Source organism: Macaca mulatta, chromosome 11, assembly GCF_049350105.2.
Source record: "Macaca mulatta isolate MMU2019108-1 chromosome 11, T2T-MMU8v2.0, whole genome shotgun sequence".
Lineage (NCBI taxonomy): Eukaryota > Metazoa > Chordata > Mammalia > Primates > Cercopithecidae > Macaca > Macaca mulatta.
The window spans coordinates 105,723,087-105,795,175 of NC_133416.1; the positions used below are offsets into that span (position 1 = coordinate 105,723,087).

The 72,089-nt window shown below is 43.8% G+C and overlaps 1 long non-coding RNA gene and 1 pseudogene across 1 annotated transcript; both read right to left on the bottom strand.

Annotated features, from left to right (window-relative positions):
* Window positions 1-11,814: 11,814 nt before the first annotated feature.
* Window positions 11,815-34,762, bottom strand: LOC693271 (uncharacterized). Its single transcript, XR_003720769.2, has 3 exons — window positions 34,615-34,762; window positions 14,351-14,487; window positions 11,815-11,912 (listed from the first exon to the last, which is right to left on the bottom strand). It is a non-coding gene; the product is annotated as an uncharacterized LOC693271 (long non-coding RNA).
* LOC114669777 (sodium/hydrogen exchanger 7 pseudogene) lies at window positions 24,921-27,383 on the bottom strand (annotated as a pseudogene).
* Window positions 34,763-72,089: the final 37,327 nt, after the last annotated feature.

Genomic DNA, 72,089 nt, shown 5'->3' on the forward strand with positions numbered 1-72,089 from the left:
TGAGCCATCACACTCAGCCCTTACAAGTTGCTTAATAACATTTTCTTTTCTCTATCTTACTTTATTTTAAGAATTCAGTATGTAATATAGATATATCACACAAAATATGTGTGAATCAACTGTTTATGTCATCAGTAAGGCTTCTGGTAAACAGTGGGCTATTCGTAGTTAAGTTTTGGAGAAGGCAAAAGTAATTTAAAAATTTTCAACTCTCCAGGGTCAGCAACCCTAACTCCCACATTGTTCAAGGGTCAGCTGTAGACAGACCAACATCTACATCTATGTATACGAACTGGAGCTAGTTCAGGGTACAATGGCCCAAACTAGTTTGAAGCTATTTTAGGGCAAAGTCCATAGTTTTAAGCAGAAAGACTTAAACCCATGACATATGGGGAACAGCTGATGGAATTAAAGATGCCCATTGTAAAAAAGAAAGGATTTGGTGGCAGGACTGCAGGGTGGGGTTCCAGTGGTAGTAGAAATATAATGGTCTTCATATATTTGAAAGCTATCATATAGAAGGGAAATTGGCCTTGTTCTAAATGGCAAGTATAAGGTAAAAACCAGAACTAACAGGTGGGAGCTTTAAGAAAGCAAATGTGGACCTTCTAATAGAGGTGGCCCCATTTAGGACAGACCACCACTGGCAGTGTCTTCGTGCAAATAATGAACAGCAGGGATTTTGAGAATCCACAGGATGATTCATGTAGAAGACCTTTAATGTCCTTCCCAATCTTAAAATTAATGATGCAAAGAAAGATTTAGAAAGAAACTATGAAAACATGACAACTAAATGTAATGTGGGACCAAGGGTTGGATTGTGACCACAAAAAGAATGTTCATTAGGAAAATTGAGGAACCTCAACATTTGAATAAGGTCTATAGACCTTATTGGTTAATAATATTGTATTGCCAGGCACAGTGGCTCACGCCTGTAATCCTAGCACTTTGGGAGGCTGAGGAGGGTGGATCACATGAGGTCAGGAGTTCGAGACCAGCCCAGGCCAACACAGTGAAACCCTGTCTCTACTAAGACTACAAAAATTAGCCTGGCATGATGGTGAGAGCATGTAATCCCGGCTAATAGGGAGGCTGAGGCAGGAGAACTGCTTGAACTTGGGAGGCGGAGGTTACAGTGAGCTAAGATCGCGCTACTATACTCCAACCTGGGTAACAGAGCAAGACTCTGTCTCAGAAAAAAAAAATAAAAAATGTATCAATGTCACTTTCCTAGTTTTAATAGTTATAATATGGTTATGTAAGAAGTTAACACTAGGAGTAGCTAAAGGAAGAATATATGGGATTCACTGTACTATTTTTGCAACTTTTCTGTAATTGTAAAATTATTTCAAAATAAGAACTTTTTAAACCCTATCTCTGCTATTCATTAGCATCATTGTATTGTACAAGTTGGTTAACTTCTGTGACATACAATTTCCTTATTTTTGTAGAATAAAGATAAAATTCCTATATTGCAGAATTGGTGAAATTAAATGAAAGAACATTGCAATGCATTTTGTCAGAGTGCCTGCACATAGTAACTGGTCAACAAAGGTTATTATTACCTCAAGAAATTAAATAACAATATCAAAAACTTTAAAACAAGTCTATAATACCAAAGTTCTAGAGAATAGTGTGTTGCCCAGCTATTCCTTGGGACTAGCCTCTCTAGAATGTACCTAAAATTATTGTTCACTTGTTAAGTTTATCAGATGAGCTAAGCTCATTAGTGTACAAACAGAAAACAGTTTCATGTTTCTCTGATAGCCCCTTCAGAATATGATCCATCACAGCATCCTTCCCCACCTCTGGGAAATATCTCAGGCTTCTCTCATAGATTTTGAAATTACTTTCAAAAATGAAAACTCATTAAACATTTCTATTAAAAACTTCAGACCAGGCACCATGGCTCATGTGTGTATTCCCAGGGCTTTGGGAGGCCAAGGTAGGGGGATTGCTTAAGGCCAGGAGTCCAACACCAGCCTGGGCAACATAGCAAGACCCCATCACTACAAAAAATTTAAAATTAGCTAGGTATGGTGGTACATTCTTGTAGTCCTAGCCACTAAGCAGGCAGAGGCAGAAGGATCTCTTGAGCCTAGGAGTTTGAGGTTACAGTGAGCTATGATCAGATCACTGCACTCCAGCCTGGGCAATTGAATGAGACCCTGCCCCTGAAAAAAAATAAAAAGAAAGAAAAAAAAATACTTCAATCGTGTACTCAGTACAGTCTCAGCCTGGTGTGGTGACCTACAGCATGGGAAGGAGGAACTATCTGCTCTTCTTCCATCTCCTTCACATGCCTCCCTCTCACTCTGCTGTGTCTGGGCTCTCCAGGGTCCAGTCAGGGAGCAGGGGGATTAAGGGAAGAAGGGCAAATATATCTTTGTGGCAGATGCTCTTGTAATACAGTATGCCATGGCCTTGGGGTAGGAGGAGCCCACATGCTGGCTCTCTCCAGTGGGAAGAATTTGTGGGACTTTTGAAGGCTCTCTGTGGGGACCACCTGGCTGAAAAACTCCCTTCAAAGCCAGTACACTCTCCCACTTCTCCCAGAAATTTCTTTTTTTTTTTTCTTTTCGAGACAGAGTCTCTTTTTGTTGACCAGGCTGGAGTGCAGTGGTGCATCTCAGCTCACTGCAACCTCCTCCTCCCAGGTTCAAGAGGTTCTCCTGCCTCAGCCTCCCGAGTAGCTGGGATTACAGACATGCACCATCACACCCAGCTAACTTTTGTAGTTTTAGTAGAGATGGGGTTTCGTCATGTTGGCCAGGCTGGTCTCAAACTCCTGACCTCAAGTGATCCACCCATCTTGGCCTCCCAAAGTGCTAGATTACAGGCATGAGTCACCATGCCCTGCCTTCTCCCAGAAGTTTCTTGCAAATTTCTCAGCTCCTGCTCAGAGGTACAGCATGTAACAGCTCATTGCTGGGGTCTCTTCACCCCATAGGCAACACTTCTGATTCAAAGCCAGCTGTTTTCCATTGTAGCTCCTCAGAAACGCATGCCCTCACCATTACAAATTCTGGCAGTGTAAACAGGTTCCACTACAACCTGTTCAGGATTCCCTGAATCCCCCACAAATCCCCCACAAATCCCCAACTCACCAGGCAGGAAGCAAACCCTAGTTTCCATTCATTTATGTCCCTAACTGCCGGAAGACACATACCCACTCCATAATCTCTCCTCCTCCACTCGAATCCCAGGACACCACAGGAGCCCTGAACTCTCTCAAGAGTTTCCCCAGAGGAAGAGAACAGGAAATGCCATGACACTATCCCTATCCCAAAGCCACTTTCTAATCCCCTTCCTCCTTTTCAGCTGGAGGATATGACTGAGGTTGATAATCACCATACTAGTTTTGCTGCCGTTTCATAATTTCTACATGGATATGTCTGTGCTAATATCCTATTCAGAAATCTGGGGATAATTATCACCTTTTGCTTTCAACGTTGGGGATTCAGATAAAATTTCAAGACACCATGAAAAGTCCCATTGGATATTCTGTTACACTTAAAACACACCATGACACTTTCCATATGAGCTCTCAGCCCTCGTCAGGGCTGTCTGCAGATGACACAATGGGAAACAGAGAAGCTGTGACTATTGGCAGAGTACTGCGTCTGAGCTGCTGAGATAAGACTTTTGGAAAGATTCAAACCACAGGCTTTTGCAATAGTTACACAATCACTTCCACCCCACCCTCAAGCTGAATGCCTTCCAGAAAGCTGAACATTCTTTAGGAGGTGATTATATAACTAAAACAGAAAAGGTTGTAACTGATGTGTGGGAATATCATTTAAGGGTTTGAAAATATATCAAATGAGAATGAAACACTTAATTAGGACAGGATAGCTTCTTACAGTTAAAGGTCATGCTGTAGAGAGGGGATTTAAATCATTCTGAATTACCCAAGGACTACCTTATGGAAACTACAGGGAAGCCAGTTTGGGACTCAAAAATATGCATTCATTCATTCACTCATTCATTCACTGAGTTCCTGTGAGGCTTCAGGCTCTGAGCTGGCGTTGATGTTGACGCAATGGTTAAGATTTGTTCCCTGCCCTCAAAAGAACTCAGAGAAAATCTCCATAACAGAATAAGGTGCCACCAGAGAATAAATCATTATTTGAAAAAGATACTTGCACATGCATGTTTATAGCAGCACAATTTACAATTGCAAAATCGTGGAACCACCCCAAATGCCCATCAATCAATGAGTGTATAAAGAAACTGTGGTATATACATATGATGGAATACTATGCAGCCATAAAAAGGAATGAGTTAACAGCATTTGCAGTGACCTGGATGAGACTGGAGACTATTACTCTAAGTAAAGTAACTTGGGAATGGAAAAGCAAGCATCATATGTTCTCACCGATATGTGGGAGCTAAGCTATGAGGACGCAGAGGCATAAGAATGATACAGTGGACTTTGATGACTTGTTGAAAGACTGAGAGAGGGGTGAAGGATAAAAGACTACCACTATGGTGCAGTGTATACTGCTTGGGTGATGGGTGCACCAAAATCACACAAATCACCACTAAAGAACTTACTCATGGCTGGGTGCAGTGGTTCACACCTGTAATCCCAGCACTTTGGGAGGCCAAGGTGGGCAGATCACCTGAGGTCAAGAGTTGGAGACCAGCATGGCCAACATGGTAAAACCCTGTCTCTACTAAAAATACAAAAATTAGCCAGGTGTGGTGGTGGGTGTCTGTAATCCCAGCTACTCAGGAGGCCAAGGCAGGAGAATCACTTGAACCCGGGAGGCAGAGATTGCAGTGAGGTGAGACCGCATCATTACATTCTGTCCTGGGCAATAAGAATGAAATTCCATCTCAAAAAATATTAAAAAAGAGAATTTATTCATGTAAGCAAATACCGCCTGTATTCCAATAAATGGAAAATTTTTGAAAATTAAAAAAGAAAAAGAAAAAAAATTTTTAATCATTAAAAAAAAATTAATTTATATATGTTTTTAAAAAATAAGTACTGAGATCCCCTACGGATATATGCCATATATGTATCCTGGAAGACCAGTGAAGAGGGAGGATTCAAGCCCAAAGAGTGGGAGAAGAGAAGCAGTGAAACAGCTGATCTTTAGGGTGCCTTCTATCCTTGCAAACCTGAGGCTCTGTTTGTGCTCTGGAAGGCTCAGGCATGAGCCATGATGTCCTGCTGGCTATGTGCTGAAAGAGCTGACTTGGTCAGCTGGACATTTGCTACACAGGAGGTTTTTGCAGAGTAGGACTGGCTAGGTCAAAAACAAAAAAATAGCTCTCAACTTCTAGCTCCTCCCACCTGTCTAATCCCAGAGCATCTAGCAAGTGAGACAAGAGGTAGAGAGTGGGGCTGGGCATGATGGCTCATGCCTGTATCCCAGCACTTTAGGAGGCTGAGGCAGGTGGATCACCTGAGGTCAGGAGTTCACAACTAGCCTGGCCAACATCATGAAACCCTGTCTCTACTAAAAATACAAAAAATTAGCCAGGCGTGGTGGCAGGCGCCTGTAATCCCAGCTACTAGGGAGACGACGCAGGAGAATCACTTGAACCCAGGAGGCAGATGTTGCAGTGAGCCAAGATCGCACCATTGCACTCCAGCCTGGGCAATAAGAGCAAAACTCAGTCTCAAAAACAAACAAACAAACAAAGATGGAGAGTGAAAGAAAAAGCAGATCTTACCTACTCCTTTCCTACTTCAAGCCTGTGGGAGAACATGGGAGGAGAGGTTTTTAATTAGAGATATGATTAAAGATTTTATTTTGATTAAATAAAATTAATTTCAGACAGGCAATAGAACCAACAGTGCATAGTCCAACATCAGAGGTATGTTCATTAAAATGCAGAGGACAATCAGTAACAGTATTTCCATGAAGTAGACCTCATGCAGGCAGAGGGAATTCAGGTAGCTGGTGAGGAATAGAAATGCTTAAAAATGGTCTACATGTGCTTGCACTGAAACATATAACAAGGGACAAAGATTTGTGAAATGTGTCCAACAATGCTATATGAGACTTTTCCTGCCTCTACATTGTGAATAAGACAGTAAGATCTGGACACATCAAGAAATCCACCTCCAGCCTACAGCCTATATATAAGAGTGAGGACAACAAAGTTGTCAATCCATGGTATAGAGAAACGTGCTGTTGGCCAGGGGCAGTGGCTCACACCTATAGGCATGATTACAATCCCAGCACTTTGGAAGGCAGGCAGGTGGCTCACCTCAGGTCAAGAGTTTGAAACTAGCCTAGCCAATATGGTGAAACCCCATCTCTACTAAAAATACAAAAATTAGTTGGCGTGGTGGCGCATGACTGTAATCCCAGCTACTCAGGAGGCTGAGGCAGGAGAATCACTTGAACCCAGGAGGCGGAGGTTGCAGTGAGCCGAAGTCGCGCCACTGCACTCCAGCCTGGGCGACAAGAGTGAGACTCCATCTCAAAAAAAAAGAAAAGAAAAAGAAAAACATTCTGTTGCCTTCCCAAACCATGCAGGAGGAGTCACAAGAGAAGCAATGGTAGAGAATGGAAGCAGACAGTCCCTGCCAAAAAAAAGAACACCATCTCACCATCTTCTTACCTGCCTGCTTACTAAAAGGCAGAAGTGGTAGACCCAGCGAGAAAATCTGCGAGTACATTAGTTTTCTATTGCTGCCATTAAAAAAATTGCCACAAATTTAGTGGCTTAAAACAACACAAATGTATCATCTTATAGTCTGTAAAACAGAAATCTAGTAGGAATCTCAGGCTAAAATCAAGGTGTCAGCAAACTGAGCAGACTTCTAGAAGCTCTATGGAATAATCTGTCTCCTGATCAGTTAGGTTGTTGGCAAAATTCACTTACTTGCAGTTGTGGGATTGAGATACACGTTTTCTCTTTTTTTTTTTTTTTTAAGACGGAGTCTCACTCTGTTGCCCAGGCTGGAGTGCAGTGGCGCAATCTTGGCTCATTGCAAACTTCACCTCCCAGGTTCAAGCGATTTTCCTGCCTCAGTCTCCCAAGTAGCTGAGATTACAGGCGCCCGCCACCTCGCCCGGCTAATTTTTGTATTTTTAGTTGAGACAGAGTTTCACCATGTTGGTCAGCTGGTCTCGAACTCCTGACCTCAAGGGATCCACCCGCCTAGGCCTCTCAAAGTGCTGGGATTACAGGCATGAGCCACCATGCCCAGCCGAGACACATGCTTTCTTGTTGGCTGTAGCTGAGGGCCATTATCAGCTCCTGGAGGTTATTCACTGACTTGGCCTGTGGCTGTTTCCTCCATCTTCAAGTCAGCAATGGCAAGCAACATTTTTCTCATGTCATATGTCTCTGCCCTTTTTCTGTAGTCACATCTCTCTCCCTGACTATAGCCACCTAAAAAGGTTCTCCACTTTTAAGGATTCCTGTGGTGAATTAATTAGACTGGGCCCACATGGATAACCCAGGATAATCTCTCCTACTCAAGGTCCATAACCTCAATCACATCTGCAAAGCTCGTTTTGCCAGGTAAGGTAACATATTCACAGGTTCCAGAGATTAGGGTGTGGACATCCGTGAGACACTCTTATTCTGCCTACCACAGAGGACTGACCTGTGTTCCCTGGAGTTTGGGAAGTACAGAGACGGGTGCCTGATTCTCCCCTAGAAAAGTCCAAGCGGGAGAGGCTGGCTGGCGCTGTCTGTAATGAAGAAGAGAGAGCATCACACTTTCAGAGCTTAGTGAGGCAAAATGCAGAGCAGATGCTGCAGAGACTCCACCCAAGAAGGCTGCTGACCAGCGTCCAGCCAGAAAGACGTGACGTGCTGTAAATTGCTGAAGTAGGGACGAGGGCATGTCATAAGAGGGCACCATATCAGGAAATTTTGCACTATCAGAGGTCTCCAATGGAGAGTCTCCAAAGAACCCACAAAAGCCCCTTATTGAAAAATTATCAGTATTTAGATGTTTGCTACACAGGAGGTTTTTGCAGACTAGGACTGGCTAGGTTAAAAAATATACCTATATATAGCTCTCAACTTCTAGCCCTTCCTACCTGGCTAACCCCAGAGCATCTAGCAAGTGAGACAAGAGGTAGAGAGTGGAAGAAAAAGGCAGATCTTACCTCCTCCTTTCCTACTTCAAGCTTCTGGGAGAATAAGGAAGGACAGGCTTTTAATTCGAGATGTGATTAAAGTTTTTATTCAGATCAGTCTGAAATTTATAATAGCTGAAACTATTCTGATCCCTAATGTCCAGAAAAACAAACGGCTCTGCCTGAGACACCATCCAAGATGCTGGAATGAAGTTTATTTGAGGATTTTATTTGAAGGCAATGGTGACAAAGAATACAATGGTTTCCTGCTGGAATAGTACCTGTGATGGTTAATTTTGTTTTTTGTTTGTTTGTTTTTTGAGACGGAGTTTTGCTCTTGTTGCCCAGGCTTGAATGCAATTGCGCAATCTCAGCTCACTGCAACCTCTGCCTCTCAGATTCAAGTGATTCTCCTGCCTCAGCCTCCTGAGTAGCTGGGATTACAGGCATGCACCACCATACCCGGCTAATTTTGTATTTTTAGGAGAAATGGGGTTTTATCATGTTGGCCAGGCTGGTCTCAAACTCCTGACCTCAGGTGTTCCACCCACCTCGTCCTCACAAAGTACTGGGATTACAGGCGTGAGTCACCACACTCAGCCAATGTGATGGTTAATTTTGTGTCAACACGACTGGGCCATGGATTGCCCAGATTAAACATTATTTTTGGTGTGTCTGTGAGAGTGTTTTGAGGTGAAATTAACATTTGAATTAGGCTGGGTGCAGTGGCTCATGCCTATAATCCCAGAACTTTGGGAGGCCGAAGCAGGTGGATCACCTGATGTCAGGAATTTGATATCAGCCTGGCCAACATGGTGAAACCTTGTCTCTACTAAAATTACAAAAATTAGCCTGGTGTGGTGGTGCACACCTGTAATCCCAGCTACTTGGGAGGCTGAGGCAGGAGAATCAATTGAACCCGGGAGGAGGAAGTTGTAGTGAGCAGAGAGAGATTGTGCCACTGCACTCCAGCCTGGGTGACAGAGCAATACTCCATCTCAAAAAAACAAACAAAAAAAATATTTAAATTAGTAGGGTAGTAGGGTAGAAGAGCAGATTGCTTTGGTTGGGCCTCATCCAATCTGTTGAAGACCTTAAGATAGAATAAAAAGTCGAGAAAAAAATAATAATTAGTTCTCTGCCTGTCTTCAAGCTGCAAAGTCAGTCTTCTCCTGCCTTTGGACTTGGACTCAAACTAGAACTTACACTATCAGTGCTCCTGGTACTCAGGTCTTCGCACTTGGACTGGAAATACATTACCATCTCTTCTGGGTCTCCAGCTTGCTGACGGCAGATCCTGGGACTTCTCTGCCTCCATAATCATGTGAGCTAATTCTTTATAGTAAGTCTCTTTATAGAACTCCTTTTGGTCTGTTTCTCTGGAGAATGCAGACTAACACAGCATCCAAGGCCAGTACATTCAATATACTGATCACATTCGCAGTGGCTCATCTAGGACCCTTTAAGAACAAAGATATTCTATTCTCTATGAGCTCTACACTGTGCTTTGTTTTGCTTGATGTCAGACTCAAGCTAAAATTTTACAAGTGAGTTTAGTTCTAATTAGTAAAGAAAGGAGGAAAGCATCCCAGGAGAGAAGCTTAGACATAGAAAGAAGCAAAGGCATAGCAGATAGGAATGAATAAGGCAGTTGCAGGGAAAAGAGAACAGAGCTACTTGATTGACACAAAAGGTGGGTGTCCAGGAAGCAAGAGAAAGAAAGTTACCTAAGTAAGACGAACTCTCTAATGCTAGAAAAAAAAACTCTGGGCTTGTTGCAATGTATAATAGAGAACCATCAAAGTTTCTATAACTTACAGAGTTTCTGTAAGCATTGGCACATATAAGCATTTTGTTTTGTTTAAACAAAAATAAATGATAATATCTAATAGATAACATCTTCTAATAGAAGAGAGGAGTAAGGTTGAGAACACCAGCTAGGAATCTGCTACTGAATTCCTATGCCGACTCTACCTTCTGAACAGAACTTGGGAGCTGCAATCTGACAAGTAGGAATGTACATGAGTCAACATAACAGAATATTTGAATTGAGGACATCCCAGAAAATCTCTAGTTATTGTAAGTACACCAGACATGTGGCAATGAGGTGGAATGATTTCTTAACCCTTCCTTCTCTGTCATAACATGTTGTAAGATGAAATCTCTCCCAATCCTTCTGCAATTGGTCCATTTGGGGACAAGCAGGAAATTACTAAGCAATGGTTGCACCATTGTGAGATTTCATTCTTTCCTGGAGTTGTGTTTTATTTAGACTTCTATTTAAAACTAATTTATTTCAAGCAAAACAAAAACAAAAAATAACATTTTGAACAGGAATAAACTAGTTGGCTTAATTTCCTACAATGCACCAGGCTCCCTACTTCATTCTTACTGCACAGTCGGGTCTCCTGGTACCAGTCACACTGAAGGTATTAGTACCTCCCAGGAAGGGCAGTATAGTTCCTCTGTGGGAAGATATTTCTCTCTTTCACACACACACACACACACACACACACACACTTAACAATACAACTATTGTATGTGGCAATACAATATTTCTCCTAATTTTCTCAAAGAAATATTCCAAGCTCTTGTCTCCCATCAATCCCCAACTCCTCACCTGAGAAAATCTGAAGTGCCCTCGGGGACTTGGGGATACAGGAGAATGACTGAGAGAAAACCCCCACGTGGTTGAAGGCACAGAAAGTGAGCAGCCCATGGGGGCTCCTGTCCCACAGACACCACGTTTCCTCACTCACCAGTCACATCCTGGCTCAGCACATCCTGCATCTAGGGACCCTCCCCTCTCCCCTGGCTCCAACCTTTCCTCACTTTTCACTCAGCTAATTTCACCTCCCAGAAGCTCTTCTTTGCAAGGACCTGCCTATCTGTGTTGCCTCTTCTCCCTTCCCATCCTCTCCCAGCCTCTGGGTGGCCGTCTCATTCCAGAAAATCCTTTTTGCTCAATCATTCTCTTCATGCCTTTTTTTTTTTTTTAGACAGAGTCTCGCTCAGTTGCCCAGGCCAAAGTGCAGTGGTGTGATCTCAGCTCACTGCAACCTCCGCCTCTAAGGTTCAAGCGATTCCCCGCCTCAGCCTCCGGAGTAGCTGGGACTACAAGTATGTGCCACCACACTCAGCTAATTTTTATATTTTTAGTAGACGTGGGGTTTTACCATGTTGGCCAGGCTTGTCTCAAACTCCTGACAGCAAGTGATCTGCCTGCCTTGGCCTCCCAAAGTGCTGGGATTACAGGCGTGAACCACCGTGCCCGGCCCCTCATGCCATTTTTGAACTGAGACCAAACTCACTACCTCCAATTAAAAGACCTTAATCCCGACCAATATGCTCAGCAAACAGTAAATGTGGCCATCTCCCTCCTCATTGTCTAAGTGCTTACTTTTCCTCAAGCATCAACATTCATCTATTTTTACACCCTTTTCTCAGTTTATGTTTCTATTCTTTACATGTATTCCTTTTGTAAAACTATCATTGGAAATGTTTCTAATTATTTCTAATGACAGTAAAACATTTCTGCTATATTATGGGCTTCAGTGGGCTGGTCTAGGAGTCTTAAACACCATTTTATAGCAGTTTCTACAAGAAAATGTATTTCAAATTCAAATAGCTGAGTTGTAAACTTCAAAAACACAAACCTTTTAAAATCAGAGAATGCTGATCAATAAGACATTCTGAGACCGTGAGACTTAAGGTAATTGCCTGTTACAAAATAAACAAGATGCATAATTACCTCTTTTAATGGATCTTCTTCTTTCATTCAACGAAGGCCTCCAACGGGTATCTAAACAGGAGTTGGAGCCAGCTGCTGTCTTTGCCATTGTGAAGAGAAAGCTTTAAAAATACACACAGGGACAAAGAAGAAACAAGACAAGGATGCTAAGGAAAGTGACTGTGCAAAGAATTTCAAATATGGGAAACAATAACTGACAGAACACAATGAACAGTGAAACAATTCTTGAGGATTTCTTTTTAATGGAAAGTTCATTGTTATGCAAATGCACATCCACATGTTATCGTTTTGTTTGTTTGTTTGAGACAGGGTCTCCCTCTGTCACCCAGGCTGGAGTGCAGTGGCGCAGTATCAGCTCATTGCCTCCCAGGCTCAAGCGATCCTTCCACTACAGCCTCCTGAGTAACTGGGACTACAGGCGCCCACCACCACACCCAGCTAATTTTTGTTTTTTGTTTTTTGTTTATTTTAATAGAGACAGGGTTTCGCCATGTTGCCTAAGCTGGTCTCAAACTCCTGAGCTCAAGTGATCCACCCACCTCGGCTTCCCAAAGTGCTGGGATGATAGGCGTGAGCCACCATGCCTGGCAACATTTTATCATCTTTCTTTTTTTTTTTTTTTTGGTAGAAAGAGCCTTACTCTGTCTCCCAGGCTGAAGTGCAGTGGCAGGCTCACTGCAGCCTCTGCCTTCCGGGTTCAAGTGATTCTCCTATCAGCTTCCCTAGTAGCTGGGATTACAGGCGTGCATTACCGTCCCCAACTAATTTTTGTAGTTTTAGTAGAAATGGGGTTTCACCATGTCGGCCAGGCTGGTTTCCAATTTCTGACCTCAAGTGATCTGCCGGCCTCAGCCTCCCAAAGTGCTAGGATTATAGCTGTGAGCCACCACGCCTGGCTTTATCATCTTTTTAAAGACATAGCCACATGAGGCCGGGCGCGGTGGCTCACGCCTGTAATCCCAGCACTTTGGGAGGCTGAGGAGGGTGGATCACGAGGTCAGAAGATCAAGACCATCCTGGCTAACATGGTGAAACCCCATCTCTACTAAAAATACAAAAAATTAGCCGGGCGTGGCAGCGGGCGCCTGTAGTCCCAGCTACTCGGGAGGCTGAGGCAGGAGAATGGCGTGAACCCAGGAGGCGGAGCTTGCAGTGAGCCGAGATCGGGCCACTGCACTCCAGCCTGGGTGACAGAGCCAGACTCCATCTCAAAAAAAAAAAAAAGAAAAAAAATATACAGTCATCCCGCTCTGCTAGCAAACATTAAACTTACTTCCTTTATCTTTCTGTATATTTGCACCCTTGAACTCACTTGTCTTCATCCTCTCCCCTCCTCCCCACTCTCCCTTCCCAGTCTCTGTTATCTGTTTTTCTACTTTCTACCTCCATGTGTTCAAATGTTTTAGCTCCTACATGTAGTGAGAATGTGCAATATTTGTCTTCTTGTGCCTGGCTTATTTCACTTAAGATAAGGTCCTCCATTTCCATCCATGGTGCCTCAAATAATTTAATTATTTCTTTTTTATGGTAGAATAGTATTTCATTTTGTATACATAGTACATTTTTATTTTTATTTTATTTATTTAGAAACAGAGTCTCGCTCCGTCGCCCAAGCTGGAGTGCAGTGGCACGATCTCAGCTCACTGCAACCTCCGCCTCCTGGGCTCAAGTGATTCTCCTGTCTCAGCCTCCTAGTGGCTGGGACTACAGGCACCCGCCACCACACTCAGCTAATTTTTTTCTTTTTAGTAGAGATGGGATTTCACCATGTTGGCCAGGCTGGTCTCCAACTCCTGACCTCAAGTGATGTACCCGCCTCAGCCTCCCAAAGTGCTGGGATTATAGGCATGAGCCACCACACCTGGCCCATACTACATTTTTTAATGTATTCATCTGTAGACAGACACTTAAGTTAATTTCATATCTTTGTTATTGTGAACAGTGCTGCAAATAAAAATGCAAGTACAATTTCATTGGCCGCTAGAGTCATATAGCAAAGTAGGAATGAAGTGAGATCTTTCCATGTGCCATGAAAGAGCAAAGCAGGAAATACTTAGTTTGCACAGAGCTGATAATTCTCACAGAAAATGACATTCATTCCAGTGGAAGACAGCCAAAGCTGACAATGCTAAAGAACTTGACTCTACCCTGGGTCTGAATGAGACCCCCTGAGATTAAGCAGAATGACAAACTGGTAAGAGCTGTAATTTTTTTGCACTTTAATTGATAAAAGAAATTTTAATTCTTGGACTTTGATTTCTTCCTGGGAATTTAGTAATGGGAAAGCTTCAAATGTTTATTGTTTTAAAGTGGGATGATTTTATTTTGCTGATGTTATATTACTTAAGGTGTTTTTATGTCATCATCTGGGCTCTGATATTCTACATCAGCTACCACAGCTAGGCATAAATTGAAATGTAAAACAGCATAGCGATTTACTTTCAGCCAAGAGTGCAGAACAGCCTTGTTGGTAATTTAATTCATGTTCCTTTTCCATCCCATTTCAGATCCTTCCATTAGCAGAAGATAAACCTCCTACCTGTGGTCACAGGAGAACACTCAGAGGAGCCATGGTTATATTAGGAATGTGTTCTTAGGAAGGCAGAAACGGGAACATCTGGAGAAACTGATGGTCTCCTCCACCGAGGGAAGTCGCCACACTGGACATGGAAAACCCTAAGGATGAATAAAGGAACAAAAAGTTGGGGAATAGCAAGGAAAGGCACTACTTACTCCCTTGGGTGAGTTGTACCAAGGTCTAGGCTTGGAGGGATGTTACTGAGAAGCCCAATGGCTGCCATAGGTCCAGGCTATAATCCCTAGTGGGGGTTTATCATTAATAAAGCTAATTTACAATCTCCATCTGCATGGAATAAACACTGCATTTGCTTCTCAAATGATTTGAAAGTTGGAAGTCAGAGAAAAGCTGTAATTTAAACCACAACAGAGACCTTTAGGAAAACTTAAAGCAGGATACTTATTTCAAATATAATCTTAGAAACTCAAACTATAAAACAGATCAAAGTGGAGTTCTTTTAGTGAAAGGGGAGAACCGCGAGTTGTGGAATCCATCCACTCAGCATCCCCCTTGCCTCCTTTGGGGTCTCTTGAGTGCTCCTCTGAGCACAGCTTGAAAATCACTGCCTTAAGGAATCAGAACCACTGGCCACTTTCCATGACAAAGAGGCAGTCAGAAGAGCCTAACTCCTTCATTATCCCAGAAAAAAATACTTCCAACTTCTCCTTTCAGAGCATTACAAGAATGAGGACTCTCCATTTCCTCGCGGTCAATATTGCGCACTCTTTAAGTTCAATATGCAGAAGAATCACCTGGCATTCCTGTTTGCCATATAGATTCCTAGGCCCCACCTGCAGAGGTAATAGTCACTGTTTCTAGGGATGATTTTCTTTTTCTGTTTTTTCTTTTTTTGAGATGGTACCTCCCTCTGTCGCCCAGGCTGGAGGGCAGTGGCGCAATCTTGGCTCACTGAAACCTCCGCCACCTGGGATGAAGTGATTCTCCTGCCTCAGCCTCCCAAGTAGCTGGGGGTTCTGCAGGTTCAGGAGGAACCTGCACTTTCAAAAGCACTCAGGTAAATCTAGGTTTGTCATCCTGAGGACTACACCTTGAGAAATACAAGAGTCAAAAAGAAAACTAATGGAGAATATATTGAAAGTATCCAGTGGGCCTGGATTATGAAGAGACTTGAATGCCAAGCAAAGACATTCAGACTTTATTCCATGAACAGCAGAAAGCTACTGAAGTTATTTGAGCAATAGGGTAGTATCAGCAAAGGTGAACTTCAAGAAAGTCAACCTGGGCCCCGCACGGTGGCTTACGCCTGTAATCCCAGAACTTTGGGAGGCCAAGGAGGGTGGATCACTTGAGGTCAGGAGTTTGACATCATCCTAGCCAACATGGTGAAATCCCTCTCTACTAGAAATTTTAAAATTAGCCTGGTGTGGTGGCGGGCACCTGTAATCCCAGCTACTCGGGAGGCTAAGGCAGGAGAATCACTTGAGCCCGGGAGGTGGAGGTTGCAGGGAGCCGAGATCGCCCCACTGCACTCCAGCCTGGTTGACAGAGGGAGATTCCATCCCCACCTCCACCCCCAAAAAAAAGAAAGAAAAGAAAAAAGAAAGTCAATCTGAAAGTAGGATGTGAAAATAATAGGAGAAGGAAAAATAAGGTAAGAGGCTGTCGTGTGGGTCTGAGAAAGAAATGAGGAGTTTCCAGATTTGGACAGTGAAGGTGAAAATCAAAAGAAGAGAATAGGTTATAGTCTTTCTTCTATGGAACTGTAAGAAATAAATTTCTGTTGTTGAAGCCACCCAACCTATGGTATTTTCTTATAGCAGCCTGAGCTTACTAAGATAGTCTGCAAAGAATCAATATGATTTGGCAGAGGTTGGAACTGAATATTAAGAGGAAAGATAGATTCAAATATGAGGCCAGGGTTTCTTATCCAAACAGAAGGCGAGATGGTTGTTCCTTTAACAGAAATGGGAAGGAAAGAGATTGGACTTTGGGACTGTATTGGGCATGCCAGCCATTGTGCTGCTCAGCCGCTGGCCCTGCTGAAGTAGTAAGGGCAGTTCTCAGGAGCCACATAATCCCTCCAACCACAACTGGTCAAGCAAGTGTGGACCCCTGACCTAAAGGCAACCAACCTATAGATTGACCAGAAACCTCGGCATTTCCCTAGTTCAAAAACATAGCACAGCCAATCAGATTACCTGTCTCAGGAACTTGAGGGGAATAAAAGCAAGGAAATGAAGCTGTCAAGTGTAGATAACCCTGAAAAGATATTGAGAAGGATCATGGGCTGAGTGCAGTGGCTCACGTCTGTATTCCCAGCACTTTGGGAGGCTGAGGTGGGAGGATACTTGAAATCAGGAGTTCAAGACCAGCCTGGTCAACATGGTAAAACCCTGTCTACTACAAAAAAAAAAAAAAAAAAAATTAGCCAGGCGTAGCAGTGCATGACTGTAGTCCCAGCTACTCAGGACTCAGGAGTCTGAGGCAAGAGAATCACTTGAACTTAGGAGGTGGAGGTTGGAGTGAGCCAAGATCCTACCACTGCACTCCAGCCTGGGTGACAGATTGAAACTCCATCTCCAAAAAAAAAAAAAAGGGTCATGAACTTAAGAACCATAAGCATAAGTAAAATGAAGATGCAGAAACTGTGAGAGAAAGGGAAGACCTAAGCTAGCAGCTAAGACATGAGGAAGCAGACGTGCAGAAAGTGAGTCTCACCAACAGCACTAGAGTAGAACTGAGGTCCCATAACTGGGTGTTTTGGGATTCCCTCCTTACCTGGCACATAGTAAGCACTCAAGAAGCAGGTACTTTTAGAATTTAAAATAGAGGCCATTTGAGTCCTGCTCCATTCCCCAGTTCCTGCTCTTCTTAAATGCTTGATGTCCACTTTCACCAGGTTCCCAGGCACATTCATTTCACAACATACCGCCTCATTGCTTGGCAACTTGAATGAAAATTTGGTCATAGTCAAGCAAGTGTGTAAGGCAAGGACATACGGTATGTAGGGAACTTTCAGAAAATCAAGGTATAGAAGAAAAGACTGCTGGAAACAGAACTGGAGCTCAGGAGAGAGTCAAGGCAAAATGTTGATTTGAAGGTCATGTCCACAAAGCATTAAGTAAGGGCCAGATAATGACAAAGCAGATCACATATATCGCAACAAGAAGAAAGACAAGCATAAATCCTGAAGAAACTCTTCATTTAGAGGGTGGGAAGAGAAAGGAGGCAAAAGAGACAGAATCCATCTTTGTGAAGGCCTCAGTCTATTTTTGCACCAGGTTTATCCATGATGATTTGCATTGATTATATGAACAGAGCTGCTTTTATCCTATACGACTCAGTGGTTAATGGGAGACCCGCTTTCCCTGGTTTCATATTTTCACATAAAGGAAGTTGGTTGGGAATTGCTCTCAGAATCAACACCTGTGGGATAATGGAAGGAAGCAGGATTACAGTGTCTTAGTCTGCTCACTCAAGTTGTCATAACAAAGAACCGTAGTGGCTTAAACAGCAAACATTTATTTCTCACAGTTCTAGAGACTAGGAAGTCCATAACCAAGTCAGTTCCTGATGAGGGTCCCCTTCCTGGATTGCAGAGGCCAGCTTCTCACTAGATCCTCACATGGCAGAGAAAGAATATCGCTCTCAGGCCAGGCACGGTGGCTCATGCCTGTGATCCCAATACTTTGGGAGGCCAGAGAGGACAGATCACCTGAGATCAGGAGTTTGAGACCAGCCTGGCCAACACAGTAAAACACTGTCTCTACCTAAAATACAAAAAGAAAACAGGCATGGTGGCGCATGCCTGTAATCCCAGCTACTCAGGAGGCTGAGGTGGGAAAATCACTTGGATCCAGGAGGCAGAGGTTGCAGTGAGCTGAGATGGCACCATTGCACTCCAGCCTGGGCAACAGAGTGAGACTCCATCTCAAAAACAAAAAAAAGAAAGAAAAGAATATTACTCTCTCCTTCTCTTTTTATAAAGACACTATTCCCATCATTAGGGGCCCACCCTCACAACCCCATCTAAACCTAATTACCTCCTCAAAGACCCCCACTTCCCAATACCATCACATTAGGGGTTAGGACTTCCATCAGTGAAATTTGGGAGGACACAATTCAACCCATAGCACAGAGGAAGAGGGGAGGCTGCAATGCAAACACAGCAAAGCTTCACAGGACTGCCAGATTTAGCAAATAAATATACAGGATGCTCACTTAAATCTGTAAGGTGGGGCAAAGTAGTTCATGCCTATAATCCCAGCACTTTGGGAGGCGGAGGTGAGCAGATAACTTGAGCCCAGGAGTTTGAGACCAGCCTGGGCAACATGATAAAACTCCATCTCTACAAAAAATTAGCCACGCATGGTGGCGTGCACCTGTTGTCCCAGCTTCACAGGAGGCTGAGGTGGGAGGATCATTTGAGCCCTGGGAGGTCAAGGCTGCAGTGAGCTGTGATTGTGCCACTGTACTCCAGCCTGAGTGACAGAGTGAGACCTTGTCTCAAAAAAAAAAAAAAAAAAAGACCGGGCGCAGTGGCTCATGCCTGTAATCCCAGCACTTTGGGAGGCCGAGGTTGGCAGATCACGAGGTCAGGAGATCGAGACCATCCTGGCCAACATGGTGAAACCTCGTCTCTACTAAAAATACAAAAACTAGCTGGGTGTGGTGGCACATGCCTGTAATCCCAGCAACTCGAGAGGCTGATGCATGAGAATCGCTTGAACCCAGGGGCAGAGGTTGCAGTGAGCTGAAATAGTGCCACTGCACTCCAACCTGGAGACAAAGTGAGACTCTGTCTAAAAAAAAAAAAAGAATGTTAGATAAACAGCAAAAATAATAATAAATGTCCCATGCAATATTTAGAATCTATAAATACCAAAACAATTATTTGTAGTTTACCTGAAATTCAAATGTAACTCAGCATCCTGTATTTATTTTATCTGGAAACCCTAAGGCCTCAGCCACCCCACAGGGCACTCTGAAGCTGGGCTAGTTCTTTTTTTTGTTTTTTTTTTTGTTTTTTTTTTGAGATGGAGTCTTGCTCTGTCGCCCAGGCTGGAGTACAGTGGTGTGATCTCGGCTCACTGCAAGCTCCGCCTCCCGGGTTCATGTCATTCTCCTGCCTCAGTCCCCCAAGTAGCTGGGACTACAGGCGCCCGCCACCATGCCCGGCTAACTTTTTTGTATTTTTTAGTAGAGACGGGTTTTCACTGTGTTAGCCAGGATGGTCTCGATCTCCTGACCTCGTGATCCACCCGCCTCGGCCTCCCAAAGTGCTGGGATTACAGGTGTGAGCCATCGCACCCAGCCAAGCTGGGCTAGTTCTTTTAGCCTATCCTGAGTTAGGTAAGGGCACAGAATCTTTAAGTATGAATATCGTAAATTATGTAAATAAGTATGAATATTGGCAAGGTGGATTTATACCTCCACATAGACCAGTCATTGGATGCAGCTGCCCCTAGGAGGAGGGCAGAACTTTGAGTAAGGTGGTTCTCGTCGGCCACAGACAGTTCCTGGAAAGTGCCAGCTGCTGGAGAGTGTCAGCCAACTATAATCCCAGCAGCTGGAGGGGTAAGTCCTTCAGTCCTGGAGGGAGGATCTGTGTGGTGTAACAGTTACCTACAGCTCTCTCCCCAATTAAAACCTCCGACGATACATAATTTATTTATTCCCTTCTGTGTTTTCAGCAATATGCTAGGCCCTAAAGTCACCTCTCCTCTAATTGTAAACTGTCAGTTAATGAAAAGAAAGAGAGAGAAGCAAATCTAAATATTTGGTCATTTTTAATATTGAAAGTCTCATTTATTTTCCTTGGTTTTCTGAGATGGATGGCTCCTGTGATACCTTTTCTTTTAAAAGATATTTTTCTGATGATACAATTAATTCTCCATCCATTTCTAATAAAATAATTTACAATAAACTAGGAAAAGATATTTTCTTTTTCTTTTCTTTTTTTTTTTCAGATAGAGTCTCACCTCTGTCACCCAGGCTGGAGTGCAATGGTGCGATCTCAGCTCACTGCAACTTCCACCTTCCGGGTGCAAGCAATTCTCCTGCCTTAGCCTCCCAAGTAGCTGGGATTACAGATGCCCACCACCACACCCAGTTAACTTTTGTATTTTCAGTAGAGACAAGGTTTCACCATGTTGGCCAGGCTGGTCTCGAACTACTGACTTCAGGTGATCTGCCCGCCTCCCCCTCCCAAAGTACTGGGTTTACAGGTGTGAGCCACCACACCCGGCCTGAAAAGGGGTTTCTAACAAAAACCTAAAATAAGTCTTGTTCTTTTTTTTAATTTGACTCTTTGTAGAATTTAACTCTTTTATTATGGAAATTTTCAAACATACACAAGCATAGAGAAAATAGATTAATGGTTGCTATGGACCTGTCATTATCTTCAACAATAATCAACATTTTGCCAATCTCCAAACATCATTCTAAAGAACAAAACATTAGACCACATCTCCACAGAACTCAGAAACAACACATAATGATGCCTACTTTTATCATCGATAGTAGACATTGTCCTAGAGTTACCAAGCAATGCAAAAATACCAGAAAAAAAAAAGAAATAAGTATGAATATTGGCAAGGTAGATTTAAACCTAGAAAATCCAATGAATCACAGGTAATCTATATGGACTAATTAAAACTTTCAGAAAGGAAATAAGATTAACATATAAAAATCTACAGCTTTTCTAAAATCAGAAAATATCTATTTAAATATGTAATAGAAAAGAAAGCTATATTCAATTTCAATAGACCTTGGGTTATTTAGGAAAAAAACTTAAAAATATGAAAGCTGTTGCCAGGCATGGTAGCTTATGCCTGTAACCCTATCACTTTGGGAGGCTGACGTGGGTGGATAACCTGAGTACAGGAGTTCAAGAACAGCCTGGGCAACGTAGCGAAACCCAGTCTCTACAAAAAATCAGCCAGGTGTGGTGGCACATGCCTGTAGTCCCAGCTACTTCGGAGGCTGAAGTGCGAGGATCACCTGGGCCTGGGCAGTTGAGTGAGCAGAAATTGTGCCACTCCACTCCAGCCTGGATGACAGAGTGAGACCCTGTCTCAAAAAAAAAGAAAAGAATATTGTTGAGGATAACCATATAATTTTAATGAAGGCCATAAAAGATATTTCTAAATGAAAAGACTCAATAGTATGCAGATATTATACCCCCAAATTAAATAACAAATGTAACATAATTTTTATCAAAATTACAACAGGATACTTTATAGAAGTAGCAAGTTAATTTTAAAGTTCATCTATGAGTTGTGCCAAAAAAGTTAAGGTTCATTAGAAAAAGAACTTTACCAGATGTCAACTATGTTGTAAAGTCACAATAATTGAAATAGCACTGGGAAAAAAATAGACCAATAGATCAATATGAATAGAATAAAAAGTACAGAAAATATATATATATATATACACACACACACATATATATGTGTGTGTGTCCATTTGTGTGTGTGTGTAATCTTAGTATATGTTAAAGGAGACATTTAAATTACTTGGGAAATGACAGACTAATAGATAGTGTTGGGACAAGGAGCTATCCATTTGGAAGAAAAAAAACAAATTAAATCCCTTTCTAAGACTGGGCACAGTGGCTCATGCCTGTGATCCCAGCACTTTGGGAGGCCAAGTGGGGCAGAACGCCTGAGGTCAGGAGTTTGAGACCAGCCTGGCCAACATGGTGAAACCCTGTCTCTACTAAAAATACAAAAAATAGCTGGGTGTGGTGGCCGGTGCCTGTAATTCCAGCTACTTAGGAGGCTGAGACAAGAGAATCGCTTGAACAAAGGAAGCAGAGGTTGCAGTGAGCCAAGATGGTGGCACTGAACTCCAGCCTGGGCAACAGAGCAAGACTCCATTTCAAAAACAAAACAAAACAAATCCCTTTCTCATACCATACATAAAAATAAATTTGTCTGTTTGTTTGTTTGTTTGTTTTTTGAGACAGGTTCTCACTCTGTTGCCCAGACTGGTTACCAGTGGCATGATCTTGGCTCACTGCAACCTTTGCCTCTTGGGCTCAAGCGATCCTCCCACCTCAGCCTCCCAAGTACCTAGAACTGAACTAAAGGTATGTGCTACCATGCCTGTCTCATCTTTGTGTTTTTGTAGAGACAGGGTTTTGCCATGTTGCCCAGTCTGGTCTCAAACTCCTGAGCTCAAGCGATCATCCTGCTTCAGCCTCCCGAAGTGTTGGGATTATGGGTGTAAGCCACTGTGCCCGGCCTCAATTTTATTTTATTGAACCATATGAAATTGCCACTCCTGTTTTTACAAAATGGTTGAATATCAGCAAATTCATATGGCTCGAATTAATTAAATAGTTTCCTGATTTGCACACATCATCAATTCGAACACAAAGTTGTGAAGCAGGCCGGGTGTGGTGGCTCATGCCTGTAATCCTAGCACTTTGGGAGGCCAAGGCAGGTGGATCACCTGAAGGCAGGAGTTCAAGACCAGCCTGGCCAACATGGCAAAACCCCATCTCTACTGAAAATACAAAATTAGCCAGGCGTGGTGGCAGGTGCCTGCAATCCCAGCTACTAGGGAGGCTGAGGCAGGAGAATCACGTGAACCCGGGCGTGCAGAGATTGCAGCGAGCCAAGGTCACACCACTACACTCCAGCCTGGGTGACAGAGCAAGACTCCATCTCAAAAAAATAAAAATAAAAAATGAAAACGTTGTGAAGCAATGTCTTATTTAAAAATTAACCATTAAACATGCTAATTGAGAAGATTAAATGGCTGATTTCATTATGGGTGGACTAGACTGGGACACTATTTTTTCTGCCATAATAAGAAAATGCCCACGTTATTGAAAGCATTTTTTAGAAACTGGGTTGCTAAAAAAAAAATGCTACTGCTGAAGCACAGAAACATGGGGAGAAACTCAAACTTTTCCCAAAAGGTCTTTCAGTATTTCAGCACTACAGGTGTGGGTGGACAGAATAGCTCATACAGAAAGAACCCAAACTGAAAACCTAACTTTCAAATCACACCCACATGTTAAGCTGGTGCAGCAGCCTCCCCAGATAAAGGGAAAATGACCCTTCTCTGCACAGCACTCAATGGCATAAAGATACTCGGATTCTTAAACTTACAGAAGACAGGACCGTCTAGTGGGTTGAAAATACTTAACGTTCCATTGACTCGCCTCTGATTCCTCATGCGGCCACTGAAATCTCATGCATTTGTCAGCTCAAAGTTCGGAATTCTACCCAGTTTTGAGACTACTATCTTGTATTTCTTTGCAGTTAATTTTTTGCATAGAGATTTATTTCCCTCTGAATTCTAGCCTGTTGCCTTGCAGGTTTCTTGCTGCCTTCCCTTCCCCAGATAATAGCATCCTACAAAGTTTGGTGCTATTTCTAAATCCACTGTAGATACCTCAGTCTTACTATTTCCTAGGCTGTCAGCTCATATGGTAGCCCTCAAAGTTTAATGCTTTTTGCAGTGATACCATCATCAGTTTCTAAATACCTCCTTTCTTCAGATTAACTAAAAAATAACAGTGTAACGCTATTTGCCTTTGGTTATTTAATTTAATTTTATTTATTTATTTATTTATTTAAGAGAAGTCTCACTCTTGTCCCCCAGGTTTGAGTGCAATGGCTTTATCTAGGCTCACTGCAACCTCAGCCTCCCGGGTTCAAATGATTCTCCTGCCTCTGCCTCCCAAGTAGCTGGGATTAAGGCACCTGCCACGATGCCCGGCTAATTTTTGTATTTTTTAGTAGAGATGCGGTTTCACCATGTTGGCCAGCTGGTCTCGAACTCCTGACCTCAGATGATCCGCCTGCCTCGACCTCCCAAAGTGTTGGGATTACAGGTGTGAGCCACCGCGCCTGGTCTGGTTTTAAACATATTATAACTACTTCTTTATGGACATCTCCAGAGAAGGAACTATAATTCTTTTTTACATGTTGAAATGTTTGTGGATGTATTTTCAAATCTTCAGTCTAGAAGAAACACAGGTAGCATAAAAGTCAGGAATCCTGATATGAGGTTGCAGTCACACAGCCTTCATTGCCAGAGCCTCCACTCATATTATTTTTTCATGTTTTCTGTTCCATTTAACAACAGTTTCCCATAATCTCTGGAGGTCCAATCTCAATTGCCTTCCTTCTCGATCTTTCTTCCAGCCTGTTCTCCCCTAACTTGATATTTCTGTGGTCAGCTTGACTTGCACCACTGTGTACTGACATGCAGCCTCTCGAAAGAGGAAGCCCTCCACACAGCACCTGCCCTGCCTTGTTCAGATACTGACCATTAAAGTATGCTATTTTTTTGTTTGCTTAACTGAAACAGTGCACTACTATCTGAAAAAAAAAAGTAGAAATAGGTCTACGTTTGTCTGAATTTAGAGACACTTTTGCCTCACCATCTGCATCGTGAGTTAAATTTTAAGTGTTACAATAGCTTCAGACCCCAACAAAATAGAAAAGTTAGTTCAATCTAGTCACTGCCCCACCTCAAGCAACACTAGGGTTTGAAGCTATCCTCACCCCTTTGGAAGCCTCCTCCATCGTGCCAGGGTTTGGGGGGAAAGTCAAACATTATCTTCCAGAGGAAACACTAGGTGGGCACCCCGGCTCGAAACCTTCTGGTTTCCCATTCCCAGGTCCCGCTCCAGCGCTTCCTCTGAGCTGCTCTTCATTCTCCAGCTGCCCTCCAGACCCGTGGAGGCAGTATGGGAACCCGAGGAGCCATTTGCAGTCACTGTGCTGTCCCCGTAGGTCAATGTGAGTTCGCCTTCAGTAAGAATAAAATCAGAGTTTCCCTCTCTCAGTGGCTTTTGGTTATCGTACACCTCCATGACTGGTCAGACATCGAGCTAGCAAGCTACACCAGGCGGGAGAGTGGCGGTTAGGAGAGCCGCTGTGTCTACACCAGGCGGGAGAGTGGTGGTTAGGAGAGCCGCTGTGTCTACACCAGGCGGGAGAGTGGCGGTTAGCGGGGAGCCGCTGTGTCTACACCAGGCGGGAGAGTGGCGGTTAGCGGGGAGCCGCTGTGTCTACACCAGGCGGGAGAGTGGCGGTTAGCAGAGAGCCGCTGTGTCTACACCAGGCGGGAGAGTGGCGGTTAGCGGGGAGCCGCTGTGTCTACACCAGGCGGGAGAGTGGCGGTTAGCGGGGAGCCGCTGTGTGTGAGGATGGGCTTCAGGTAATTACGATCAAAGCTGTACCGCAGCCTGAATATCCACGTACTCTCCTGTTTTGTCCGGTTTCCTCTGGCAGAATCTGGGCTGTCCCCTTGTAAGACTTGAAAGCTGTGGTTGTTGGCTGGTGGATCTTGATCGGGGTCAACACCAACTCTGAAGTACTGCCAGTGGTGTTCATTGTGGTCCTCTTTGGAGGGCTCCTCGAGGCCAACTCTGATATTAAGCCATGACAACATGGGTGTCGTGCCTCCTCCAATGATCCAGATGGTGAAGAACACGATGAAAGGCATGGTGGTGAACATCATGTGGCGAGCATAGGATGCCGTGTCACGGATGGCCAACGCAAACGCCATTGCTCCTGAGGCCTGAAAACATCATCATGTGTTGGAAATTCCAGCCAATCTTATGCCTTCTGCCCAAGTTGAGGAAGAGGGAGAGCAGGTCGATATGGGCAGCTCTGCCCAGGAAAACGGCAACGAAACCTCCAATGATGAAAATGGGGCTGAAAACACGCTTCTGGAAGGTAAATAGCACCAGGACCATGCAGAAGAAGATGAAGTTTTCTGCCAGGAAATGTAACACCTCAAAGAGCTGCTTGGTTTGACTTCTTGATTCCACGGACAGATTGTTGTAGGTGTAATGAGCTTGTGTGATTCCACAGAAAAGGACAGCTACAACGCCTGTAAATTCGTAGGCTTCTGCCAAGAGAAACGTGCTCCAGGACACGAGGAAGAAGAGCGCCCTCTCCAGCAGGGGGAAGCAGTCCAGTTTGGTAAACTTGGTCACCAGTCACAGCTCCCATGGTAAAACAGCCACTAAATATGCCTAGAAAAATGCCAACTGACTTTAAAAAGACAGCAGCATCAAAGGCGTGAGTTGAAGTTCAGTCCTGCTGACTGGCAGGCAACAATAGATGAGGAAAGTACAAGGGCAACAACGTCATTTAGGATGCTCTCTCCAAACAGAAGTACATAAAGATCCATGTCTGCATGCAATTCATTAAATATCGCCAGCACAGTCACTGGGTCAGTGGCAGAGATGATTGCTCCTAAAAAGAGACAATGTGCGTAGTAAAATTTATCTGAGAGCTGTCCCATAATCTTCATGAGCTTCACCATACCATACATGAGATTTCCAATAAGGAAGCATGAAACAACAGTCCCCAAGAAGGTGTGACCTGAGATTTCCAAAAAAGTGTCTCTTTAAGCTGTATCCAACATGGAAAATAACTGGAGGCAGAAGAATGTTGAAAAATACCTCTGGGTTGAATGTTACCTTCCATAGCGTGTCATTCTGCTCTACGCTGTTGATCTTGCCAGGGCTGATCTCTCCTTTCAGAGTGTATTGGAAGAACTTACCTCTGACATTGACTACTAAAGTGCTGAAGGCCCGATCTTCCCGAGTGCAGTTCAATGATTTGCGGCCACTGGTGGAAGGGGTACCATACCTCAGGATCACCCCAACGGTAAGCCCACAGATCATGGCCAGCCCGGTCTCATGCAGTAAGTGCACCCGGCAGTGCTTGAAGAGCCATATGGTGAGGATGGTGAGCGTGAGCAGCAGGACGAAGGTGAGCAGGCTCACACTTCTTGATTCCACGGACAGATTGTTGTAGGTGTAATGAGCTTGTGTGATTCCACAGAAAAGGACAGCTACAACGCCTGTAGAATCAGGCGGAGGTGGAATCAGGCGGAGGTGGCTCTCCTCCGCCTCCTTCCCAGAGGAGGAGGCCGAGGCCGAGGCCATGACTCGAAGTCCCCGACCCAGCAGCAGCTGCAGCAGCATCTGCCGCCGCGGCAGCGCCTAGGCAACCCGACCCGGGCCTGGGCGCGCCGCGTCACCGGGCTCCATGGTCCCGGAGCCGCCCGCGCCTCCTCTGCCCGGGGACCGGCAGCACCACCACAGCTCCTCCTCCTACTCGCGCCGAGTCGGAGCTGGGCCCAGAGCAGCGCCTCCATTCGTATTTAAAATGTAGTTTTTAGAAGAATAACCAAGGCCGGGCGCAGTGGCTTACGCCTGTAATCCTAACACTTTGGGAGGGTGAGGCGGGTGGATCACTTGAGGTCAGGAGATCAAGACCAGCCTGGCCAACATGAAGAAACTCCCGTCTCCACTAAAAATACACACACACACACACACACACACACACACACACACACACACACACACACATTAGCCGGGCGTGGTGACAGGCGCCTGTAATCCTAGCTACTTGGGAGGCTGAAGCAGGAGAATCGCTTGAACCCAGGAAGCAAAGGTTGCGGTGAGCCGAGATGGCGCCATTGCACTGCAGCCTGGGCAGAAAGAGCGAAACTCTGTCTCGAAAAAATAAAAAAAAGAATAACAGAAAAAATGGGAAAATTTATTTAAAACCTTGGAGGGAGAAAGCTATCTTTACAAAACAGAGAGCCAAATTCATTCACGGATGACAGAAGGTACATAAAGTCGAGAAGTATCTGAATTATTACATAAAATATTTGCAACTGGTATAACAAAAATGTATACCTCACTTTATTTTTTATTTTTTTATTTTAGTTATGGAGATAGAGTTTCGCTCTTGTTGCCCAGGCTGGAGTGCAATGGCGCGATCTTGGTTCACTGCAACCTCTGCCTCCTAGGTTCAAGTAATTCTCCCGCTTCAGCCTCCCAAGTAGCTGTGATTACAGGCACGCGCCACCACGCCCAGCTAATTTTTGTATTTTTAGTAGAGATGGGGTTTCACCATGTTGGCCAGGCTGGTCTTGAACTCCTGCCTTCAGGTGATCCACCTGCCTTGGCCTCCCAAAGTGCTGGGATTACAGGCGTGAGCCACCACACCCGGCCTATTTTATTGTTTATACATATATTTAACATTTTATCTGAATTATCTAAATTTAGCTAAATATTTTAGATATATGTTTATATAAAGAACCTATTGATCAGGCCAGGCACATGGCTCATACCTGTAATCCCAGCACTTTGGGAAGTTGAGGCAGGCAGATCACCTGACGTCAGGAGTTCGAGACCACCTGGCCAACATGGCAAAACCCTGTCTCTACTAATACAGAAAAATTAGCTGGGTGTAGTGGTGCACACCTGTAGTCCCAGCTACTTGGAAGGCTGAGGCAGGAGAATTGCTTGAATCCAGGAAGCAGAGGCTGCAGTGAGCTAAAATTGCTCCACTGCACTCCAGCCTGGGCAACAGAGCGGGACTCTGTCTCAAAGAAAAAAAAAGAACATACTGATCAATAAAAAACAACCAAGTAGAAATCTACTATTCAATTAAAAATAACCCGGCCAGGCACAGTAATCCCAGCACTTTGGGAGGCCAAGACCGGAGGATCACGAGGTCAGGAGATCGAGACCATCCTGGCTAACACGGTGAAACCCTGTCTCTACTAAAAATACAAAAAATTAGCTGGGCGTGGTGGTGAGCACCTGTAGTCCCAGCTACTGGGGAGGCTGAGGCAGGAGAATGGTGTGAACCCGGGAGGCGGAATTCGCAGTGAGCCGAGATCACGCCACTGCACTCCAGCCTGGGTGACAAAGCGAGACTCTGTCTCAAAAATAAAATAAAATAAAATAAATAAAAAACATAAAATAACCCAGTTAAAAAATGGGTAAAGAATATAAACAATTTGCAGATTTGTTTATATTTGTTTATACTGCAGATTTGACAAGATACAAATGTTCAAAACCACATATAAAATGTTCATATGAATAAAACAAATTAATAAAATAATGAGAAATAAATCAAGTTAATAAAATCAGTGAATGAAATATGAGATATCAATTTTTGATCATGACTTTAAATCAGAAATTGAGACGAGTCTGCAGTTTTACCCCACCTGCAAGCTAACAACTTTTAGCCTACCACAGTTTTTGGGTTTTGTTTTGTTTTCTTCTTTTTTGAGATGGAGTCTCACTCTGTTGCCCAGCAAGGAGCACAGTGGTGTGATCTCGGCTCACTGCAACCTTTGCCCACCTCCTGGCTAGGATTATAGGCATCTGCCACCATACCCAGCTAAGTTTTGTATTTTTAGTAGAGACGGGGTTTCACCATGTTGGCCAGGCTGGTCTTGAACTCCTGACCTCTGGTGATCCACCCGCCTCGGCCTCCCAAAGTACTGGGATTACAGGCGTGAGCCACTGTGCCCGGCCCACAGTTTTTATATCTATTTGCTGATAGAAGATAAAACTCCTAGAAAAACAAGATGCTCTGATCAGCAAATACATGTATAAAATCTGTTTGGTGCTTATGTTCCTAATTTTAAGTTAATTAATTGGCATTCTGGTATATGCAACGGTCTCTTATAAGTTTGGTTAGAGTGAGTCAGTTGCCAAGAGTATAGTATGATCAACTCTGAATATTAATTAACTGATAAAGTGAAATCCTTGCACCTGCAAGACTGAAAACAGCGAGTACTCAAGGTACTGTCAACCTATCTGGACAGCCTTTCCCAAAGACATCTACCTCTCTGACCCCTTGCATGCCTTCATGAAACCAAAACATTTTCAGCTGTTTCTCTCTTGAGATTATTTCTCTCATCATCATAGTTATTTCCATTTTGTCAGTATCTCTGTTGAAAGGTATCATCCGAGGCCGGGCGCAGTGGCTCACACCGGTAATCCCAGTACTTTGGGAGGCCAAGACAGGCAGATCACGAGGTCAGGAAATCCAGACCATCCTGGCTAACATGGCAAGACCCCATCTCTACTAAAAAATACAAAAAACTAGCCGGGCAAGGTGGCAGGCGCCTGTAGTCCCAGCTACACAGGAGGCTGAGGCAAGAGAATGGCATGAACCTGGGAGGCGGAGCTTGCAGTGAGCTGAGATCGGGCCACTGCACTCCAGCCTGGGTGACAGAGCAAGACTCCGTCTCAAAAAACAAAAAAAAAAGAAAAAGGTATCAGCCGGGCTGGGCACGGTGGCTCACACCTGTAATCCCAGTACTTTGGGAGGCCAAGGCAGGTGGATTACCTGAGGTCAGGAGTTTGAGATCAGCCTGGCCAACATAGTGAAACCTCGTCTCTGCTAAAAATACAAAAAATTAGCCAGGCGTGGTGGTGGGCGCCTGTAATCCCACTACTAGGGAGGCTGAGGCAGTAGAATCGCTTGAACCCAGGATGCAGAGGTTGCAGTGAGCCAAAATTGTGCCATTGCACTCCAGCCTGGTCAACAAGAGTGAAACTCCATCTCAGAAAAATGTAAAAAATAAAAGGTATCATACAAATTTGAACACAATACTGCAGATGCAACCAAAACAGCACAGAATGTATGCACTGGATGCCATTTTTGTATAAATGTACCCTAAATCTGAATTGAGGGCTTTTTGCAAGCTGCTATACTTGTAGAATCCTATCAAGCTTGTATATAACTCCAACTTCCAAGTCTTTTTCACACAGGAAGGTAACACAGTAAAAGTAGATGAGAGCTTATACTCTGGATTCATACTTCCTGAGTTTGAATTCCTGCTCTGCCATGTGCTGACTGTGTAACCATGGACAAGTCACTTAATCCTCTAAATCTTAGTTTTCTCATCTGTAAAATAGGAATGATGAGCATATCTGCCTCAAAGCGTTGTTGTAAAGATTAAGTAAATTGCCTCAATTAAAATACTCTGTACAGGGCTGAGTGTGGTGGCTCATACCTGTAATCCCAGCACTTTGTGAGGCCGAGGTGGGAGGATCACTTGAGCCCAGGAGTTCGAGAACAGCTTGGGCAATATAGCAAGACCCCATCTTTACAAAAAAAGCAAAAAAATTAGCTGGGCATGGTGGCACATGCCTGTAGTCTCAGCTACTTGGGAGGCTGAGGTGGGAGGATTGCTTGAGTTCAAGAGGTCGAGGCTGCAGTCACCGATGTTCAGGTCACTGCACTCCAGCCTGGGTGACAGAGCAAGACCCTGTCTCAAAAATAAAATAAAACAAGTAAAATACTTGGTACAATGCTGGCCATATCCCATGAACCCTCATTGTATGGATATATTTCATCATACTTAATCCTCCCAGGAATTCTATGGGGTACATACTACTGCATTCACTTTACAGATGAGAAATCTGAGATTTGTAGAGTTTAAGTACTTTGCCTTAGGTCAACTAACTGCTAAATGGCAGAGCCAGCCAAAGTTGTAATAAGACCTGCCTGACACAAAAGACCAAGTTCTTTTTCTTGTACCATTTAGTAACCTTCTTCCCCTTCCTGTGTTTCTACTTTTTTTTTTTTTTTTTTGACAGTCTTTCGACCTCCTAGACTCAAGCGATCCTCCCACCACAGCTTCTGAGTAGCTAGGACCACAGGAGCATGCCACCATACTTAGCCAATTTTTGTTTTGTTTTCTGGTTTGGGGAGTTTTTTTGGTAGAGATAGGGTTTTGTCATGTTGCCCAGGCCAGTCTCAAACTCCTGAACTCAAGCAATCCACCTGCCTTGGCCTCCCCAAGTGCTGGGATTAAAGGCAGGAGCCACTTCTCCTGGTCTATACATTTTTTAAGCTTTCACATAGCACAATACAGAGGTTAAGAACAAAAGCTCAGCTGGGCTTGGTGGCTCACGCCTGGCTCACGCCTGTAATCCCAGCACTTTGGGAGGCCGAGGCCGGTTGATTACCTGAAGTCAAGAGTTCAAGATTGGCCTGACCAACATGGCAAAACCCCTTCTCTACTAAAAAATACAAAAATTAGCCAGGCGTGGTGTACACACCTGTAATCCCAGCTACTAGGGAGGCCGAGGCCGGAAGAATTGCTTGAACCTAGGAGGCGGAGGTTTTAGTGAGCTAAGATTGCACCACTGCACTCCAGTCTGGGGGACAGAGCAAGACTCCATCTCAAAAAAAAAAAAAAAAAGAACAAAAATTCCAGACTGGGTGCAGTGGCTCGCACCTGTAATCCCAGAACTTTGGGAGGCCGAGACAGGAGCACCACTTGAGCCCAGGGGTTCGAGGGCAGCCCGGGCAGCATAGGGAGACTCTATGTCTACAAAAAATTTAAATATTTGCCAGGTGTTGTAGCATGCACCTGTAGTCCCAGCTCCCAGTTACTTGGGAGGCTGAGGTGGGAGGATCTGCTTGAGCCTGAGAGGTCAAGGCTATAGTGAGCCATGATCATGCCACTGCACTCCAGTCTGGGTGACAGAGTGAGACCTTGTCCAAAAAAAAAAAAGAGAAAAGTGTGCCCGCTCTAGGGATAGACTGCCTTGTTCAATGATCTTGAATGAATTATTTAATCTCTATTTACAAAATCTGGGACAAGTCACTTAACTTCATCAAGTCAGTTTCCCCATCTGTAAAATAAGAATTTTAATAGTAATATCAGCCGGGTGCAGTGGCTCACGCCTGTAATTCCAGCACTTTGGGAAGCCGAGGTGGGTGGATCACCTGAAGTCAGGAGTTCAAGACCAGCCTGGCCAACATGGTGAAACCCCATCTCTACTAAAAATACAAAAATTAGCCGGGCGTGGTGGCAGGTGCCTGTAATCCCAGCTACTCAGGAGGCTGAGACAGGAGAATTGCTGGAACCCAGGAGGTGGAGGTTGCAGTGAGCCAAGATTATGCCACTGCCCTCTAGCCTGGGCGACAGAGTCAGACTTCATCTCAAAAAAAAAAAAGCATTTTAATAGCAATATCTACACTCAGGAGTTTCAGCACTGATTAAATGAGATAACATTTAACACAGTGCCCACCCATTTGCTAGCGAACAATAGATTTTACCTCTATTATTCCCTCTCCATTTTATATTGCTGGTTTCAGACAAGTACTTTGAGTGGTCAAAGTAATTCTGAATCCCAGAAAATCCATGCAACTCCTGATTATCAAAATATTCTCCTTTAAGTGCTCACATATCATCTGCTTAGTAAACCATCCTAGAGCATTCCTAGAAATTAACATTGAATTCACAAAGGTTTTCCTACATCTAAGATAGAAGTCAGATTGCATCTAGAGTTCTTTCCCTCACTTTTATGAACTGTGACATGATCATATTGAAAAGAGAAATGAAGGACATTGTAACTCATTAAATGCATGATAAGACCCAGAAATAATAGAAAGTTGACTTCAGCTGTGATTCATCAGAGGTTCTTTGCATCAGTTCCTACCACTTTACCACAATTCACTTCCCATATTGCTCAACCCTATATATTTATCACTGGCAACCCACATTTGAGGCCAATGATTACAAAATGTTCTTTTGTACATCAACTCAGCTGCCAGGAGCCCACCCCCACCCCCACACTCAGCAGAGTTGGTTCAGATAACTAAGCTTTTGATATTTCAAGGCTGAAGGAAAATAACTCAATCCCCACATAAGTCCTGTGAGATATTTATTACTGTTCCCATTTTTACTGCTGAGAAAGATGGGGCTTCTCAAGGCCATTATTCGTATTTTACCCAAAGTCACAGAGTTATTAGGAATGCAGATAAATGTTGACCCAGATCTCCCACCATGCCACTACAGGTTGAAGGAGCCACAGGCTGCAAACAGCAGTGTTTTCCCAAACTGCTTATCCATCCATGAACCACTCACAGCATTTTTGCAATATCTCCCTACCTCCTATGAAATTAAGTTTTTTAATCAATGCACTTTTTGCTGCCTAAATAAATTTAGGGACTATTAGTCTAAACATTAACAGCTGAGAAATCACAAGTTTTATAATACCATCATGTTTATTTTGTGTAATATATTTTTAAATGGCCAGGCACAATAGCTCACGCCTGTAATCCCAGCAATCTGGGATACCGAGGCAGGAGGATCACTTGAGCCCAGGAGTTCAAGACCAGCTTGGGCAACATAGAGAGACCCCTGTCTCTACAAAAAAAATATATATATATATATATTGTTTAAATTATCTGGGCATGGTGGTTCACATCCATAGTCCCAGTTACTTGGGAGACTGAGGTGGGAGGATTTCTTGAGCCTGGAAGGTTGAAGCTACAGTGAGCCATGATCTTGCCACTGCACTCCAGCCTGGGCGACAGAGTGAGACCATGTCTCAAAAATAAATGAATGAATGAATGAATGAATGAATAAATGCATTAGATTCCTAGGGCTACCATAACAAATCATTACAAACCTAAGTGGCTTAAAACAACAGAAATGTATTCTCTCACAGTTCAGGGGGCCAGAAGTCCAAAATCAAGGTGTTGATTTTCTGGAGGTTCTCAGGGAAAAATTGTCTGATGCCTTTTTCCTGGCTTCTTGGTGTTCTCGGCTAGCAGACATCATTCCAATCTCTATCTCCATAGTCACATGACCTTTTTCTCCCTGTGTGTCTTTGTGTCCAAATATCCCTCTTCTTTCTTTTATAAAGATACCAGAGATCCAGATCCTTGTTTAATTACATCTGCAAAGGCCCTGTTTCCAAATGAGGTCATGTTCTGAGGTTCTGGTTAGACATAAATTCTGAAAGGGAGATTATTCAGTCCAGGATAAGTAAACGATGATTAAATCATTTGAAAGCGTATCCATGCACCACCTAAAATCATCTTGCATCTTGCCAGCGGTTTGCAAACCACACTAGAGAGATGTCAGTGAACATGACATTTCAAGGTGCTTGAGTCCCTCTCCAGTTTTACAGTTAAGATGGTTGCAGTTCCTTTACTGCATTTGAACCAATATATTTTTGATAAATCAAGAAGCTGATCCCCTAGATAGGCTCAATTCTCTAGTTTTGAAAACTCAGGACATGTTGTTTTGTTTTGTTTTGTTTTGTTTTTTGAGATGGAGTTTCACTCTGTCACCCAGGCTGGAGTGCAGTGGCACAGTCTTTTTTTTTTTTTTTTTTAATTTATTAATTATTAAAGTGGCACAGTCTTAACTCACTGCAACCACTACCTCCCAGGTTCAAGCAATTCTCCTACCTCAGCCTCCCAAAGTGTTGGGATTACAGGTGTGAGCCACTGTGCCCAGCAGGAAATGTTATTAATAATAAATTACTTCAAGTGCTATTTTAAGAAGATAGATGAACACTAGTTGATTGCATGACTCATTGTTTTCCGAATTCAGCACATGTGCATGTATAGGTCTCTGTGGGGTTGTATTTGGGGATTTACTAAGTTTTCTCTCCACAGAGACAACCAAGGATGGTAAGGTGAATTTGCAATTTAAAGAAGCCATTAGGTAACACCGGACATTGTAAAACTCCATCTTGTGCAGCAAGGCAGGATGCCTAGGAACACTGTAAACAGGAACTCAGAGTACATTTATAGGAACCCAAAGCCCAAATGTTCAGTCCATAGAAAAAGGATGAAGAGGAGGATTTTATTTTCAGCAGTCTCTATGAGACCTAGACCTCTGTGTGAATCACAGGTTGAGTAAACTTGGGCTTTTCCATTTGAGATAATATTCAGAAAATCTTATTCTTCTAAATGCACAGACTTCAGCTCTTTCTAAACAGCATGCACTGCATAATGGAAATTAAATAACTCAGAAGACATTTTATTGATCATTCTTATTTTTAATTCAGATGCTTTTTTCTTCCCAAATATTAAACATTATCATTTATCAAGAACATAAGAAGGGAAACTGTCTGAAAAAGAAAACTATCAGATGGTGGAGATCAATTATTGTATAGGCTCCATGCAAAATAATATAAAAGATGCACAAGAGCAGATGCTGTGCTTGGAAACGACATCTCAATAAGCACATTTCCATAAACACATATGGTGTAGACTCTTTCACATACACACCACCTCAGTGTTTACTCTGAGTTAAATAATTCAAGATGGTATAACCAGCTCACAGAAATATGATAAAACACTTTAAATAAACTGAGTTGCTGCCATGACAAATAACCTACACAAAAGAAATAACAACAAAGTCACACTGATGAGAGGAGATGGGGTAAGTCCTAAAACTGGAAGGTCTCGTATTTGTTGGCAAAAACCGAAAGTATAAGATGTTACTAACCTGTACCTTGTTTCCCCCACACAAACATATCTTAAAGAAGCAGCCCAAACTCTCACGTGTGAATGATTATTGGCCTGCAAATAATATTCATGACTCAGTATCATCCAGCACCATGGCCAATATAGAGAGCTTTGTAAAATTTCTCTTGCAGAACTTCCTCAGAATGACTACCCACCTTCATGAGACAATGTGTTCCTTTCCTTTTTAATCACTCCTAGGTTTTCATGATGTGTACTGAACAAATGGACAAGAAGGCTTTGGAGGGTCAAGAATGACCAACTCCAGATGAAACTGTATTGCTTTACCAGAAGCTTATTTTTCTTTTTCTTTGTTTTGTTTTGTTTTGTTGAGATAGAGTTTCACTCTTGTTGCCCAGACTGGAGTGCAATGGTGCAATGTTGGCTCACTGCAACCTCCGCTTCCCGGGTTCAAGCGATTCTCCTGACTCAGCCTTCCATGTAGCTGGGATTACAGGCATGCACCACCATGCCTGGCTAATTTTGTGTTTTTAGTAGAGACGGGATTTCTCCATGTTGGTCAGGCTGGTCTCGAATTCCCGGCCTTAGGTGATCCACCCACCTTGGCCTCCCAAAGTGCTGGGATTACAGGTGTGAGCCACCGCACCCAGCCTTTTTTTTTTTTTTTTTTTTTTTTTTAAACGGGGTCTCATTCTGTCACTCAGGCTGGAGAGAGGTGGCATGATCATGACTCACTGCAGCCTCAACCTTCTGGGTGCAAGTGATCCTCCCATCTCAGTCTCCTGAGAAGCTGGGACTATGAATATCCACCACCATGCCCAGCTAATTTTTTTATTTTGTTTGTAGAGACAGGGGTCTCACTATGTGGCCCAGGCTGGTCTAAAATTCCTCAACTCAAGTAATCCTCCCACCTCAGCCTTCTAAAGTGCTGGCCTTATAGGTGTGAGACAACACACCTGGCCAGAAGCTTGTATTTTTAACAGGAGACAGGCAGCAGTCTGATATGCTTCTAGAGGGAAGGAAAGAGAGATGGCAGAGGGGAGAAAGGCCCACTAGAGGAAAAGCTGGAGAATGAGAAAGAAGCTATGCTGGCTGGGCGCAGTGGCTCACACTTGTAATCCCAGCACTCTGGGAGGCCGAGGCAGATGGATTGCTTGAGACCAGGAGTTTAAGACTAACCTGGCCAAAATGGTGAAACCCCGTCTCTACCAAAAATACAAAAATTAGCAAGACGTGGTGGTGCACACCTGTAGCCCCAGCTACTTGGAAGGCTGAGGCATGAGAATTGTTTGAACCCGGGAGGCAGAGCTTGCAGTGAGCCGAGATCATGCCACTGCACTCCAGCTGGATGACAGAGACTCTACCTCTAAAAAGAAAAAAGAAAAAAAGAAGGAAGCTGTGCTATGGTTATTTATTCTATCCCTCTTTCAGAAATTCAAAGTGAGGCCAGGTGCAGTGGCTGACACCTGTAATCCCAGCACTTTGGGAGGCTGAGGCAGGCAGATCACTTGAGGTCAGGAGTTCGAGACCAGCCTGGCCAACATGGTGAAACCCCATGAAATCCCATCTCTACTAAATACAAAAATTAGCCAGGCGTGGCAGCATGCACCTGTAATTCCAGCTACTCGGGTGGCTGAGGCAGAAGGATCCCCTGAACCCGGGAGGAGGAGGTTGCAGTGAGCTGAAATCATGCCACTGCACTCCAGCCTGGGTGACAGAGCAAGACTCCTTCTCAAAAAAAAAAAAAAAAAAAAAAAGATGTTGTGGCTTTCACCTTGCACTCTCTTGGCTTGTTCACCCTGAGAGAAGGCAGCCACCATGTCATGAGAACACTCAAGCTGCCTGTGGAGAAACCCACATAGGGAGGAACTGAGTGAGCTCACTCTTGTGTGCCATCTTAGAACTGGATCCACCAGCCCCGGTCAAGCCTTCAGATGACTGTAGCCCCAGCCAACACCTTGACTGCAATATCATGAAAGACCCTGAGGCAGACCCACCCAGCTAAGTCAGTCCTAAATTTCAAACCACAGAGACTACGTGAAATCATAAATATTTATTGTTGTTTTAAGCCACGAAGTTTGGGGTAATTAATTACACAGCAATAGATAACTAGTACAGGACTATTAACCTAAAGTACTTGATGTTAATCGTTTTGGTTTGTCATTAAATCATCATACAGCTTTAGTGTGGCATATGGTTTTACATTATTCTACTTCTCCAGGAACACTCCATTGATGCAGGGATGGACTCATATCTCTTTTTTATTTTTTATTTTTTGAGACAAAGTCTTACTCTTGTCCCCTAGGCTAAAGTGCAATGGCGTGATCTCAGCTCACTGCAACCTCTGCCTCCCGGGTTCAAACAATTCTCCTGCCTCAGCACCCCGAGTAGCTGGGATTACAGGCGCCTGCCACCACACCCAGCTAATTTTGTTTTTTTTTGTAGAGAAAGGGTTTTACCATGTTGGCCAGGCTGGTCTAGAACTCCTGACCTCAGGTGATCCACCCACCTCAGCCTCCCAAAGTGCTGGGATTACAGGCATGAGCCACTGCGCCTGGCCGGATGGACTCATATGTAAAGCCAATCAATCTTTGTCATTCCCTAGGATTTTTGTAACTGAAGCTGAACAAAGATTTATTTATTCTCTGTTGGTAAGGCCAGGAGATGGTGAGACTCAGGAATTGCCAGTGACCACATTTCTTGCTATGTAAAGAAAGTTTTTCTAAGAGAAAGAAGTTAACAACACAGAGAGAGAAGCAGAATTCAGAGACTGAGAAAAGAAGACCTAGCAGCACTCAAATCGCCTGTTCCAATGACCTTGATACCACCTGCCACTCATCCTTCTCAGTGTGAGCCTTCTAATAAGTCTCCTTTTTTTGCCTAAGTTGGTTTAAGTGGGGCTTCTAGAGGGTCGGGGGTGGGAGGAAGGAGAGCATCAGGAAGAATAGCTAATGGATGCTGGGGCTTAGTACCTAGGTGATGTGATGATCTGTGCAGCAAACTGCCATGGCAGATGTTTACCTATGTAACAAGCGTGCACATCCTGCACATGTAGCCCTGAACTTAAATAAAAGTTGGAAGAAAAGAAAACTTGCAACAACCCCTAAAACATAAGTTGGGTTTCTAAACCTTGCCTCCAAATGGGTCTTGACTGATGTATTCTCACACAACTCTATGCTTCCCCTAGCACAGCACTGATGACTGAGCTGTAATTGCTGGGTGCTTGTCTACCTGTCTACCTCTCTGTCCAGAGGACAGTGGCTTTCAGGTTCATGCATTCTGCCCATCTCTGGGGCACTCAACTTAGAGGGAAGGAAGTGGGGATACACTCAATACACACAGGCAGGATTGCAACAACCAAGTGCAACCTTAACCCCGAACCACAGATGATTTACTCCAGCTGGGTCACAGTCTCCCCGTAGCAATTTGGGACTGGTCATACAACGACTGGACACTGAAACTCCTTCACACAAATAATATCACTCTTCAGAGGATGTTATTAACCTCTGGCTAGTAAGGGGCCCCAAGCTGTCTTCTGCAAATTCTCTAAGAACCTCTAATATTCTTCCAACAAGCCTGCAAGGTCATTTCTGCTTCCTAAAGCCAAAAGAAACTGAAGTAATACACACCCCCACCTATTGTAGTTTCTATGTGAGCAGGAACAAAGTGTTCCTCATTATAGCTCCAAGGCCAGCACAGTCCCTAATCAGAACTCACTGAACATCTGATGAATGCCTGAAGCTCACTGCACTGAGTGGGAGATGCTCTTCCCACTTAGATTTTTTTTTTTAACTCTCTTGCCTTCAAGGTCCTGCACACATCTGCCTGGTCCTGGTCTCCCTGTGTTGTCAAGCTACAGGGGCCAGTATGTCCTCTGTAGGGTACATCACACCCCTACTCAAGAATGCATGTTAGAGACTAGAAGTACCAGGCCTCTCATCATCTAAGAAACTTAACCCTTGACTACCTGCCCAAGGTCATCAGGCCTATCCTACTGGTTTTCCTATACACCTTGTGTGTGCTGAACTAGAGTCGTAATGATGAGTCCATTTCCATGGCCAGTGTTGGGTTTTTTGTTTGTTTGTTTTTTGTTTTTGAGACGGAGTCTCACTCTGTCGCCCAGGCTGCAGTGCAGTGGCGTGATCTTGGCTCACTGCAACCTTCACCTCCCAGGTTCTAGCGATTCTCCTGCCTCAGCCTCCTGGGTAGATGGAACTACAGGCATGCGCCACCACACCCAGCTAATTTTTGTATTTTTAGTAGAGACGGGGTTTCACCCTGTTGGCCAGGATGGTCTCTATTTCTTGACCTCGTGATCCGCCCGCCTCGGTCTGCCAAAGTGCTGGGATTACAGGTGTGAGCCACCGCGCCGGCCAAGTGTTGGTTTTAAACTGGCCATGTTGGCCGGGCGCGGTGGCTCAAGCCTGTAATCCCAGCACTTTGGGAGGCCGAGACGGGCGGATCACGAGGTCAGGAGATCGAGACCATCCTGGCTAACATGGTGAAACCCCGTCTCTACTAAAAAATACAAAAAACTAGCCGGGCGAGGCGGCAGGCGCCTGTAGTCCCAGCTACTCCGGAGGCTGAGGCAGGAGAATGGTCTAAACCCGGGAGGCGGAGCTTGCAGTGAGCTGAGATCCGGCCACTGCACCCCAGCCTGGGGGACAGAGCAAGACTCTGTCTCAAAAAAAAAAAAAAAAAAAAAAAAAAAAAAAAAAAAAAAACTGGCCATGTTTCTGGGATGCTCTGACCCTCAGATCGTATTGTTCCTCTGGTCCTTGCTGTCAGCATTCTAGGAGGGGCTTTTTGTCCCGGGCTTACTGCTTTGGGCAGGGAAGAATGGGTTCCAGGGAAATTTCCACCTTTCTACAGAACGATACTTCTATTTAGTAAGAAGAGCCGGGCGCGGTGGCTCATGCCTATAATCCCAGCACTTTGCAGGGCCGAGGCGGGCGGATCATGAGGTCAGGAGATAGAGACCATCCTGGCTAACACAGTGAAACCCAGTCTCTACTAAAAATACAAAAAAATTAGCCGGGCATGGTGGCGGGTGCCTGTAGTCCCAGCTACTCGGGAGGCTGAGGCATGAGAATGGCGTGAAGCCGGGAGGCGGAGCTTGCATTGAGCCGCACCACTTAACTCCAGCCTGGGCGACAGAGCGAGACTCCGTCTCTAACTAAAAAAAATAAATAAATAAGAACAGACCTCTTATGTGAATAGAATGAGAAGAGTTAGTAGGGAATGGGACAGGGCATGGGGATTATAAATCAAGTTCAAGAGGTTCCAATTGCAGGAGAAGCTAAGAAATCATGATTAGCAGAGGATAAAGAAGCAAGTATAGTGGACAATTGTAGGCTTGACCATGCAAAATTCATTCCCCATTTTCTCCCGCTTCTAAAAGTATTCCAGAGTTTCCTTGAAGAAAACGCCTCTTTGTGCTTAGCCATGGGTGGAATTTATACCATTTTAGCTGCTCCAGGCCCTTAATGACCTGAGCCAATTATGTGGCATCTCACAGATCCTAGCAATTGCTGAGCACATCACCTAAACTCATATAAGCAGAGTGAAGCCCAGCATTTCCTTTGATAGTTGGAGAAGAAAGTATAATTTTCTCTTACATGGAGAAGTATGTAGACCCAAGAGCTGTTGACAGCCATCTTGCCCCCATGAGGGTAGGTAGCCTTTGGATAAAGCTGGTACCATCGAAGACAGAATTGAAAATATAAACTAAGCTCTGGATGACATCACTGAGCTCCTAGATCGAACTCCTAGACTGCAGTGGCATACGCCAACAAACTCTCTAATAAATTACATAAGTTTGAGTTCAAAAGCATATATATAAGCTTGAGTTCAGTTTTCTGGTACTTAATATCTAAAGGATGAACCAATACACAAAGGCTAACTAGGAAGCACCACATGCTAGAGTCTACACAGAATTGTAATAGGGATGATTTTCTACTCTAGAAAGGACTTTTTGGCAGGGCACAGAGGCTCACATCTATAATTCCAGCACTTTGGGAGTCCGAGGCAGGCAGATGACTTGAGCTTAGGAGCTTGAGACAAGCCTGGGCAACATGGTGAAACTCCATCTCTACAAAAAAATACAAAAATTAGCCTGGCATGGTGGCGCACACCTGTAGGGAGGCTGAGACAGGAGGATCACTTGAGCCCAGAAGTGGAGGTTGCAGTGAGCCAAGATTGTGCCACTGTACTCCATCCTGGGCAACAGAGTGAGATCCTGTCTCAAAAAATAAAAATAAAATATAATAAAAAATAGAAAGGACTTTTCCACAGTCTTTCAGATCTGCCCCCTCAGTGAACATACACCTATTGGTTTTAAAAGTGTGGATTTAGAACCACAAAGTTAACAGAAATTTGTAGAATTGTTGAGATATATGTAATAATTCCAAAGGTTAACAGCATAAAATATCTTATAATTTGGGCTGCATTTAAAATTGCCATATCTGGCCGGGCGCAGTGGCTTATGACTGTAATCACAGCACTTTGGGAGGTCAAGGTAGACAGATCACCTGAGGTCAGGAGTTCGAGACCAGCCTGGCCAACATGATGAAACACCGTCTCTACTAAAAATACAAAATTAGCTAGGCACGGTGGAGCACGCCTGTAATCCCAGCTACTCAGGAGGTTGAAGCAGGAGAATCACATGAATCTGAGAGGTGGAGGTTGCAGTGAGCCGAGATCACACCACTGCACTCCAGCCTGGGCAACAAAGGGAGACTTTGTCTCAAAAAGATAAATAAATAAAAATTTAAAATATAATAAAATAAAATTCCATATCTGAGGTACTTGATTAAACATGTAGCTTATTCACAAGCAAATAAAAACATACTAGCTACATTTGCTTCCAAGTTTAAGTGTTGGGAACTGACAGAGGCTACTACCTACTATTGAACTACACAGAATATAGGAATTTCTTGGGTTTTTCCAGTTTATAAGATACAGGCAAAACTTGAAGCGGGGAGGAAGATGACCAACATCACAGGAAAACATAAAAATATCATTATGATCATTATGTTTTCCTGAAATCCCAGAGAGGAGGTAGAGGGTAGGATGCAAGCATCCTTCCAGTCGGCTCTCTCCCAGAGCCCTGCATTTGATCCCATTTGGGGCATGTTCCACTTCCCTCCCATCACACCCTTTGCTAAGCCTGACCCATGAAAGGCTGTACCTAGGGAGGATGCTCTTGAGGAGAGTGATTCTGCATCAGGCTGGGAGTCAGAGACCAGGCAAGGCAGTGTGACCCAGGCAGGCCCCAGGTCCATCCCCTTCCCCAGTGCTCTCCAACCCATCTCTCCATTCTCTGCTGAGACTCTGATCTATCAAGTATCTAAGATTTATCTCCAACCTCTTCTTTTCTTCTAACTCTTTCACTTCATCTATAAACATGCTCATGCTTCCCCTCATCCTTTGAGAGACAGAGAGGGAGAGAGAGAAAAAGGGAGGAGGGGAGAGGGGAAAATAATATACTAGCTAGGCGCAGTGGCTCATGCCTATAATCCCAGCACTTTGGGAGGCCAAGGTGGGCAGATTGCTTAAGCCCACGAGTTTGAGACCAGCCTGGGCAACTTGCCAAAACTCTGTCTCTACCAAAAAGATATATATATAAAAAAATTAGCCTGGCATGGTAAAACATACTAGTGGTCCCAGCTACTCAGGAGACTGAGGTGAGAAGATAGCTTAAGCCTCAAAGGTGAGATTATAGTGAGCCAAGATGGCACCACTGCACTCCTCAGCCTGGGTGACAGAGTGAGACCTGTGTCAAGAAAGAAAAGAAAAGAAAAGAAAAGAAAAATGAAAAGAAACAAAGGAAAGAAAAAGGAAAGAAAGGAAAAAGAAATACTAGGTCAAATAGTGTTCCCCAATAATTCATGTCTACCTGGAACCTCAGAATGTGACCACATTTGGAAAGAGGGTCTTTGCTGATATAATTAGTTAAATTAAGATGAGGTCTTGGTAGGGTGCAGTGGCTCACACCTGTAATCCCAGCACTTTGGGATGCCAGGGTGGGAGGATCACCGGAGGTCAGGAGTTTGAGACCAGTCTGGCCAACATGGTGAAACCCCATCTCTACTAAAAATACAAAAATTAGCCAGGTGTGGTGGCACATGCCTGTAATCCCAGCTACTTGGGAGGCTGAGGCAGGAGAATCACTTGAACCCAGGAGGCGGAGGTTGCAGTGAGCCAAGATCACGCCACTGCACTGCAGCCTGGGCGACGGAGTGAGACTCCGTCTCAAAAAAAAAAAAAAAAAAAAAAAGATGATATCCTTTTAGATTAGGATGAGTCCTCATCTAATGATTGGTGTCCTTATAAGAGAAAACAGACCCAGAGGAGACACACAGGAAGAACACCCTGTGATGATGGAGGCAGAGATTGGAGGGACGTGGCTACAAGCCAAGGAACATCAACAATTGCCAGCAACCACCAGAAACTAGGAAGAGGCAAGGGAGGGTACTCCCGTAGGGCCTTCAGAGGGAGCACAGCCATATTGACACTCTTATTTCAGACTTCTAGCCTCCAGAATGATGTGAACAGAAACAAAAACAACATTTGTGTTGTTTTCAAGGTACCCAGTTTGTGGTAATTTGTTACGGTAGCCCTAAGAAGTGAATACACTTTCCATTTTGTTATTTTCTTTCTGCTCATCTGAATTTCCTAATTTTTCTACATTGAACATGGATTATTCAGAAAACAAAAGCTTAAAAATTCCAAGTTCTTCCTTGATTCTGCATCCTCTTGCTCCTTCCCTGCGTGGTCCAGCTTCCCTCACAGGCTGAATGCATTCAATGTCTAACTTGCTCTCCTCCCAAACAGGCCCCTGCTTGGTGCAGTCTGGCTTCTACCCCCACGACCCCAAGAACCTGCTCCACCAAACATTGCCACTGGCCTCCACACTACTAAATCTTCCAATGTGCAACCCTTCTTATTGACCATCTCTGCCACATTTGTCAAATTCTCTTGCCTTCTTAAAAAGCTCTCCTCCTAATGATGCACACCATGGAGCATTCACAGCAATTAAAAACTATGAGTTGGGGCTAGGCACGGTGGCTCACACCTGTAACCCCAACATTTTGGGAGGCCAAGGCAGGTGGATTTCTTGAGCCAGGAGTTCAAGACCAGCCTGAGCAACATGGTGAAACACAGAATAATTAAAAAATTAGCCAGGCGTGGTGGTAAGTGCCTATAATCCCAGCTACCCAAGAGGCTGAGGTGGGAGAATCGCTTGGGTCAGGGAGGTGGAGGCTTCAGTGAGCTATGATCAAGCCACTGCACTCCAGCCTGGGCAACAGATTGAGACCCTGTCTCAAAAAAAAAAAAAAAAAAAGAAGGAAGGAAAGAAAAAGAAACCTCAATGAAATTTTCCAGCAGGGACCTACACTGTAAATACAGACACTAGACAATTGTCTTATTCAACTTTAGGTTCCCAATAAGGCTACACACTTAAGAATTGCAGGAATATTTAAAATAATTGAATTATTTCCATCTCAAACCATTTCATTTTATAGTATCAAAGCCATAGAACTCTATATAAAATCAGTAATTTATTCAGAACACTTTATTATTTCAACAAGAAAAACTGAAAGATTGTGTTTTTATATTTCCAGGAATTTAAAGTGGGAAAAATCTTAAACTTTAAGGACATTGTTTTAATATGATTTCTTGCAATTGATATTTATAATAATAAATTTTTTTCACTTTCCTCATTATTAAAACTTTAGAAACAATGAACATAAACCTTTAGAAATCAAAATGCTATTAAGGTTTTGTTTACACAAGCAGGTCTTGAGTTCCTAGAAAAAAAAAAACAGAAAACAAAAAACAAACAAAAAAAATCAGAATCAATAAATCAACAGGTCTATTCAAGAAAAACACATCACCTCTTTTTCTATCTAAAAAGTTCATTCCTAGATTATCTCCGTGGCTTAAATCATGATATTATACAGATTTCAGCAGCTTGGAAGCTTCCTCTGATCCTCCCTTGATATAAGTTTTCCTCTGATTTCCCATCAAGTTTTTCAATTTGTTTTAAAACACAAAATCAAAACCACACACACACAAATTGCACATCCTCCTCTCCCAGGGCTCTCCTAATAATCTTATTTTTCTTGTTCTTTCTTTCTTTTTGTTTTGTTTTTTGTTTTTGAGCCAGAGTCTGGCTGTCACCCAGGCTGATGTGTGCAGTGGCACAATCTTGGCTGACTGCAGCCTCTGCCTCCCAGGCTCAAGTGATCCTTACACGTCAGTCTCCCAAGTAGCTGGGACTCCAGGCGCATGCCACCACATCCAGCTAACTTTTGTAGTTTTTGTAGAGACGGGGTTTAACCATGTTGCCCAGGTTGAAATCTGATTTATTTTCAAGGAGATTGGCACCTCTCAGGGAATCTTCATTTTCTCTCCGTGCTTCATTGTCCAGGAATGCCAAGCATTCTCTCTCATAGACAGGCATGTCTTCCTGGCAGCAACAGCGCACTCCAGGCTGAAGCAACTGCAGAGACTGCCAAGAAAAACAGCACCCCCATATCCCCTCCCTCAGGGACTATATGAGCCTTACCCAAATTTGTAATCTGACTAGGATCCAAATTTTTACCCTAGAGCAAACCAACAGCTCCAGGCCAAGAGCCTAGGATTCTTCTGTCCTGGGAATGACCCACTAGGTGAGTTAAAACCTACCAATCTAAGCTAACCTAAACTAGGAGCTGCCCCTAAACTATATCAGCATTTACTCTTCCTCGATTGACTTCATCCTCTTCTGATAAAACTAATCAAAGAAGGCCGGGCGCGGTGGCTCAAGCCTGTAATCCCAGCACTTTGGGAGGCCGAGACGGGCGGATCACGAGGTCAGGAGCGAGACCATCCTGGCTAACACGGTGAAACCCCGGCTCTACTAAAAAATACAAAAAACTAGCCGGGTGAGGTGGCGGGCGCCTGTAGTCCCAGCTACTCCGGAGGCTGAGGCAGGAGAATGGCGTGAACCTGGGAGGCGGAGCTTGCAGTGAGCTGAGATCTGGCCACTGCACTCCAGCCTGGGCGACAGAGCGAGACTCCGTCTCAAAAAAAAAAAAAAAAAACTAATCAAAGAGGTTCAACTGGGTTATAACTCTACTCTTTTAAACATACTTCTTAAATTTCCCATTGGCAATAATACACTAATGATTAATTGAATACTATTGTATTATAGTAATTAGATTCATATCCTGGGATTATTTGATATTAAAAAATATTGATCGATCCTGATTATGTGGATTGAAAAATTAATCCTATAAGTAAACAGCATATAAATAGTGTATAACATAGTGTGTATATATATACATAAATAATATATGTCCTTATAGTATAAAAGTTAGAAATACAGATAAAAAGAAATGGGGGAAAGTCCCATATTTTCTTATAATCCAGAATGTACATTTGTAGCATTCCTATGCACATGTTGCAAGCTGATATATAAAATGTTAACTAGGCCAGGTACAGTGACTTACGCCTGTAATCCCAGCACCTTGGGAGGCCAAGGCAGGCAGATCACCTGAGGTCAGGAGTTTGAGACCAGCCTGACCAACATGGCAAAACCTCGTATCTACTAAAAATACAAAAATTAGCCTGGCATGGTGGTTTGTGCCTGTAATTACAGCTACATGGGAGGCTGAGGCAGGAGAGTCGCTTGAACCTGGGAGGCAGAGGTTGCAGTGAGCCAAGATTACACCATTGCACTCCAGCCTGGGTGACAAGAGCGAAACTCCATCTCAAAAAAAAAAAAAAAAAAATTAACTGCTTTGGTTTCTAAGACTATGTGTTGCCTTACCCCTCACCAGCTCTCCCCACTTCCCCACCCCCGAAAAGAAGCTATTCTAAAGTGTTAGGGCTTTAAGTGACTAAGAAACCACTTAAGTCAATTGTGATTATCTGGAAGCAACTAAGTGTCATTTTCTGTATCAGAATGAATGGGCAGGAGATGGACTCTGGAGGTAGAAATACAGGGAAGGAAATCACAAACTGAGGCCAGATGCAGTGGCTCACACCTGTAATCCCAGCACTTTGGGAGGCTGAGGCGGGTGGATCACTTGAAGTCCAGAGTTCGACACCAGCCTGACCAACATGGTGAAACCCCGTCTCTACTAAAAATACAAAAATTAGCCAAGCGTGGTGGTGCATGCCTGTAATCCCAGCTACTCAGGAGGCTGATGCAGGAGAACTGCTTGAACCAGGAGGCAGAGGTTGCAGTGAGCCGAGATCATGCCACTGCACTCCTGCACTCCAGCCTGGGTGACAGAGTGACACTTCATATCGGAAAAAAAAAGAACAGAAAAGAAATCACAAATTGAGTTTTAGAAAATAATTAAGTTACATTTCTAGCACACTGATATGGTTTGGCTCTGTGTTCCCACCCAAATCTCATGTGGAACTGTAATCCCCACATGTCAGGGGAGGGACCTGGTGGGAGGTGATCGGATCATGGGGTTGATTTCCCCCATGCTGTTCTCATGATAGTGAGTGAGTTCTCACAAGATCTGATGGTTTTAAAAGTGTTTAACAGTTCCCCACTTGCTCTCTCTCTCCTACTGCCATGTAAGACGTGCCTTACTTCCCCTTTGCCTTCCACCATGAATGTAAGTTTCCTGAGGCCTCCTAGCCATGCAGAATGGTGAGTCAACTAAACCTCTTTCCTTTATAAATTACCCAGTCTCAGTTCTTTATAACAGTGTGAAACTGGACTAACACACCCATTTTTTGTCCTTGATACATCATACCCACTACCCACATGCACACACACACACACACACGCACACACATACACATATGACTTTGCATATTTGTAAGCAAAAATGGAGTCATACCATACGTGTTGTTCTATAACCTGCCTTTCTCATGTAATAACATACCAAGCTTTCAATGCCAGGCTGAAATAGGCTCAATCACCCTCACCCTATCAGGTTATGGGAGATTGCATTTTCCAAAGAAGCCTCAACAATATCTTTTTTCCCATATGTTCTTCAGCAATGTGACTTTGTCACTCTCCTCTCAAGAAGTGTAGTCTAATTCACCTTCCCTCAAATTTGGTTTGGTTTTAGTGACTCCCTTATACCAACAGATGGTGATAGAAGTGACTACATTGTGATTTCTTTTTCTTTTTTTCTTAGAGACAGGGTCTCATTCTGTTGCCATGGCTGGAGTGCAATGGTGCAATCATAGCTCACTGCAGACTCGAACTCCTGAGCTCGAGAGATCCTCCTGTTATGGCATCCCTTTGTGAGGATTACCAGCATGAGACACTGCATGCAGCCAAGAACATATGTTGACCTAAAACTGGCATTCTGTGATTGTAATCGAAAACAGATAAAGCAGGAGGAAGATGTAGGAAGATGGTGAGTTGAGAGAGGCATTTATAAATTATCAGAATATTAGTACTAATCCTTCTTGGCTTTTTTAAACCAGAAAAGGGAACTCTGAATTTAATTCCCAAACTGTAATTCCTGGGACAGAAACTACCTAATGTGCTATAATGGTTAAATTTTATATCATCAGCTTTGATTGTCCTACATAAACACCAGTAACAATACCAACAAGAAGATCAATAATAATAGTAATATAAGCTTGTAATCAGTGACTTATTCACCATGCACTAGGTACTAGGTTAAGTGCTTTATGCTTTATCTCATTTAAACTTTTTTTTTTTTCTTTTTTTTTTTTAACACAGGGTCTCTATCACCCAGATTGGAGTGTGGTGGCACAACCATTCCTCACTGAAGCTTCAAACTCATGGCCTTAAGTGATCCTCCTGCCTCAGCCTCCCAAGTAGCTGGGACTACAGGTGCATGCCACCACACCCAGCTAATTTTTTTATTTTATTTATTTATTTATTTTTTTTGAGACGGAGTCTTCTCTGTTGCCCAGACTGGAGTGCAGTGGCGCAATCTCTGCTCACTGCAAGCTCCCCCTCCCAGGTTCATGCCATTCTCCTGCCTCAGCCTCCCGATTAGCTGGGACCACAGGCACCTGCCACCACGCCTGGCTAATTTTTTGTATTTTTAGTAGAGACAGGGTTTCACCATGTTAGCCGGGATGGTCTTGATCTCCTGACCTCGTGATCCTCCCACCTACGCCTCCCAAGGTGCTGGGATTACAGGCATGAGCCAATTTTTTTATTTTTTGTAGATACAGGGTCACACCATGTTGCTCAGACTGGTCTTAAACTCCTGGACTCAAGGGATCCACCTGCCTTGGTCTCCCAAAGTGCTGAGATTATAGACGTGAGCCACCGTGCCCATCCTTTCTCATTTAATTTTAATAGCACCTCTGTGATGTAGCCACTATTATCATACATATTTTACAAACGATGAAACAAGCTTACGAAGGTAAAGAAGTTACCCAGAATGACTCAGGCGGGAAGCTGTGGGGCTGGACTTGAACTAAGGTATACCTGACTCCATGCTCTTAAGCCTGTTACTCAATTTGACATGTGTTCTATTCACAGATGCTGTATTAGTCTGTTCCATTCTCACATTGCTATAAAGAACTACCTGATCACCCACTACCCACACACACTTTGGGAGACCAAGGTGAGAGACTGCTTGAGCCCAGGAGTTCAAGACCAGCCTGGGCAACACAGCACAACCCCATCTCTACAAAAAATACAAAAATTAGCAGGGCATAGTGGTGCATGCCTGTAGTCCCAATTACTCAGGAGGCTGAGACAAGAGGACTGCGTGAGTCCTGGAGGTAGAGGCCGCAGTGTGCCAAGATCTCATCACTGCATTCCAGCCTGGGTGACAGAGTGAGACCCTATCTCAAAAAAAAAAAAAAAAAAAAAAAAAGAACTGAGACTGGGTAATTTATGAAGAAAAGAGGTTTAATTGACTCACAGTTCCACAGGCTGTATGGAAGCATGACTAGGCCTCAGGAAACTTACAATCATGGCAGAAGGGAAAGGGGAAGCAAGCACATCTTACTATGGCAGAGAAGGAAAGAGAGAGAAGGGGGAAGTGTTACACTGTTAAATCATCAAATCTTGTGAGAACTCACCCACTATGATGAGAACAGCAAGGGGGGAAACTGCCTCCATGATCCAATCACCTCCCAACAGGTCCCTCCCCCAACACTGGGAATTACAATTCAACATGAGATTTGGGTGAGGACATACAGCCAAATCATATCAGCATCTTTTGCTCAGAATTCCTATGTCTGGAGAATTCTCCACATTATAAGTCTCACCTTCAAAGGTGGAAATCAGAAACTGGACTTCTCAGCCCTTCTTGCAGCCGGCATGCTGACTTGTGGCACAGGCCTTACTAGCCAGATACACCCATATGAAGATTCAATTTGCAGAACAGTACAAGAAAACAGGCGGTGCACAGAACCCATGCTTCCAGGGAGGGCTCCAGTGGAGGTGCCATTCCCATGAAGGTCTTCACAACAGACAGCAGTGGAAGGGAGGGTGCTCTAACAGGGTCTTCAGTGACAGACACTGTCATGAAATCTTTGCTGTATCCACCAAGTCATTTGTTTCTGACTGTCAAGCTGCCAAGTCTAACTCTGGCCCTCCCAGAGTTTCTGTGAGCTCTAAGTTAGACCTCAATAATTTCTCTTTTTTTTTTTTTTTTTTTTTTTTTGACATGGAGTCTCACTCGGTCACCCAGGCTGGAGTCCAGTGGCGCGATCTCGACTCACTGCAAGCTCCACCTCCCAGGTTCAAGTGATTCTCCTGCCTCAGCGTCCCGAGTAGCTGGGACTATAGGCACACGCCACCATGCCTGGCTAACTTTTTGTATTTTTAGTAGAGATGGGATTGCACCGTGTTAGCCAGGACGGCCTTGATCTCCTGACCTCGTGATCCACTCACCTCAACCTCTCGAAGTGCTGGGATTATAGGCATGAGTCACTGCACCTGGCCTATTTCTGCTTTAACTAGCCAAAGTTTTGTTACATGGGACTAATAACCTGACTAGCATAATCTCTTCAAAACTCAAGAACTAATATTTCAAGCAGAAGTACAGATATCTGTTTGTTCTGTTTTTCACAAGTTACTATCAATTTCATTATTAATGATTTGTTTTAAATGCACACAGCTTTTTCTAAGTGGGTGAGTCTTCTAATAATTCATCAAAAGTAGCAGGACTAGCTAACCTCGTCAGCTACATAGAGAAGTCTGCTGACTTTTCCCCTAACTGAGAAGCATTTCTTTCATGAGCAGAAATCCCAAAACACTTCAAATATACTTTTTACGCTTTGTATATATCTTCTTTCTTTGCTTCTTTTGCTATTAACATTAATGTAATATATCTGGTTCTAACTGTGAATTTAATCAAATTCTTATTCTTTTGTCTTCACTTTATTCCTAAGGCCAACTCTGAAACTTTTGCTAATTCCTGTCAGATATTTCATTCTTATAAAATGTTACCTTCATCGTCTCTCCTACTGATGGATTAAATGACATTACATAATTGTGAGGAATTTAGAACACTTTTTAAAATCTGGTTTTTCCTACTGGTTGTCCACTGATCAACAGTCTGCAATGTTACATGCAGTATCCTTACATGAGGAACATGGCAGACAGAGTTGGTTGCCTTCTTAACAGCCATTTCCCCTTATTTCTTGCTCGAAGAGCTTCAATTTGTGCAGGCATAGGCAGAAATATGCTCTCCCCCCAGCCCCAGCTAATTAATCCTGATGGTTTCCCTTTCCTTTTGCTGTGATTTAGGGGTAGGCATGAGGTAGGTATACAAATTTGCCCAATCACTCCGGTCTAACTTTGAAACAATTTATGCTCCTGATAAAATAAGACGAATGCATGAAGAAGAGCATCTGTACTCTCTTTTTCCTATTTTAGACGTCATGCACGGATGTGATGTTTGCAGTTGCAGCAGGCATTTTGTAACCATGAAGAATTTAAAAAAATAAAAAAAATAAAAAAATAATGGCTGGACACAAGGCTCACACCTGTAATCCCAGCACTTTGGGAGGCTGAGGCGGGCGGATCACCAGGTCAGAAGTTCAAGACCAGCCTGGCCAACATGGTGAAACCACGTCTCTACAAAAAATATAAATATTAGCTAGGCATGGTGGCATGTGCCTATAATCCCAGCTACTGAGGGGGCTGAGGCGGGAGAATCACTTGAACCTGGGAGACAGAGGTTGCAGTAAGCCGAGATCGCACCACTGCACTCCAGCCTGGGCAACAGAGTGAGACTCCATCTCAAAAAAAAAAAAAAAAAAGAGCTAAATGTTGAGGATGTGAAGGTCAGCAGAGCAGCCAGTAGAAGTAAGTGATTCACAGAACTTCACCTGCAAGCCATGGAAAAATCTCAACAATCTAAGGCAAGCCACTGCCTTCAATCCCAGCTGCTTATAGCACCCAAACAGGAAACTCTCAAGATCTTGCCTTCAGTCCACGTGTCTGCCTTCAACTGCCTCTGTTGAACAATGGTTTTTCTTTTCTGCTTTGCTTCTCACGCAAGTGCATCTCACTGGCAAACTCCAACTTGGAATCAAATGAAGGAGGGGATTCTGGCACATGTAACTACAGGTTTCTCTTTAATGCAGAGTGAACTCTAGAAGGAATAATGGAGATATATAGCTGGACAACAGACAATCTAGCACAATGAAAGTGAAATGATGCCTTCAAAATTTTGAGGGCCAATAACTTCCAACTAGAATTGTATTCTCAGCTAAGCTATCAATCAAGTATAAACATAAAATTGAATCCAGTCATGGTGGCTCACACCTGTCATCCTAGCTGCTTGGGAGGCTAAGGCAGGAGGATCCCTTGAGCCTAGGAGCTCAAGGTTACCATGAACTATGATCACGTCACTGCATCCCATCCTGGGTGACAGAGCAAGATCCTATATCTAAAAATAAAAATATAAAGGTTTTTTTGGCCAGGCACAGTGGCCCACACCTGTAACCCCAGCACTTTGGGAGGCCAAGGTAGGCAGATTGCCTGAGGTCAGGAGTTCAAAACCAGCCTGGTCAACATGGCAAAACCCCATCTCTACTAAAAATACAAAAAAATTAGCCAGGCATGGTGGTGGGCGACTGTAATTCCAACTACTCGGGAGGCTGAGGCAGGAGAATCACTTGAACTCAGGAGGTGGAGGTTGCTGTGAGCCAAGATCACACCACTGCACTCCAACCAGGTGGCAGAGTGAGACTCCAGCTCAAAAAAAAAAAAAAAAAAAAAAGAGTTTTTTAGACATAAAAGGTCTGAAAAAATTTAACTTCTGTGTACCCATTATCAAGAAATTTCAAGAAGATTGACTCCACCAGAATAAGAGGAAAGCAAGAGAGAGTGTGAATTAAGAGTGAAAAGGAAGAAATTGCTGCAAGAAAGAAGCAATCCAACATGAGAGAAATAAAAAGGATCCTCAGGAGGATGATAAAAAGAGGTCCTTGAATGACAGCTATGTGTCAGATGCAGAGGACAGTCAATCCAGATTGGAGCAATGTGACACAAGATGCAGACATCACAGGAGCCATCTCAAAGATACCCTTTGCCATTGGACCTCTTTTTGAGGCCTGGTGAGTCTGACCTAGATTTTGTCTGTGCTTGGCACATCTTGACTATGTACCAGTGGAGTTTCTGCTCTCCTCACTGTGACAAGCAGAATTCTAAAATGGCCTCTATAATCTCCACCCCCTAGTTATGAGTAGGCTTATGTCACCTTGCATGACACAAAGTTTTGCAGATGTAATTAAGGTGACTAATCAGTTGACTTTAAGACAGAGGATTATCCTGGTAAACCTGACTTAATCATGTGAGCCCTTTAAAGGCATTTTAAGAGCATTTTCTCTGGCTGGTAGCAGAAGAGAAAGCCAGAGAGATTCTAAGCACAAGGGAGATTTAACATAAGGGAGACTCATCATAAGGGAGAGTCTCCATTGCTGAGTGGAGAAGGCCACCTGAGAGCAGCCTCTAGGAGCTGGCAGCAGTCCCCACTGACAGCCAGAAAGAAAGTGAAGGCCAGGCGCAGTGGCTCACGCCTGTAATCCCAACACTTTGGGAGGCCAAGCAGGCAGATCCCTTGAAGTCAGGAGTTCAAGACCAGCCTGGCCAACATGGTGAAACCCCGTCTCTATTAAAAATACAAACATTAGCCAGGCATAGTGGCAGATGCCTGTAATCCCAGCTACTTGGGAGGCTGAGGCAGGAGAATCGCTTGAACCCAGGAGGTGGAGGTTGCCATGAGCCCAGACTGTGCCATTGCATTCTAGCCTGGGCAACAGAGAGAGACTCTGTCAAAAAAGAAAGAAAGAAAGAGAAAAAGAGGGACAGAGAGAGGAAGGAAGGAAGGCAGGCAGACAAGACAAGACAAGACAAGACAAGACAAGACAAGCCAAGCCAAGCCAAGCCAAGCCAAGCCAAGCCAAGCCAAGCCTAGCCTAGCCTAGCCTAGCCTAGCCTCCGGTGCTACACCTGCAAGGAAATGAACTCTGCTAACAACCTGAGCTATCTTGGAAAGAAATATTTCCCTAGTGGAGCCTCCAGAGGAGGAGGCAGCCAACCAATGTCTTGATTTCAGCCTAATGAGACCCTGAGGAGAGGAACCAGCTAAAATATGCCAGGCTCCTCACCTGTAGAAACTATGAGACAATAAATGTGTGTTGTTTTAAGCTGCTGCATTGGTGATAATTTGTTATGTGGCAATAGAATACTAACACACCCACCATGACCAGCTGTCTTCCTAAACTGAGGAAATTCACCTTACCCCATAGAACGGGTTTTCTTTGATTTCTTCTTGAAAGTAGGTAAGAAACCATGGAGAGCTTGGGAGTTGCAGACAGAGCTCCCACTTCTTGACTATGTTTCTGCAGATATCCATTACCTGACCCCAACTGCAGCCCTGCCAGATGTCCCAGCTGTGATATATCCTGTGTTTCCCAGAACTCACTCTTGACCCTGACCACAGACTTCCCAAAAGGAGCTCTTGCATTCTCTCAGGAACGCTACCACTGAACTTCACCCAGAGCTTATCTTTTGAGAGCCTGCCGCAATGGTTGGGCTTGCCACTCAGTTGTCAAAAATAAGCAATATAAGGCCAGGAGCCATGGCTCACGCCTGTAATCCTAGCACTTTGGGAGGCTGAGGCAGGCAGATCACTTGAGTCCAGGAGTTCAAGACTAGCCTGGACAACATGGTGAAACCCTGTCTCTACAAAAAAAAGAAACTACAAAAATTAGCCAGGCATGATGGTGCATGCCTGTAGTGCCAGCTAACTGGGGGGCTGAGGTGGGAGGATTGTTGAAGCCTGGGAGGGGTCAAGGCTGCAGTGAGATGTGACTGTGCCACTACACTCCAGCCTGAGCAACAGATCAAGACCCTGTCTCAAAATAACAACAAAGATATTTTTTGTTCTCATCAAATACAAAAAATAAATAATATTTAAGAATAGCCACATAGGTGGTAAAACTATAAAGCAAAGCAAGAAATAATTATCAAAAAATCAGGATAGTGGTTACCTCCTGAGGAGGAAGAAGATGATTAAAGTAGAGCAAACAGGATTTTCAAGTCACTGGCAAAGTTTTACATGTTCATCTGGATAACAGGTACACAGGTGTTCGTTTTACCATTATTCCATAAACTCTCTGTATTTTTATACAGTCTTTTGTAGTATTATACTTAACACATAAATACTTAATAAAAGATAGCATTATTATAAATTGAGGAAATGGAAGACATGAAACTACAAATTAAAATTCCATCCGGCCGGGCGCAGTGGCTCACACCTGTAATCCCAGCACTTTGGGGGGCCAAGGCAGGTGGATCACGAAGTCAAGAGATGGAGACCATCCTGGCCAACATGGTGAAACCCTGTCTCTACTAAAAATACAAAAAAAAATAAAATAAAATAAAATTAGCCAGGGGTGGTGGCAGGCGCCTGTAATTCCAGCTACTTGGGAGGCTGAAGCAGGAGAATTGCTTGAACCCGGGAGGCGGAGGTTGCAGTGAGCCAAGATAGCGCCATTGCACTCCAGCCTGGGCAAAAAGAGCAAAACTCTGTCTCAACAACAACAAAATAACAATAAAATAAAATAACAAAAAATAATAATAAAATAAAATTCCATCCTGACTGATTTGTCCTTGAGTTTCTTTCCCTAGAATTTACTAGAGTGTTAAAAGTTTCATAGGAAATAGTCTCTGTATATCACGAACCCTTTAGAGTTTCCACCAGTGGGGAAAAGATGAGCTATTCAATAACAATATTAGATTTTATTCATATCTCAAATCATATCACCAAAATAAATTTCAGATAGATCAAGACTTATATGTGAAAAAAATGAAAACTTGGAAGTAAGACAAGAAAATATGGGAGATTTATTTTACAATCTGGGAAAGCCTTTCTAAGCATGATGCAAAATATAGATGCAATAAAAGGAAAGAAGCTAAATATAAATACGTTTTAAATTCTGCTTAGTAACAACACCAGAAACAAACTCAAAAGGCATGAAAACCTTGGAACAACTATTTGTATTCCTATAGATTGATAAGAAAAAGACCAGTAATTCACTGAAAAAAAAAAATGGGCAGAGGATATGAACAGACAGTTCTTAGAAATTTCAAATGGCTTTTAAACATATGAAAGTATGCTCTATCTTTCCATAATAAGGAAAATGTAAATTTAAACTACCAGATTGGCACAGATAAAAATTTTGATAACACCATGTGGGTGAAGGTTAGAGAAACAGATGCTCTCACATATTGCTGGTGGGAGTGTAAACTGGCTCAACCCCTGTGGAGAACAACTTGACGATATCTATCAAAATCTAAAACGCATGTTTTGGCAGGCACCATGAGTTGTATACCCCAAAATCATAGCTCCATACTCCTTGTTAATAGAATCCATTTGTTCAAGTGGCAATATGCCAAGCCCCAAGAAATGAATTTATGTGCAGATGCATTCATATTCATTAAGCACTTACGAGGTGCTGGGCACTGTTCTGAGCTCTGGAGATACAACAGAGAAGGAAGCAGAACAAACCTCACCCTTCATAACAATCCTGAACCCACTGATGAAGATACCAGAGCAAAATGGCAATAGTGGTATTTTGATGTGTATTTCAGATAATAAATGACCACCATATAATTTTTCAACAAAACTCACACACTTTTGAGATTGAACACAATGCATATACTAGGGCCAGGCATGGTGACTCACGCCTGTAATCCCATCACTGTGGGAGGCCAAGCCGGGGGATCACTTGAGGTCAGGAGTTTGATACCAGACTGGCCAACATGGCAAAAGTCTGTCTCTACTAAAAATACAAAAATTTGCCAGGAGTGGTGGTGCATGCCTGTAATACCAGCTACTCAGGAGGCTGAGGCAGGAGAATCACTTGAACCCAGGAGGTGGGGGTTGCAGTGAGCTGAGATCACGCCACTGCACTCCAGCCTGGGTGACAGAGTGAGACTCTGTCTCAAAAAAAAAAAAAAAAAAATGCTAGGGCAAGAGGTACAAACAGGCCTTGTCCCAAGCAAACTGGGAAATATGGTTACCTGTCATCCTAAAATATTGATGATGTCAACACTGCCTCAGTTGCTATGATGCCCTTCAATTCTAAAATGACTCCATCAGGAAAGTGAAGAAAATCAAAACCCAAACTAGCTCTAGAGAAAAGATACTCAACCTCTTTAATAATGAGGAAAATATAGAAACAAATCAATAATAAGATGCCTTGGAAGGATTTGAAAGACAGGAATGATAGGTTCAGAATGGTTTCAAAACTTATCCAACTTTTCTAACATGGTGATGTCTGTGTAAAAAAAAAAAAAAAAACTTGTACAGCTTTGATTTGAAATTGTAATGCAGTTTTCTGGATGTATCTCCTGAAATAGAAATGATGAAAACATTATTGCTGAATTGAGGAAAAATGGTGTTATACTAATAGATTTCAGTTCTTACACCCAGCACAGAAAACTTGAATACAAAAATAAAAAACCAATATTAGAATCACTATTCATACCCTTTTGCCTGACAGTCACTTTCCCAGCCTCTGTGTGGCCCAATAGTGGTTAATGAAACAGGAAAACAACTGTCAGGGTTTCCCTGGAAAGGTTTCTCCCAGTTAAAAGGGACATTCAAAAGGAAAGGGTGCTGGAGTTGCCTCTTCCCTCATGTTCCAGCCTTGAAACTGGCCATGATGGCTGCAGCAGCTACTTTGCAGACATGAAGTGACAATCATGAAAAAGAAATGTCCTTTTGCTAAAGGTAGCAGAGAAGAAAGACCCAGAACAAGAAGAGAATACTCAAAGCCTATGATGGCCTTGTTGAGCTGCCAGGCCAACCCCAACATCACTCAAGAGAATTGCTGTGAGTTAGAAATGGGAGAGAAGCTGGGCCTGATGGCTCATGCCTATAATCCCAGCACTTTGGGAGGCCAAAGCAGGCAGATCACTAGATGCCAGGAGTTCGATACCAGCCTGGCCAACCTGGTGAAACCCCGTCTCTACTAAAAAATACAAAACTTGCCCGGGCATGGTGGCGTGCCTATAATCCCAGCTACTCTGGAGGCTGAGGCAGAAAAATCGCTTGAACCCAAGAGGCAGAGATTGCAACAAGCTGGGATCACGCCATTGCACTCCAGCCTGGGCGACAGAAAGAAGCTTGTCTCAAAAAAAAAAAAAAAAAAAAGAAAGAAAAGAAAAAATGGGAGACTTTCGTCTGTATACCTTATACCTTCTGGCATCTGGTACTTTTTGAACTTTGTTCTGTGTGCATGAATTGCCTATTCAAATAAAATTGTAATGCCTGAGGTTTGCTGCTGTTGTTTCTTTTTTGAGATGGAGTTTCACTCTTGTTGCCCAGGCTGGAGTACAATGGCACGATCTTGGCTTACCACAACCTCCACCTTCCAGGTTCAAGCAATTCTCCTGCCTCAGCCTCTCAAGCTGGGATTACAGGCGCATGCCACTATGCCCGGCTAATTTTGTATTTTTAGTAGAGACGGTGTTTCACCATGTTGGTCAGGCTGGTCTTGAACTCCTGACCTCAGGTGATCCACCCACCTCAGCCTCCCAAAGTGCTGGGATTGCAGGCATGAGCCACCGCGCCCAGCCTAATGCCTGAGATCTTATCAATCAAATATTTAAACTAAAAATATTTTACATCTACATTTTTTAGTGGAAATATAATTTTAAAAAGCACAGTTTAGCCAGGGGCAGTGGCTCACACTTGTAATCCCAGCACTTTGGGAGGCTGAGGCAGGCAGATCACCTGAGGTCAGGAGTTGGAGACCAGTCTGGACAACATGGCGAAAAGCTGTCTCTACTAAAAATACAAAACAAACAAAAAAAATTAGCCAAGCATGGTGGCAGACACCTGTAATCCCAGCTACTCGGGAGGCTGAGGTAGGGAGAAATGCTTGAACCCAGGAGGTGGAGGTTGCAGTGAGCCGAGATCATGGCACTATACTCCAGCCTGGGTGACAGAGGAAGACTCGGGCTCAAAAAAAAAAAAAAAAAAAGCACAGTTTAAGACCGGGGCTCGCACATGTAATCTCAGCACTTTAGAAGGCTGAGGAGGGAGGATCTCTTAAGCCCAAGAGACCAGGCTGGGCAACAAAGTGAGATCTCATCTCTATAAAAACCAAACAAAACACCTTGGTGAAAAATGTGATAGAATGAAGTATATTACAGACAAAAGGGGCCTTCAGTATCAACTCTCACATATTGATTGTCAATGAAGAAAAGAGTCAAACTCTGTAAAATATTTGAAGAGACTTATTCTGAGTCAAACATGAGTGACCATGGCCAGTGACACAACCCCAGGAGATCCTGAGAACATGTGCTCGAAGTGGTCGGGCTACAGCTTTTTATTACACATTTTAGAGAAACATAATACATCTAAGATGTACATCAGTTCCCTGCAGGAAGGCGGGACAAGTCCACGTTGAGTGAGGGTGCATGGGGCACTTCCAGGTCATGGGTGGATTCAAAGATTTTCTGATTGGGAGTTAGTTGAAAGAGTTTGTCTAAAGACCTGAAATCTACAGAAGGGAGTGCCTGAGTTAAGATAAGGGGTTGCGAAAATCAAAGTTCTTGTTATGCAGATAAAGCTTCCAGGTAGCAGGCTTCAGAGAGAACAGATTGTAAATATTTCTCAGTCTCCCTCCACCACCCAGGCTGGAGTGCAGTGGTGCAATCTCAGCTCACTGCAGCCTCAACCTCCCAGGTTCAAGCCATCATCCCACCTCTCAGCCTCTGGAGTAGCTGGGATTACAGGTGCGCACCACTACGTCCTGGTAATTTTTGTATTTTTAGTAGAGACAGGGTTTCACCATGTTGCCCAGGTTTATCTCGAACTCCTGGGCTCAAGCAAGCCACCTGCCTCGGCCTCCTGAAGTGCTGGGATAAAAGGGGTGGGCCACTGCACCAGGTCAGATTGTAAAACTTCTATTTTTTATTTTTATTTATTTATTTTATTATTTTTATTTATTTTTGAGACGAAGTTTCGCTCTTGTTGCCCAGGCTAGAGGGCAATGGTGTGATCTCGGCTCACTGCAACCTCCACCTCCCAGGTTCAAGCGATTCTCCTGCATCTGCCTCCCAAGTAGCTGGGATTACAGGTGCCCGCCCCCACACCTGGCTACATTTTGTATTTTTAGTAGAGATGGGGTTTCACCATGTTGGCCAGGCTGGTCTCAAACTCCTGACCTTCAGGTGGTCCACCCACTTTGGCCTCCCAAAGTGCTGGGATTACAGGTGTGAGCCACCATGCCCAGCCAAAAATTTTATTTTTTACCTTTTTAAGGTGCAAGACTCTTAGTTAATTCTCTCCTGGTTAAGGAAAAATACCTGGAAAGGGAAGGGGATTCTCTACTGAAAGTAGATTTTCCCCACAAGAGACACCTTTGCAGGGCCATTTCAAAATGTGTCAAAAATATATACATATTTTTTTGGGGGGGGGGGCGTAAACTACTTCAATTTACTTAAGGGCCTGCTGTCTGTCATGTTCGTATCTTATTGCTACAAAAAGCCTGCTTTGTCAGACTTCAGGTTTAATGTTAATGCTGGTCAGATGTGCCTGAATCCCAAAGGGACTCTCTCCCAAAGGGAGGAGAGTATAATGAGGCTTGTCTGACCACTGTTCCCATCATGACATGAACTAGTATTTCAGGTAACTTTGGAATGCCCTTGGACAAAGAGGCATCCATTCAACTGATTGAAGAACTTAGAATTTTATTTTTGGTCAACATGGTAAAGCTTAAAGTTGCAGAAATCATTATCCTCTGTCAAGCTAAAGTCTAGGTATCCAGACCTCTCTTTCACCTAATTTATTTGCACTTAATCCAAAGTACTAGGCCAGGCACATTGGCTCATACCTGTAAACCCAGCCCTTTGGGAAGTGTGGAGGATCACCTGAGGTCAGGAATTCAAGGCTGCAGTGGGCTACGGTTGCACCACTGCTCTCCTGCCTGGGTGACAGGACAAGACTCTGTCTCTAAAGTACTGGTTTATGCTGTATTTATAAAACAACATATGTAGTACGATTTTCTTAGTTTTAGAACCCAGAAAGCTGTGCCAAATGCTTTGAGAATTGACATTTCCTATTAGGTTTTTTAAATACTTGCAGCCCAGATACTGCTTTTAATTTTTTAAAAACCAGTAACCATACTTACAGAGTTTGATTAAGTTTCAAAGATTAAGCCTGCCGTGCTTGTCGGTGTGTGATTCCTTCCTCTAAGATTCCCGACATTCCCGTCCCCAGGCATCACTGTGTCGGGGGAGCGCTGTGTGAAAATGGCTGTGATCTTTGTGGGGTTTGTCCGGTTATACCTCATTGGGACACCAGAGGGCGCAAGGAGGGCCAGCACTTGTTTTTCTTTAAATCTCGAATCAAAGTCGGTGCAGAGAACAACAAAAGACCCGGAACACAGGGGCCTTGAGACAAAGGGACTCAGGGCAAAAGGCTGCACGCCCTGTTTTACTGAAATGGAATTTGCTTCTTCACTCTCCTCACCTCCTCACCACCTTAAGGAACTAGAAATAAACAACTTAAGCTGCAAAATAATGAAATCTTTGGCTAACAAGGAAAATCAAACTAGAATACATTACTCAACATGTAATAGGCTAAGAGGACTATCACAAATGTACATTTGAGCTATTTGCTTTGCCTAATATTAGTAACTTTAAAGAAAATTTTATTGTTTGCTTTTCTGAGTTCAATATATGCACATAGTAGAAAATTCAGAAAAGGTGAAAAGCAAAAAGAACAGAGATCAACACACTGTCACCCAGATATAACTACTTCTAATATTTTCAGCTACTTCTTTCCAGATGTTTTCTTCTTTATTTTTTTATTTTTATTATTTTTTTCTTTGAGACGGGGTATCACTCTGTCCCCAGGCTGGAGTATAATGGCGCGATCTAGGCTCACTACAACCTCCACCTCCCAGGTTCAAGTGATTCTCCTGCCTCAGCCTCCCGAGTAGCTAGGATTATAGCCACCACACCCAGCTAATTTTTGTATTTTTAGTAGAGACGGGGTTTCACTATGTTGGCCAGGCTGGTCTCGAACCCCTGACCTCAAGTGGTCCTCCCGCCTCGGCCTCCCAAAGTGCTGGGATTACAGGCATGAGCCACCGCGCCCGGCCACCAGATGTTTCCAATACTTACAAATGCATAGAAAAAAAAATGGGATTCTGCGTGCTATTTTGTGCAGGTTCTCTTCTTATTTACTAGATCACTAACTTCATTTTATTGATAAATTCTGATAATAAAACTTTGCTAATCACATGAGTTAATCACAGGTAGGAGAATAAGAAATTTCAAAAGCACTACAGGCAGCTTTTTTCCAAAATAGCAGCAACTTGAATGCCAGACCTGAGTCATGCATTTGAAGCAGGAGTTTTTCTGTTGCTTTGTGTTTAGAAAGCAGGGAAAGACTAAAGAAAAGGCCTGGCGCAGTGGTTTACACCTGTAATCCCAGCACTTTGGAAGTCTAGGGCGGATCACAAGGTCAGGAATTTGAGACCAGCCTGGTCAACATGGTGAAACCCTGTCTCTATTAAAAATACAAAATTAGCCAGGCGTGGTGGGCCGCACCTGTAGTCCCGGCTAATCAGGAGGCTGAGGCACGAGAATTGCTTGAACTTGGGAGACACAGGTTGCAGTGAGCCGAGGTCACACCACTGCGCTCCAGCCAGGGCAACAGAGCAAAATGGGTCTCAAAAAAAAAAAAAAAAAAAAAACCCCAAAGAAAAGAAGTAGAAACTGTTTCACCCCACCCCAAATAGGCTGAATAATGTGTCCTTCCGGGTAGCCTGAGGACTGAATGCCAAAGGGCCAGGGGGTGTGGGTCACCAGGCCCCTTTGTTCCTCACACTGGGGCTAGTGCTTGCCTTAAGGCTAGACAGATCAGTAAAGCTATTAACACGGATAGGTCAGCAGGTGGTCAGTAGGTCAGGAAAAAAGTCAGGAACAGGGAGGTCACTGATCTCCTGTTGGGTTGGGGCCAATGATGGCAGGCAGGTTCCTCAAAGGACAGGAAGCTTAGGCCAGCCCAGGAACAGATAACCCTAAGGAAAGTGATGGCAAGATATGAGGCCCTGGAAACCTCTGAGGGACACCTAATCAATAAGCCCACAGATTCCTTAATTTACAGCAACAGATAAACGTGATGCTCTTGGCCACAAGAACTTAGTTAAATCACTGGAGCTGTCTGGCCTCAGTTTCCTTATCTGTATAACAACAGGATCAAGAAGATCGGTAAGGTTCCTGTCAGTTCCTCAAAGACTGTGATGTTTAATTCTCCCCTATCGTGCATTACAAATGAAAGGTTCCTGCCCCATGCCACGCCAGTTCCCTAAGCAGCAGCCCCTCCACCATACACTCTTTACCACATTGCCACATTTCCCACATTGCCACAGGCTCTGAGCCTTTGTATGAATGTTTCTCTGATCACTAAGTGCTGGAAAACATTTCCCCCATTCTTTTTCTAAGTTCATCATCATTCTTTGGAGGCCCAGCTAAAAATAGGTCTTTTCTTTGACTACTCCAGCCCTTCCCTCTCTGTAATCAGTAGTATTCTGCACATACTTTCATCACTTTCTACCTCTGTAGCCTTCATCTTCCAGTGCCTCAGTTTCCTCACTGTAAAAAGGAGAAAATTATTATAGCAAACTCATAGGATTTAAATAAGGATTAAATGGTATTAAATAAAATATATAGTAAATCATTGGTTTGAATTGAGTTCCTACACTTGCCCAACAGACAAACCAAAATAGTCACTCATGCTGGAGTTCCACACAACCAAGCTGAAAATAAGTTGCTTATCTGACCTTCCAAGAAATCAGGAGGAGGCGGAGCATGGTGGCTCACACCTGTAATCCCAGCACTTTGGGATGCCAAGGCAGGTGCTGAGCTTGAGCTCAGGAGTTCAAGACCAACCTGGGCAACATGGCGAGCCCCCGCCCCCCAACACCACCACCATCCCTCTACAAAAAATACAAAATCTTAGTGGCACAACGGCACATGCCTGTGGTCCCAGCTACTCCAGAGGCTGAGGTGGGAATATTGGTTCAGGCAGGGATTGCAGTGAGCTATGATCATCCCAGCCTGGGTGACAGAGCAAGACCCTGTGTCTAAAAAAGGAGAGAAAAAAAAAAGAGAGAAAGAAATCAGGAGAGAGATATAATAGTCAAATCCCCAAGTAGGTCAGTTTTCACTGGAATAAGAAGTTCCCTCTGCTTTAACCTTTAAACAGAAAATAACTTTAAACACCAATCCACTTTGTGTTTTCCATTTCTGCTTGCTCAACACTTTTTTGTCTATAAAGCCAACCTTGGCCGGTCAAAGTGGCTTATGCCTGTAATCTCTGCATTTTGGGAGGCCAAGGCAGGTGGATCACCTGAGGTTAGGAGTTTGAGACCAGCCTGGCCAACATGGTGAAACCCTGTCTCTACTAAAAGTACAAAAAATTAGTTGAGCGTGATGGCAGGCACCTGTAATCCCAGCTACTCGAGAGGCTCAGGCAGGAGAATCCCTTGAACCCAGGAGGTAGAAGTTGCAGTGGGCTGAGGTTGTGCCATTGCACTCGAGCCTGGGCGACAAGAGCAGACAGAACTCTGTCTCAAAAAAAAAAAAAAAGCCAACCTCTTCTGTTCAACTCACTGAAATACTCATTCTATTTTATGGAATGAGATGTTGCCTGATTTTAGAATCACAAATGGAAGCCAATTAAGATCTTTAAATCTGTTATAACTTTGTCTTTGGACAATGGTTAATATTATATAAGGCACTTGAAGCCTAAGGCATAGCAGGCTCTCCATCAGCATGAGCTATGCCTCCACCACAGCACTTACCAAATTGTATTGTTGTAACTATCAGTTAAAAGTCCACCTCCCTCAAGAAATTTGAGTTCCTTGAGGGCAAGAAGTGAGTCTTACTAATTTTTTGTGCCCAATGCCTATCTCCATGCTTGGCACAAAGGATAAATCAATAAAGATTTATTTTTTTAAAATAGGGAGGGAAAGGAAAGACTAAGTGTTGGTCGAGCTGAAGGGAGACAGACTTTTGCCTCTCAGTTTTTCGTTTTTTGTTTTTTTTGAGACAGAGTCTCGCTCTGTCGCCCAGGCTGGAGTGCAGTGGCGTGATCTCGGCTCACTACAACCTCCGCCTCCCAGGTCCCAGTTCAAGCAATTCTCCAGTAGCTGGGATTACAGGCATGTGCTACCAGGCCCAGATAACTTTTGTATTTTTAGTAGAAACAGGTTTCACCATGTTGGCCAAGCTGGTCTTGAACTCCTGACCTCGAGATCTGCCCGCCTCCTCTTGGTTTTAACTTTAAATTATTGTTTAAATAAATTAGAGGCTGGGCCCGGTGTCTCATGCCTGTAATCCCAGCACTTTGGGAGGCCAAGGCAGGCAGATTATTTGACGTCAAGAGTTTGAGACCAGCTGACCAACATGGTGAAACCCTGTCTCTAATAAAAATACAAACAACTTAGCTGCTCGTGGTGGTGCACACCTGTAATCCCAACTACTCAGGAGACTGAAGCAGAAGAATCACTTGAACCCTGGAGGTGGAGGATGCAGAGCCGATACGGCGCCACTGCACTCCAGGCAGGGCAACAGAGTGAGACTCCGTCTCAAAAAATAATAAGTAAATAAATAAATAAATAAATAAATAAGGCTAGGGAATAGTGACATATGAGCATCTTCAATATCTCCCCCACCCCTCACTTTAATAATCTAAACCTGTATCCATCTAAGTTGCCCTCCAGGCCCAAAAGTCATAAACATCCGCCTTTCAATTTGAACGTTTATGGACAGCAAGTTCTCGTAATTTCCCATGATGTATTAAACCCAAATTTCCAAAATTTGGGTAGTTTCCGGTTTTTGATTATTATAAATATAGCCATTATAAACATAACTGTGCAGGTTTCTTTGTGGACAGAGGTCTTCATTTCTCTTGGGTCAATATCCACGAGTGGTGTTGCTGGGTCTTAGGATAAATGTATGTATGTTTGTTTGTTTGGAGACAGTGTCTGGCTCTGTCACCTAGGCTAGAGCGCAATGGCTCGATCTCAGCTCACTGCAATGTCCACCTCTCGGGCTCTAGTTCTCCTACCTCAGCCTCTTGAGTAGCTCAGACCACAGGCACACGCCACCACAACTGGATAATTTTTGTATTTTTGTAAAGATGAAGGGGTCTTACCATGTTGCCCAGGCTGGTCTCAAACTCCTGGACTCAAGTGATCCTCCCACCTCAGCTTCCCAAAGTGCTGAGATTGCAGGTTCGAGTCACTTTGCCCAGCCTACATCTTAATTATGATCAAAATTAATAGACTAGTACCCTTAAAAAGAGTAAATTTTACCCTAATAAATTATAAATTATACCTCAGTAAACCCTAAAAATAGTAAATAGGTAAGTGGAGATACATACATACATACATACATACATACATAGTAGATAGATGATAGATAGATAAGATAGATAGACAGATAGATAGATAGAAATAAGAGGCCCCCCAAAAGTTCTCAACACAGCCTGGAAGACTCTGCATTGTCCTACTCCCATCAGCCTTTTCAGCCTCATCTCCCCATGATCCTGCCCACCCTCTCTGCTCCTCTCTAGTCACTTCTGCCTTCTTTCACACCCTCTACCCACCACATTTCCTCTGTTCCTACAACCTTAGCACATCCAGTTCCATCTACCAAAGAAGCTCTTTCTTTTGCTCTTCCCCATCATCTTAGTGATTGTCACAGTTGTAATTTTACTTTTTTTGGTTTGTTTGTGTGTTTTGGATACATAGTCTTGCTCTGTCGCCCAAGCTGGAATGCAGTGACATGATCTGCGCTCGCTGCAACCTCCCCATCCCAGGTTCAAGCAATTCTCCTGCCTCAGCCTCCTGAGTAGCTGGGAGTACAGGGGCCTGCCTCCATGCCCAGCTAATTTTTTGTATTTTAGTAGAGACGGGGTTTCACCGTGTTGCCCAGGCTGGTCTCAAACTCCTGAGCGCAGGCAATGTGCCCGCCTCAGCCTCCCAAAGTGCAAGGATTACAGGCGTAAGCCACTGCACCCGGCCTGTAATTCTACTTTTTTTGTTTTTGTTATTCTTTTACTAGTGATATGCATCTCCTCCACTAAAATGAAAGCTCCTTGAGACTAGGGTCTTTGTTCATCACTGTATCTCCAGAACCTACTACTGTGTTTTACCTACCCAATGAGTGCTTAACCATTATATTCAACTGTGACTACTTTATGTCTCAACCTTAACACATCCAAAACTGAAATGTTGACCATCCACCTGCTCCCACCAGGGTCATTACTCCACATGCAGGGCTGCCATAGTGCACAAGTCCAAGGAGTGCCATCCACAACGCAGTCTATGGATGGCACCTTGCCTCTGTAAAGCGAACTAAATATAGCCAGAGAAGGACTCCGTACTTATATATTTGAGTCCTTGTGGACAACTGTAACCTAACTTAATGGGTAGACAAGATTGAAAACCTAATTTAGGAGTATGCAACTCTAACAATAGCTGAGTCTTGGCCAATCACAGCAGCCATACTTCAACCACTCATACACTGCTGAGTGTTCAAACTGTGTTCAAATAAGGCAAACGACAACCTGAAACCAATCCAACTGTTTCTGTACTTCACTTCCGATTTCTGTACCTCACTTCCCTTTTTTTGCCTGTAAATTTGTTCTGACTACCAGGCATCCCTGGAGTCTCTCTGAATCTGCTGTGATTCTGGGAGCTGCCCGATTCGTGAATAGTTTATTGCTCAGATAAACTACTTTATATTTAGTTATTTATTTTTATTTATTTATTAAGATGGAGTCTTGCTCTGTCGCCCAGGCTGGAGTGCAGTGGCTTGATCTTGGTTGACTGCAACCTCCACCTCCCGGGTTCAAGTGATTCTCCCACCTCAGCCTCCCAAGTAGCTGGGATTACCAGCACATGGCACCATGCCCAGCTCATTTTTGCCTTTTTAGTAGAGACAGGGTTTCACCATGTTGGCCAGGCTGGTCTCAAACTCCTGACCTCAAGTGATCCTCCCACTTCGGCCTCCCGAAGTGCTGGAATTACAGGCATGAGCCACTGCACCTGGCCAAACTCCTTTACATTGGATTCAGCTGAAGTTTTTCTTTTAACAACTTCTTCCCAGTTATGCCCTTCACATGACTGCCGGTACGAATGGTGCCCTCTGGAGTTGTGAATTACTCTTCTCAACCTCAGTGATGGCAACTCCATCCTTCCAGTTGCTCAGGCCAAAAATTTTGGAGGCATCCTTGACTCCTCTTTTTAACTCATATCTCACATTTACTCTACCAATAAATTCTATTGACTCAACGTTCAAAATACATAGCACTTGAGGCCAGGCACAGTGGCCCAGGCCTGTAATCCTAGCACTTTGGGAGGCCAAGGTAGGAGGACCCTTTGAGCCCAGAAGTTCGAGACCACCCTGGGCAACATTATGAAACAGTCTCTACAAAAAATACAAAAATTAGTCGGGCGTGGTGGCATGTGCCTGTGGTCTCAGGTACTCAGGAAGCTGAGGTGGGAGGATCTCTTGAGCCCAGGAGGTTGAGGCTGCAGTGAGCCCTGATTATGCCACTACACTCCAGCTTGGGTGACAGAGTGAGATCCTGTCTCAAAAAAATAAACAAAATACATTGGCACCTCTCACCTTCTCCATTACTTTCACTGAAGCCTGAACCACCCACCAATATCTCCTATATGGATTATTGCAATATACTTCATATTTCTTGCTTCTGCTCTTGCCCTCCTACAATCTACTCTCAACCCAGTAGCCAAAGATCCTTTTTTTTCTTGAGACAGAGTCTCACTCTGTTGCCCAGGCTTAAGTGCAGTGGATCATAGCTCACTGCAGCCTCGAACTCCTGGGCTCAAGTGATCCTCCCATCTCAGCTCCCCAAGTAGCTGTGACTACAAGTGTGAGTCACATCACCCAGTTATTTTTTTTTATTTTTAACAGAGACAGGGTCTTGCTATGTTGCCCAGCCAAAGACCCTTTAAAACATAAATCAGACCATATCACTACTCTGTTCAAAACCCTGCAGTTCGGCCGGGTGCGGTGGCTCAAGCCTGTAATCCCAGCACTTTGGGAGGCCGAGAGGGGTGGATCACGAGGTCAGGAGATCGAGACCATCCTGGCTAACACGGTGAAACCCCGTCTCTACCAAAAAATACAAAAAACTAGCTGGGCGAGGTGGCGGGCGCCTGTAGTCCCAGCTACTCGGGAGGCCGAGGCAGGAGAATGGCGTAAACCCAGGAGGTGGAGCTTGCAGTGAGCTGCGATCCGGCCACTGCACTCCAGCCTGGGCGACAGAGCGAGACTCCGTCTCAAAAAAAAAACAAACAAACAACAACAACAAAAAAAACCCTGCAGTTCTCACGAAGTTAGGGTGGAATGACACTTACCAGAGGCTGGGAAAGGGCAAGGTGAGGGAGATGAAGACAGACGAGTCAATGAGTATAAACATACAATCAGATAGAAAGAATATAGCCGGGCGCGGTGGCTCAAGCCTGTAATCCCAGCACTTTGGGAGGCCGAGACGGGTGGATCACGAGGTCAGGAGATCGAGACCATCCTGGTGAACATGGTGAAACCCCGTCTCTACTAAAAAATACAAAAAACTAGCCGGGCGAGGTGGCGGCGCCTGTAGTCCCAGCTACTCGGGAGGCTGAGGCAGGAGAATGGCGTAAACCCGGGAGGCGGAGCTTGCAGTGAGCTGAGATCCGGCCACTGCACTCCAGCCTGGGCGACAGAGCCAGACTCAGTCTCAAAAAAAAAAAAAAAAAAAAAAAAGAAAGAATATATTCTAGGCCAGGCACGGTGGCTCATGCCTACAATCTCAGTACTTCGGAAGGTGGAGGCGAGTGGATCACCTGAGGTCAGGAGTTTGAGACCAGTCTGGCCAACATGGTGAAACCCCATCTCTACTAAAAATACAAAAATTAGCCAAGCGTGGTGGTACATGCCTATAATCCCAGGTACTCGAGGGGGCTGGGGCAGAAAAATTGCTTGAATCCGGGAGGCGGAGGTTGCAGTGAGCCAAGATCAAGCCACTGCACTGCAGCCTGGGCAACAGAGCAAGACTCCGTCTCAAAAAAAAAAAAAAAAGAAAGAATAAGTTATAATGTTGAATAGCACAGTAGGGTGACTACAGTTAACAATAATTTATTGTATATTTCAAAATAGCTACAAGACGGGATTTGAAATA